The sequence below is a fragment of the Canis aureus genome, chromosome 4, assembly GCF_053574225.1.
Source record: "Canis aureus isolate CA01 chromosome 4, VMU_Caureus_v.1.0, whole genome shotgun sequence".
Classification (NCBI taxonomy): Eukaryota; Metazoa; Chordata; class Mammalia; order Carnivora; family Canidae; genus Canis; species Canis aureus.
In genome coordinates this window covers 12,417,794-12,489,882 of record NC_135614.1, presented here as the reverse complement: position 1 = coordinate 12,489,882, position 72,089 = coordinate 12,417,794, and the positions used below count along the sequence as shown (strand labels likewise).

General features: G+C 37.3%; 1 protein-coding gene and 1 pseudogene across 1 annotated transcript; both read right to left on the bottom strand.

The window, feature by feature from the left end:
- Window positions 1-37,204: 37,204 nt before the first annotated feature.
- Window positions 37,205-50,211, bottom strand: LOC144311791 (uncharacterized). Its single transcript, XM_077894295.1, has 3 exons — window positions 50,092-50,211; window positions 38,131-38,322; window positions 37,205-37,543 (listed from the first exon to the last, which is right to left on the bottom strand). The coding sequence occupies exons 1-3, from the start codon at window positions 50,106-50,108 to the stop codon at window positions 37,288-37,290; spliced, it is 465 nt and encodes a 154-aa protein (XP_077750421.1). The 5' UTR covers window positions 50,109-50,211; the 3' UTR covers window positions 37,205-37,287.
- LOC144311980 (ubiquitin-conjugating enzyme E2 N pseudogene) lies at window positions 43,917-49,130 on the bottom strand (annotated as a pseudogene).
- Window positions 50,212-72,089: the final 21,878 nt, after the last annotated feature.

The following is a 72,089-nucleotide window of genomic DNA, read 5'->3' as shown; positions in this document are numbered from 1 at the left end:
AGAAGAAAAAGAGTCCAGAAATGAAGGCCAATGGCACATTGTAAGTGACCCTTCCTGGGCAGCTTCTGTGGCAAGAAGGGCTCATAGTGGGAAATGACTGGGACATCAAAGGAAGGGCCAGGCTGCTAAATGTGCAGAGATGTCAATGGGAAAATACATGGCACACACTCCACCACACCCTCAACCTCCTCTCATGGCTGACATTACTGGTTGAACACAGCAGCCTCCTTCCACTCCAGCTCAGGAAATGCTTCTCAATGAGCAGTATAAAGAGCCAAGACAAATCATTTGGAGTTGGCTCTCAATATGAAATTTCATTGCTATGTTGGATTCAGTGCTGTGGTTAAGGGATTGGAAGATGGATAGTCATTCAGTTGGATACGGGCTATTGATCCCTCTTTCAGGGGATGTGAGCCTAAGAGCAAAGGAAATAAATATCCTACTCATTATTTGTCAGTTGTTCCCTAGGGGATCCCTGTGTTTTGGTACAGCAAAAATGAAGAAGAATCATATTGAATCCACTCCACATTCAGAATGTGGTAGTGAGCTATGACCCTGTAGAACTATCAGTATGTACCTGCTTATAGGACTTTAAGAGACTTGGGCTCTACTCCTCATTATTTCACTAATTCTATAGCTTTAAGCAAGTCTCTTAATTTTTCTGGGCCTAATTTCTTCATCCGTAAAATCTGGGAACAGATTAATTTGGATTATACAAATTTTCAGGTTCCTTCTAACTCTAAATTTCCATGACTTAAAGAAAGTACTCACTTATTACTCAGTTCAGGAACTGACAATTTCTAGATAGAAAAATTTTTTTCAAAGAAGAATAATAGAATCAAAGAACTGGAAGATTGTCAAATTCAATTGGTAGAAATAATAGTTCATAAAGGTATAGGTTAATCAAAGTCAGTGTCAATACAGGTGAAGAATACAGACATTGAAATCAGATCTCTTGAGTTCCAAGCCATCAGGGACACTTATCACTTTTATGGCCTGTGTATTAGTTACCTCTTGCTGTGTAACAAGTTACTCCAAAGTTAACAGTTTAAGACAATAAACATTATCTGTGGATTTCTGTGCATCAGGAATCCAAATATAGATGATCTGGGTGCCTCTGGCTCAAAATCTCTCACAGTACTACAATCAGGGTGTCAGCTGCATTTGTGGTCTCATTCAAAGACTCACTTGAGAGATGATCCTCTTCCAAGTCATTCACATGGCTGCTAGCAGGATCCAGTTCCTCAAGGGCTATTGGCAAAGGACCTCAGTTCTTTGCTGGCTATTGGCTGAGGGTCTCCCTCAATTCCTTCCACATGAGCCTCTCCTAGGGCAACACAGGACATGACAGCTGGCTTCTATCAGAATGAACAAGCAAGGAAGCAAGAGAGTGCCCAAACCATAATCTTTTTGTGGGCTAATCTCAGATGTGACATACCATCACATTTTCCACACTCTATTCATTAGAAGCAAGTCACTTGGTCCAGCCCACATATGAGGGGAAGGGATTATACAAGGACACAATTATCAAAAGGGAGAGATCATTAGTGACATTTTAGAAGCTGCCTACCCCAACCTTGGACCAACAATTTTAACTTTTTACACCTGTAATTCTTTATTTAAAATGGACATAAAGTAGCTACATCCAAAGATTATTATAAAGATTATGAACATGTTATAAAGCATTTCATTCATTTACCACCTGGAATGTAGTTAACACTCAACAAATGATGGATATTATTTTTTAATTGTTTTATGTATAACTAGAGAAATTGAGAAACCTCCTTGAGTAGAGAAAACATACTCATATACCTGAAAAAGATAAATAAATGAAAATTGAGGTAAGTGTATGTTCTGAAACTCTCTGAATCCTTCCCCTCCAAAAACACTCCAGACATAACAAGTTAGCAAAATCAAAACTCCACCAAGAATGGACACAAAAAAAAGTAGATGACTACATATTCCCACAAGCCTCAGAAGAGAGGCAAGTGGAGACAGTATCAGAAGAACTTCAGAACTGTCATCAAGTACTCCTTAGAAAGCACAAAAAGCTAATCTGAAAGTAGCTGAGATGAGGTGGGAGCCCTGCAGGATCCAATGTGTAGGTCAGGGCAGAGGGATAGCTGGTGCTTAACCAGTCCCGACCCTGTGAACTCTCAAACTAAAAAAACCAAAGCTCTCTCCTAAGTCAAATTCCTATATTGAGTAGAAACTCCCATATATAGGATCGGATTAAGTAGGATAGAAAAATAGTGGCCAAGGAAAAAGAAGGTCAGGATATAAGTAAAAAGGAAATGGTGGAGGCAAACCTTAGAAGTATGGGGTCATATATTTTTATCTCTGCTAAGGAAATCCACCTGCACTTAAAAGGAAGCAACAGAAATGGATTGAGGTTGAATTATGGGGGGGAAAAAAGGAAAGAAGTCAAATAATGTAGAAGATAACTAGAGATTATGAAAACAGGCCAGAAAGACATGCACTCCAACTTAAAATTTTAGTACAAGCAAAAATAATTGTTTTAAATAATAGAAGCTATAAAAGAAGAAATAACCCAGAATTTTTTTATTTTTAATAATTTATTTAAATTCAATTTGCCAACATATAGTATAACACCCAGTGTTCATCCCATCAAGTGTCCTCCTCAGTGCCTGTCACCCAATCACCCCATCCCCCCACCCTCTTCTCCTTCTGCAACCCTTTGTTTGTTTCCCAGAGTTAGGAGTCTCTCATGGTTTGTCTTCTCTCTAATTTTTCCCCACTCAGTCTCCCTCCTTTCCCTTATAATCCTTTTCACTATTTCTTATATTCCACATATGAGTGAAACCATATGATAATTGTCTTTCTCCGATTGACTTACTTCACTCAGCATAATATCCTCCAGTTTCATCCACATCGAAGCAAATGGTAGGTATTTGTCTTTTCTTTTTTTTTTTTTTTTATTTGTCTTTTCTGATGGCTGAGTAATATTCCATTTTGTATATAGACCACATCTTCTTTATCTATTCATCTGTTAGAGGACATTGTTGGCTATTGTGGACATTGCTGTTATGAACATTGTAACACAGAATTTGAAAAAACTTTACTATGAAGGCCAAAGAGGAGATTTGAAAAAGAGAATAAACTCAGGAGAGAATTAAACAAGTTTAAATTAAGTAGTCAACATTACATTAGAAGAAACTAAGGTGCAATCAAACATGGTGAAAAATACCTGAAAAGATACGGAAATTAGAAGGATAAAAATATTTTACGGCAAAAATAAATTTTTAGAAATATTTTTAAAAGGGATTTTAGAGAAAGTGAGAGAGATAGAGTATAAGGAGGGGGACTTCTATATAAAAGGAATCTCTGAAGGAGAAAATCAAAACAATGGGACAGAACAAACACCAAAAACTGTAATTTAAGAAAACTTTTATGAAATTAAGGATAACATAAATCATATTTCAAGGAAATTTCTTGAACTTAAAAAAATCAACCTAGAATAGCCAACTCAGAAATATATTCTGGAAAAAAGTATTAGATTTTAAGTGAAAAGAAAAAATTCTTTGAACTACCAGACACAAAGAACAAATCATTTATAAGGAAAAAATATAATTGCCATTGGTCTTTCCAACAACAATGGAATAATATCTTTAAAGTATTCAAGAAGAGAAAAATTAAGACGTTCCAGGAAAAAAAAATAGAGAAACTTCTACATCAGGGATTTTATATCCAGCTAACTTTGTTTATTAGTATAAAAAGATTACAGATAAACTGTTATGAATATACTTAGGAAATAGTGATTGCTCCCATGAACCCTTCTTACAGGATCTTCTAAAGAATCTACTTAATCTTTCATCACACAAAATGATTTGAAATATCCAACATAAGGACTGAACATTAAGTGGAGCTGTGGAGCTAAGCCTAAATGATGCTAGTTATAAAGGGGATACTGTACTATGTAATGTCTGTACATACTGACAATGTAGATACAGTACAATCAATAGAATGGGGGAAGGATCAAGGAGAGTGTATGAAAAATAGAAAAACCTGAAGAAAAAAAAAGAAAGAAAAAGAAAGGGAACAAACCACTAATCAGATCATACACAATCATCACTCTCATGTTTGCAGGTATTAGTTAGGAAAGTCATCTTTCTTTAGCAGAAATCACTGATAAAAATATCTCTAAAAATTGCTCTAAGCCTCCTACCCTCCAATAACTCCGTATTCTACACTATGAAAAAGAAATTTTAGGGGTGCCTGGGTGGCTCACTCTGTTAGGCATCTGCCTTTGGCTCAGGTCATAATCTCAGGGTTCTGGGATGAGCCTGCAACAGGCTTTCTGCTCCACAGGGAGCCTGCTTCTCCCTCTCCCTCAGCCACTCCTCCTACTTGTGCTGTCTCTCTCTCTCTGTCAAATAAATATATAAAATCTTTAAAAAAAAAAAAAAGAAAAGAAAAGAAAAGAAATTTTAGATATAAAAAATTTCAAAAGGAAGAAATTTCTGTGGTCTTACTTCAAGGATAGTCCAAGGCCATCTATATTAGAACTACTTGGCATGCTTATTAAAAAATGCAAATTTGTGAAACTTTCCCTAAACCAGCTGAATCTGAATCTCACAGTGGGAGATGGAGGAGGGAGAGTTCTTGAAAATCTACACATTAACATGTTTTCCAAAAGTCATAGAAGCCATTTGAAAAATCACTGTTCTAAAATCTTACTCCAGCAAAACATAATCTCTGTGTACAGGTATAATCCCCGCCTCTAAAGACACATCTGGTTAGCTGGAGTTCAAATTGCGATGGAATGTAGTCAGTACCTGCAATATGTCTTTCACTGAAGTAATAAGGTATGCAATTATATATTCCTTTTTTTAATAAAAAGAGAAATTAAACCCTTTGATGATACTTTTCCTCTTAAAAATCACTAGGAAAACTCCCAGACCTATCCTTTAATCCATGCTCAAATACACTGTTCAAAAATCCAAACTACCCAAACCCCATGTATTTGTGACTAAATTCCTCCCTCAAATATGCTTCACTTGCTGCCATATTTTTACTCCAAGCTAAATTCTACCATCAATTGTACACCTCAATATTCTCTGATTATAGCACATACTTTGTGAAGACAAATGGAGTCTGTAATTCTTATATTAAAAATGCTTTTGTACAATATCATTTGCATTTTATAAGGCTTCAAAGACAAAATGGCTAAAGTAACATTCAAAGGGAACGTGATTAGCTAGATAAAAATGAAATATAGTGTATTACAAAAGTTCAAGGTCAGACATACAAAAGCTTAGCCTATCTTTGGCTAATTTTTTCAATGCCAACAAATGTAATTCAGAAATTTCACAAATGAACAATTGAAAAAATTTGCTCTTCTTGGCAAAGATTTTTATATTTCTGAATTCTTTCTTCTTCTTTTTGGCCCTGATACCACTGTGGTTTTGTTCTTACTCTTTCCCTGGTACAGTATTTCTGACATTTCCACATACAATATCTGATCCACAAAGTAAAAAGAAGGATCAATGGAGGCTATTTACCTATGGTCACTACTTGATGGAAATATTCTCAAAAAATTACTTTCTCACTGTACACTTTCCTAAACACCCCCATCCCAAAGACAGAATTGACCACTCTTCTAATGTCCTCATGGCATCATCTATCTGATTGTATCAGGGTATCTCTGATAAATCAGTTGCAGCATAGCATACATACCCATCTTCCTCTATTAGATCACAAGTCCCTTAAGTGCAGGTAGATAAAGATATCTTTATATCCCCACCATTTATATCCCCAGTGTAGGCACACTGAAAGCATTAAATAAAGTGAGTGAATTAATGTTTTCCTTTCCAGTAAAACTGAATAAAAAGTAAAAAGGATAAAATAACCAAGAATTCTGCTTAAGCACAAAGTAACCAATAGGATTTCTTTCTTGCCTTATTTCTCAAGGGGCTGGCTGTTTTCGTGTACTTTTTTAAATATATATTTTATTTATTTATTTATTTTAGATAGAGAGAGTGTATGCACCTGTGGCCAAGCAGGGTGAGGGGCAGAGGAAGAGAGAGTGGGAGAGAAGCTCAAGCTGAGTGGGGAGCCCAGAATGGGGCTGGATCCCACAACCCTAAGATCATAACCAGAGCAGAAATCAAGAGTCCAGCACTCAACCGAATGAGTAACCCAACCACCCCTGTTTTCATGAACTTTAAAAGGAGAGCTGCTTCAAGAAAGGAATTAAATAACACAAGTAGGAAAAAAAATAATAGTTTTTTGGTATACAGTGCCTATTTACACTTTATGGCCATTTACTACCAGCTTACTGGTTTTAAATATGTGTGGTAGAATGCAGACTTGGGTTAAATCTTCAAATTCTTAAAATAATGCAAATTATCCCCCAATTTATTTTAAAATAATAAATTGAGGGGCTCCTGGGTGGCTCAGTTAAACATCTGCCTTCAGTTCATGTCATGATCACAGGGCTCTGGATGGAGCCCCACATTGGGCTCTGTGTTCAGCAGGGAGTCTGCTTCTTCCCCTACCTCTCCCCTGGCTCATGCTCTCTCCCCTTCTCTCTCTTTGTCAAATAAATAAATAAATTCTTTAAAATATAGGGGTGCCTGGGTGGTTTGGTGATTGAGCATCTGCCTTTAGTTCAGGTCATGATCCCAGGGTCCTGGGATCGAGTCCCACATCAGGCTCCCTGTGGAGAGCCTGCTTCTCTCTCTGCTTATATCTCCGCCTCTCTGTGTCCCTCATGAATAAATAAATAAAATATTTTTTTAAAAATTCTTTAAAAAATAAAAAAATAATTGATATATGAATTTATTCACTAAGTTTTTCTATCAAAAATGTTCTTAAAATAATTTTGGAAACTACTACTATTGGGGTTTATTGACAAATCAATTAGATTTACTTACCAAGCATAGATTAATAGAGAACTCTATTACCATGAATTTATGTTTACTTACTTAGACAACTTTGTTTCATAGGCTTCTTTGCTTCTGGTTATAAGTAACTCATAACCAGAGAAACAGGAATGTCCAGATCTACTTTAGTACCCTGTAACTACAAAATGGGAGTCACATTTATATCCAAGCACTTTCTGTGCTGGATTAACCTATTATCTCTCAGCTACAAACCTACCTTTTTCTATTCTACTCCAGGAAGCTGCCTCTGCAAATGCCATTCATTCTCTTTTTTAGAGAGTGTTTTCTGTTATATTCTGCAAATGGAAGCAATAGAGGGAGATGAGAAGCCTGGAGAAAGAAGAGAAGACTCCTTCCCTAGTGCCCCTTATTCCTATCATTGCTACCCCCAGCAATGCTCTTTTGCCCCAACAGCAAAGTATAGTACTAGTTTTGAGTTTCTTACATCACTGCTGGAACCAGCTTCATACTCAGATTTACCACCAGCAAATACTGGCATCCCTTCTGTGGAAGTCTCATTCCCAGCCCCTCAGGGACCTTCCAAGCTGGCAGGTTTTGCTAATTTTAACTCTTCTCTCAGTTCCCCTAGCCACAGGGCTCACAGTTGCTACCTGCAAGTATTTACTTGCTTTACTTTAATGTTCCCTTTTTGCTTAAATCTGATACTGTTAATCAATCTTCTTTATTAAATACTCTGTTAAAAATAACTAGTGTGTTTTTTGTTTTCTTGACTGGGCTCTGATGTTTTGTTTAATTGCAGTTGTGAATGTATATTTCATACATAAGGAATCAAGGATATCTGGTCCCCCTTCAGCAGATTGTGATATAAATGGGGGTCATACTTATAAATAAGTGCTTCCTCATCTGCTAAGGATGTTTACAAGCCTTATTTGGATGTTTACAGTAAGTTACAGAGCCATTAATATTTCTTGACTTGCTGGGTCCTTTACATAAATACGAAATATCAAAATTCCACAACAGTGGCATGGAAACACATCTATGCTATATACTGCTAGTTTAAAAAAACAGCTTTAGGAATCACATTTATGAGATTATGTTATAAATATATGCTATGGGGAGCTTGTGAAGATGGCAGAGTAGAAGGACTCTAAGTTCACCCTGTCCAACATTTAAAACTAGATATTGCTCACATCTGAGTAAATAAACCAGAGATCAATTGGAACACTGGCAGAACAAATTCTACAACTAAATGCAGAAAAGACAAAAACAAAAGAAAAATGATGTATGTCTTCATGAAGTATAAATACAAATATGCTTCATTAAGTATAAAATGAAGTAATAAAAAATAAGTCAAGAGAAGCACAAAATAAAAGGATGTAAAATATGATACATGAAATATCTGAAATATGAAGGGAAAAGGAGTAAAAATGAGTTCAAAATTAAGTGACCATCAGCTTAATATAGACTGTTATCTGTGCAGAAGATGGTATATATAAACCAAATGGTAACCACAAATCAAGAAACAGTAATAGATATGAAAAAAAAAAACAGAGTAAAGAATCCAAGTATATCACAAAAGAAAACTAACAAATTATGGAAAAGAGAAAAAAAGAAAGCATCAAAGAAAAACTACAAAAACACCACAAAGCAAGTAACAAAATGGCAATAACTACATATCTATCAAAAATTGAATGTAAATGGGCTAACTGCTCCATTCAAAAGGCATAGGGTGACAGAGTGGATAAAAACAAAACAAAAAACAAAAAAACAGGATGCATCTATATGCTCCCTACAAGAGACTCATGCCAGACCTAAAGACTCTTGCAGATTGAAAGTGAGGGGATGGACAAACATTTATCATGTAAATGTATGTCAAAAGAAAGCTAGGGTAGCAATACTTATTTTGGACAAAATAGACTTTATAACAAAGTGTGTTAAAAGGATATGGAAAGACACTATATAATAGTAAAGGAGACAATCCAACAAAAAGATATAACAATTGTATTTACTCACCTAGCATGGAAGCACCCAAATACATAAAACATTTAGTAACAAATATAAAGGGACTATTTGATAGTAAGCAATAATAGTAGGGGACTTTAACACTCACATTAATAATCATCTAAATAGAAAATCAACAAGGATAAAATGGCTTTGAATGACACACTGGACCAGATGGACTTAACAGATACATTCAGAACATTCCATCCTAAAACATAAGAATACATATTCTTTTCAAGTGCACGTGGAACATTCTCCAGAATAGATCACATAGTAAGCCACAAAACATGCCTCAACAAATTCAATGAGATCAAAGTCACACCAGGCACCTTTTCTGACCATAACCCTATGAAACTAGAAGTCAACCACAAGAAAAAATCTGGAAGAACCACAAATGCATGCAGGTTAAATAACATGCTACCAAGCAATGAATGAGTCAACCAAGAAATCTAAGAAAAAAGTAAGTGGAAACAAATGAAAAAGAAAATATAATAGCTCAAAACCTTTGGGACACAGCAAAAGTAGTTCTAAGAGGGAAGTTTATACCAATATAGGCTTACCTCAAGAAGCAAGAAAAATCTTGAATCAACAACCTAACCTTACACCTAAAGGAGCTAGATAAAGAAAAACAAACAAAACCCAAAACCAGCAGAAGGGGGGAAATAATAAAAATTAGAACAGAAATAAATTACATACAAACTAAAGAAATAATAGAACAGATCATTGAAACCAGGAGATGGTTCTTTGAAAAGATCAAGGAACTAGATAAACCTCTAGCCAGACTCATCAAAGGAAAGAGGAAGGATCCAAATAAATCACAAATGAAAGAGGACAAATAATAACCAATACCACAGAAATACAAACTGTAAGAGAATATTATGAATAACTATATGCCAACAAATTGGATAACCTAAAAGAAATGCATAAATACCTGGAAACATATAACCTACCAAAACTGAAATAAGAAAAAGTAGAAAGTTTGAACAGACTGACTACCAACAAGGAGACTAAACCAGTAATCAAAAACTCCCAACAAACAAAAGTTCAGAGCCAGATGGCTTCACAGACAAATCTGCCAAACATTTAAAGAAGAGTTAATACCTATTCTTCACAAACTATTCCAAAAAACAGAAGAAGAAGGAAAACTTCCAAGTTTATTTCATGAGGGTATCACCCTGATACCAAACCAGATAAAGACACCACAAAAAAAAAGAGAATTACAGGTCAATATCCCTGATTAACATAAATGCAAGAATCTTCAACAAAATACTAGCAAACCAAATCCAACAATACATTAAAAAATTATTCACTACAGTCAAGTAGAATTAGTCCCCAGCATGCAAATGTGGCTCAATACTTGCAAATCAATCATCATGATGCATTACATCCATAAGAGAAAGGATAAAAATCATATGATCTTTTCAATAGATGCAGAAAAGGCATTTGATAAAGTACAACATCCACTGATGATAAAAACCCTCAACAAAGTAGGTTTAGAGGTAGCATACCTCAACATAATAAAGGCCATATATCAAAAAATCCCACAGTGAAAATTTTACTCAAGTAGGGAAAATTGAGAGGGCAGCCTGGGTGGCTCAGGGTGTGATCCTGGAGACCCAGGATTGAGTCCGCATCGGGCTCCCTGCATGAAGCCTGCTTCTCCCTCTGCCTGTGTCTCTGCCTCTCTTTCTCTCTGTGTTTCTCATGAATAAATAAATAAAATCTTAAAAAAAAAAGAGAGAGAGAAAATGGAGAGCTTTCCCCCTAAGGTCAGAAACAAGACAAGGATGTCCACTCTCACCACTTTTATTCAACATATTACTGGAAGTCCTAGCCACAGCAATCCAACAACAAAAAAGAAATAAAAACATCCAAATTGTAAGAAAGAAGAAAAATTTTCACTATGTTCGGATGACATGATGCTATATATAGAAAACCCAAAAGACTCCCTGAGAAAACTCCTAGAACTGATAAGTGAATTCATGAAAGTCACAGGATACAAAGTCAGTGTACAGAAATCTATTGCATTTCTGTACAGTAATAGGGAAGCAGCAGAAAGAGAAATTAAGAAAAGAGCCCTAAAAAAAAAAGAAAAGAAAAGAGCCCTATTTATGATTACACCAAAAATAATAAGGTACCTAGAGAATAAACCTAAAGAGGTGAAAGATCTGTACCCTGAAAACTATTAAACATTGATGAAAGAAATTGAAGATGACACAAAGAAATGGAAAAACATTCCATGCTCATGCATTCAAAGAACAAATAGTGTTAAGATGTCTATATTCCTCAAAGCAATCTACACATTTAATGCAATCCCTATGAAAACACCAACAGCATTTTTCACAGAATGAGAGCAAACCATCCTAAAATTTTTCTGGAACCACAAAAGATCCTGAGTAGCCAAAGCAATCTTGAAAAAGAAAAGGAAAGTGGGAGACATCACAATTCTGGACTTCAAGTCATGCTACAGAGCTGCACTAATCAGAACAGTATGGGATTGGCACAAAAACAGACACATAGAATAGAAAACTCAGAAATAAACTCACAACTATATGATTAATTATCTTCATACAAAACAGGAGAGAGTATTCAGTAAGAAAAAGACTCTCTTTAACAAATTGTATTGGGTAAACTCAGCTACATAAAAAAGGATGAAACTGGACCACTTTTTTTAAAAATAAAGTTTGGATCCATCCATAAATCTCATAAAACTGAAAATAAAAGATATTGCTGTCTTAAAATCAGCTAAATTCATTTGTCTAGGAAGCTGTTTACCAAATGCATGATTTCTGGTCTGGTTCACCCATTTTTCTGTTTTTGGCATCTGCGGACCCTTTATTGTCTACCACATAATTACAACCATTGCTAGCCCGCCAATACATATTTTGTGTGCCAAGTGAAAATAGATACCTTGCTTTGTGTCACAAATGTAACATGGTTTTTTGTTACATTTAAGAGATTTTATCCAAAATTTCCATCTTTTATTTTCTTAGGATTGATACGTTGTTAATCACTAACTTTAAGGTTTTAAAATTTGAGTCATTGTGTACATTTGAAATTCATTTCCTATTGCCTTATGATGGCAAAATAAAGATATTTATAAGTATGCTCCGACTTTAAGACAAACTTTCACTTGGAAATTAAAATTTGCAGAAAGTAAATTGGAGGGAGTAGTTACTCTAATTCAAAAGAGATGTTGATATATCATAAACTTGTTGACAGAGAAGAGAAAGAGGTGTTGTAGATTGCAAAATTGGAAGAGGACAGAAACACTTAAACCTTAAGTTTCCCATGTCTGTAGACAGGTAAATAGTTATCTGAAATTCTAAGTCTACAAAAAGGCAGTATAACCATTTTCCACTTATTAAAAAATAAGAAAGTCCAAGACGGTGGAGGAGTAGGAGAACTTAGTTTCATCTGGCCCCCAAAATTCAGCTAGATAGCTACCAAATCATTCTGATTGCCTGTGAACTCAACTGGAGGTCTAAGAAAAGAATAGCTACAAGTGTACAAATAGAAAAGCAACTACTTTCTGCAAATCTGACAATATAGAAAAACTCACCTCAAAAAGGAGAACAAGAGTATTGACTGCCAAGGACCTAATCAGTATGGACATAAGTAAGGTCTAGAGTTCAGAATAATGACTAAACATACTAGCTGGGCTTGATAAAAGCATAGAAGACTCAAGAGAATCCCTTTCTGGAAAAATAAAAGAACTAAAATCTAATCAACTGGAAAACAAAAAGGCTATTAATGAACTACAATTTAAAAATGGAGGCTCTAACTGCTAGGATAAGTGAGGCAGAAGAGAGGATTCGTGATTTAGAAGACAAAATGTTGGAGAATAAAAAAGTTGAGAAAAAGAAAGATAAACAACTACTGGATCAGGAGGGGAGAATTCAAGAGATAAGTGAAACCATAAAGCAAAACAATACTAGACAAATTGGGATCCCAGGATAAGCGGAAAGAGAGAGAAGAAAGTATATTGGAGCAAATTATAGCAGACAATGCACCTAATCTGGGGAAGGAAACAGGCATCCAAGTCCAGGAGGCACAGAGAATCCCTCTCAAAATCAATAAAAATATGTCACCATCCCAACACATAATAGTGAAACTTGTAAATCTCAGAGATAAAGAGTAAATCCTTGGAAGCAGCTCAGGACAAAATGTCTGTAATCTGGGGGAGGAGCAAGATGCCGGAAGAGCAGGGTCCCCAAATCACCTGTCTCCACCAAATTACCTAGAAAACCTTCAAATTATCCTGAAAATCTATCAATTCGGCCTGAGATTTAAAGAGAGACCAGCTGGAATGCAACAGTGAGAAGAGTTCGCGCTTCTATCAAGGTAGGAAGACGGGGGAAAAAGAAATAAAGAAACAAAGGCCTCCAAGGGGGAGGGGCCCCGCGAGGAGCCGGGCTGAGGCCGGGGCGAGGGTCCCCAGGACAGGAGAGCCCCGTCCCGGAGACGCAGGAGCTGCACCAACCTTCCCGGGCGGAAAGGGCTCGCGGGGAGTTGGAGCAGGACCCAGGAGGGCGAGGATGCCCTCGGGTTCCCTGGGACAGTAACAAAGCAACTGCGCCCCAGGAGAGTGCGCCGAGCTCCCTAAGGGCTGCAGCGCGCACAGCGGGACCCGGCGGGACCCGGAGCAGCCAGGAGGGGCTCGGGCAGAGGAAGAGGCTCCGTGCAGAGGGGCCTGCGCGGTTCCAGGAGCAGCTCGGGGGGCTCAGGCGGCGGCTCCGCAGAGGGGGCTGTGGGCCGGGAGCGCGAATCCACCAGCGCAGGCTCCGGAGCACAGGGCGCCGGGACACAGCCCAGGATCCCGCCTCCCCCGGGACAGGCAGAGGCCGGGAGGGCCCAGGACAGCGAGGACGCTCCTGCCCCAGCTGAGCACATCAGCGGCCCCGCCCGGAGCCTCCAGGCCCTGCAGACGGAGTTCCTGCCGGAGCTGAATCCAGGTTTCCAGAGCTGGCCCCGCCACTGGGGCTGTTCCTCCTGCGGCCTCACGGGGTAAACAACCCCTAAACAACCCCCACTGAGCCCTGCACCAGGCAGGGGCACAGCAGCTCCCCCAACTGCTAACACCTGAAAATCAGCACAACAGGCCCCTCCCCCAGAAGACCAGCTAGACTGACTGACAACTTCCAGGAGAAGCCAAGGGACTTAAAGTACACAGAATCAGAAGATACTGCCCCGTGGTTCTTTTTTTTTTTTTTTTTTTTTTTGCTTTTTTATTTGTTTCCTTCCCCCACCCCCTTTTTTTCTCCTTTCTTTTTCTTTCTCTTTTTCTTCTTTTTTTTTCTTTTTTTTTTCTTCCCTTTTTTTTCTCTTTCTCTTTTCTTTCCTTCTTTCTCTCCTCTCTTTTTCTCCTTTTCCCAATACAACTTGCTTTTGGCCACTCTGCACTGAGCAAAATGACTAGAAGGAAAACCTCACCTCAAAAGAAAGAATCAGAAACAGTCCTCTCTCCCACAGAGTTACAAAATCTGGATTACAATTCAATGTCAGAAAGCCAATTCAGAAGCACTATTATACAGCTACTGGTGGCTCTAGAAAAAAGTATAAAGGACTCAAGAGACTTCATGACTGCAGTATTTAGAGCTAATCAGGCAGAAATTAAAAATCAATTGAATGAGATGCAATCCAAACTAGAAGTCCTAACGACGAGGGTTAACGAGGTGGAAGAACGAGTGAGTGACATAGAAGACAAGTTGATAGCAAAGAGGGAAACTGAGGAAAAAAGAGACAAACAATTAAAAGACCATGAAGATAGAGTAAGGGAAATAAATGACAGCCTGAGAAAGAAAAACCTACGTTTAATTGGGGTTCCCGAGAGCGCCGAAAGGGACAGAGGGCCAGAATATGTATTTGAACAAATCATAGCTGAAAACTTTCCTAATCTGGGAAGGGAAACAGGCATTCAGATCCAGGAAATAGAGAGATCCCCCCCTAAAACCAATAAAAACCATTCAACACCTCGACATTTAATAGTGAAGCTTGCAAATTCCAAAGATAAAGAGAAGATCCTTAAAGCAGCAAGAGACAAGAAATCCCTGACTTTTATGGGGAGGAGTATTAGGGTAACAGCAGACCTCTCCACAGAGACCTGGCAGGCCAGAAAGGGCTGGCAGGATATATTCAGGGTCCTAAATGAGAAGAACATGCAACCAAGAATACTTTATCCAGCAAGGCTCTCATTCAAAATGGAAGGAGAGATAAAGAGCTTCCAAGACAGGCAGCAACTAAAAGAATATGTGACCTCCAAACCAGCTCTGCAAGAAATTTTAAGGGGGACTCTTAAAATTCCCCTTTAAGAAGAAGTTCAGTGGAACAGTCCACAAAAACAAGGACTGAATAGATATCATGATGACACTAAACTCATATCTCTCAATAGTAACTCTGAATGTGAACGGGCTTAATGACCCCATCAAAAGGCGCAGGGTTTCAGACTGGATAAAAAAGCAGGACCCATCTATTTGCTGTCTACAAGAGACTCATTTTAGACAGAAGGACACCTACAGCCTGAAAATAAAAGGTTGGAGAACCATTTACCATTCGAATGGTCCTCAAAAGAAAGCAGGGGTAGCCATCCTTATATCAGATAAACTAAAATTTACCCCAAAGACTGTAGTGAGAGATGAAGAGGGACACTATATCATACTTAAAGGATTTATTCAACAAGAGGACTTAACAATCCTCAATATATATGCCCCGAATGTGGGAGCTGCCAAATATATAAATCAATTATTAACCAAAGTGAAGAAATACTTAGATAATAATACACTTATACTCGGTGACTTCAATCTAGCTCTTTCTATACTCGATAGGTCTTCTAAGCACAACATCTCCAAAGAAACGAGAGCTTTAAATGATACACTGGACCAGATGGATTTCACAGATATCTACAGAACTTTACATCCAAACTCAACTGAATACACATTCTTCTCAAGCGCACATGGAACTTTCTCCAGAATAGACCACATATTGGGTCACAAATCGGGTCTGAACCGATACCAAAAGATTGGGATTGTCCCCTGCATATTCTCAGACCATAATGCCTTGAAATTAGAACTAAATCACAACAAGAAGTTTGGAAGGACCTCAAACACGTGGAGGTTGAGGACCATCCTGCTAAAAGATAAAAGGGTCAACCAGGAAATTAAGGAAGAATTAAAAAGATTCATGGAAACTAATGAGAATGAAGATACAACCGTTCAAAATCTTTGGGATGCAGCAAAAGCAGTCCTAAGGGGGAAATACATTGCAATACAAGCATCCATTCAAAAACTGGAAAGAACTCAAATACAAAAGCTAACCTTACACATAAAGGAGCTAGAGAAAAAACAGCAAATAGATCCTACACCCAAGAGAAGAAGGGAGTTAATAAAGATTCGAGCAGAACTCAACGAAATCGAGACCAGAAGAACTGTGGAACAGATCAACAGAACCAGGAGTTGGTTCTTTGAAAGAATTAATAAGATAGATAAACCATTAGCCAGCCTTATTAAAAAGAAGAGAGAGAAGACTCAAATTAATAAAATCATGAATGAGAAAGGAGAGATCACTACCAACACCAAGGAAATACAAACGATTTTAAAAACATATTATGAACAGCTATACGCTAATAAATTAGGCAATCTAGAAGAAATGGACGCATTCCTGGAAAGCCACAAACTACCAAAACTGGAACAGGAAGAAATAGAAAACCTGAACAGGCCAATAACCGGGGAGGAAATTGAAGCAGTCATCAAAAACCTCCCAAGACACAAGAGTCCAGGGCCAGATGGCTTCCCAGGGGAATTTTATCAAACGTTTAAAGAAGAAACCATACCTATTCTCCTAAAGCTGTTTGGAAAGATAGAAAGAGATGGAGTACTTCCAAATTCGTTCTATGAGGCCAGCATCACCTTAATTCCAAAACCAGACAAAGACCCCACCAAAAAGGAGAATTACAGACCAATATCCCTGATGAACATGGATGCAAAAATTCTCAACAAGATACTGGCCAATAGGATCCAACAGGACATTAAGAAAATTATTCACCATGACCAAGTAGGATTTATCCCTGGGACACAAGGCTGGTTCAACACCCGTAAAACAATCAATGTGATTCATCATATCAGCAAGAGAAAAACCAAGAACCATATGATCCTCTCATTGGATGCAGAGAAAGCATTTGACAAAATACAGCATCCATTCCTGATCAAAACTCTTCAGAGTGTAGGGATAGAGGGAACATTCCTCGACATCTTAAAAGCCATCTACGAAAAGCCTACAGCAAATATCATTCTCAATGGGGAAGCACTGGGAGCCTTTCCCCTAAGATCAGGAACAAGACAGGGATGTCCACTCTCACCACTGCTGTTCAACATAGTACTGGAAGTCCTAGCCTCAGCAATCAGACAACAAAAAGACATTAAAGGCATTCAAATGGGCAAAGAAGAAGTCAAACTCTCCCTCTTCGCCGATGACATGATACTCTACATAGAAAACCCAAAAGTCTCCACCCCAAGATTGCTAGAACTCATACAGCAATTCGGTAGCATGGCAGGATACAAAATCAATGCCCAGAAGTCAGTGGCATTTCTATACACTAACAATGAGACTGAAGAAAGAGAAATTAAGGAGTCAATCCCATTTACAATTGCACCCAAAAGCATAAGATACCTAGGAATAAACCTAACCAAAGAGGTAAAGGATCTATACCCTCAAAACTATAGAACACTTCTGAAAGAAATTGAGGAAGACACAAAGAGATGGAAAAATATTCCATGCTCATAGATTGGCAGAATTAATATTGTGAAAATGTCAATGTTACCCAGGGCAATATACACGTTTAATGCAATCCCTATCAAAATACCATGGACTTTCTTCAGAGAGTTAGAACAAATTATTTTAAGATTTGTGTGGAATCAGAAAAGACCCCGAATAGCCAGGGGAATTTTAAAAAAGAAAACCATATCTGGGGGCATCACAATGCCAGATTTCAGGTTGTACTACAAAGCTGTGGTCATCAAGACAGTGTGGTACTGGCACAAAAACAGACACATAGATCAGTGGAACAGAATAGAGAATCCAGAAGTGGACCCTGAACTTTATGGGCAACTAATATTCGATAAAGGAGGAAAGACTATCCATTGGAAGAAAGACAGTCTCTTCAATAAATGGTGCTGGGAAAATTGGACATCCACATGCAGAAGAATGAAACTAGACCACTCTCTTTCACCATACACAAAGATAAACTCAAAATGGATGAAAGATCTAAATGTGAGACAAGATTCCATCAAAATCCTAGAGAAGAACACAGGCAACACCCTTTTTGAACTCGGCCATAGTAACTTCTTGCAAGATACATCCACGAAGGCAAAAGAAACAAAAGCAAAAATGAACTATTGGGACTTCATCAAGATAAGAAGCTTTTGCACAGCAAAGGATACAGTCAACAAAACTCAAAGACAACCTACAGAATGGGAGAAGATATTTGCAAATGACATATCAGATAAAGGGCTAGTTTCCAAGATCTATAAAGAACTTATTAAACTCAACACCAAAGAAACAAACAATCCAATCATGAAATGGGCAAAAGACATGAACAGAAATCTCACAGAGGAAGACATAGACATGGCCAACATTCATATGAGAAAATGCTCTGCATCACTTGCCATCAGGGAAATACAAATCAAAACCACAATGAGATACCACCTCACACCAGTGAGAATGGGGAAAATTAACAAGGCAGGAAACAACAAATGTTGGAGAGGATGCGGAGAAAAGGGAACCCTCATACACTGTTGGTGGGAATGTGAACTGGTGCAGCCACTCTGGAAAACTGTGTGGAGGTTCCTCAAATAGTTAAAAATATACCTGCCCTACGACCCAGCAATTGCACTGTTGGGGATTTACCCCAAAGATACAAATGCAATGAAACGCCAGGACACCTGCACCCCGATGTTTATAGCAGCAATGGCCACGATAGCCAAACTGTGGAAGGAGCCTTGGTGTCCAACGAAAGATGAATGGATAAGGAAGATGTGGTTTATGTATACAATGGAATATTACTCAGCTATTAGAAATGACAAATACCCACCATTTGCTTCAACGTGGATGGAACTGGAGGGTATTATGCTGAGTGAAGTAAGTCAGTCGGAGAAGGACAAACATTATATGTTCTCATTCATTTGGGGAATATAAATAATAGTGAAAGGGAATATAAGGGAAGGGAGAAGAAATGTGTGGGAAATATCAGAAAGGGAGACAGAACGTAAAGACTGCTAACTCTGGGAAATGAACTAGGGGTGGTAGAAGGGGAAGAGGGCGGGGGGTGGGAGTGAATGGGTGACGGGCACTGGGGGTTATTCTGTATGTTAGTAAATTGAACACCAATAAAAAATAAATTTAAAAAAATGTCTGTAATCTACAAGGTTAGGCATATCCTTCTGGCAGCCCAGAAAGGACTGGCACGATATATTCAGGGTGCTAAATGAGAAACGTATGCAGCCAAGAATACTTTATTCAGTTATGATGTCATTCAAAACAGTAGGAGAGATAAAAAGTTTCCAGGAGAAAAAGAAACTAAAAAAATTTGTGATCACCAAACCAGGCCTACAAAAGATATTAAAAGGGATACTTTAAGGGAAGAGAGAGCCCAAAAGTAACATAGGTCAGAAAGAAACAGAGACAAAATAGAGGAGCAGTGACTTTCCAGGTAATATAATGGCACTAAATTCATATCTTTCAATAGTTACCCTGAATGTAAATGAGCTAAATACTCCAATTAAAAGACACAGGGTATCAGATTGGATAAAAAAGCAAGACCCATCAGTATGCTGTCTGCAAACAGATCCATATTAGAACCAAAGACACCTCCAGATTGAAAGTAAGGGGGGGGTGAAGAACCATCTATCATGCTAATGGACATCAAAAGAACGTTGGGTAGCAATCCTTATTTCATACAAATTAGCATTTAAACCAAATACAGTAATAAGAGATGAGGAAGGACACTATATCATAATTAAAGAGTCTATCCAACAAGAAGACCTGACAATTGTAAATATCTATGTCCCTAACATGGGAGCAGCCAACTGTATAAGCCAATTAATATCAAAATTAAAAAAACACATTGATAAAAATACAATAATAGAAGGGAACTTTAACATCCCATCACTGCAATGGACAGATTATCTAAGCATAAGATCAAAAAGGAAACAAGGGCTTTGAATGACACACTTGACCAGATAGACTTCACAGATATATTCAAACATTTCATCCTAAAGCAACAAGATACACATTCTTCTTGAGTGCACATGCAACATTTTCCAGAATAGATCACATCCTGTGTCAAAAATCAGGTCTCAAATGGTACCAAAAGATTAGGATAATCCCCTGCATATTTTCAGGCCACAATGCTTTGAAACTGGAACTCAGTAACAAGAGGAAATCTGGAAAAAAAAAAAAAACTTAAATACATGGTAGCTAAAGAGTATCCTACTAAAGAATGAAACCAGGAAATTAAAGAAGAGTTTTAAAAATTCACAGAAACAAATGAAAATGGAAAACACTACTGTTCAAAGCCTTTGTGATACAACAAAAGCTGCTCTAAGAGGGAGTAATATAGCAAAACAAGCCTTTCTCCAGAAACAAGACAGGTCTCAAATACACAAGCTAACCTTATACCTAAAGGCATTGGGAAAGAACAGCAAATAAAGCCTAAACCAAATAGGAGAAGAGAAATAATAAAGATTAGAGCAGAAATCAATGAAATAGAAACCAAAAACCAGTAGTACAGATCAACAAAACTAAGAGTTTGTTCTTTGAAAGAACTAATAAAATTGGTAAACCCCTGGCCACACTTAAAATGAAAAGAGAAAGAACCCAAATAAAAATATCATGAATGAAGGAGGAGAGATCACAACCACTACTGAAGAAACACAATTATAAGAACATATTATGAGCAACTACATGCCGACAAACTAGGCAATCTGAAAGAAATGGATGCATTCCTAGGGATATACAAATTACCAAGGCTGAAACAAGAACAAATAGAACACCTGAACAGATCCATAACCAGCAAAGAAATTGAAGCAGTAATCAAAAATCTACCAACAAACAAGAGTCCAGGGCCAGATGGCATACCAGAGGAATTTTATGGTTAGGCATTTATTTTATTTTATTTTATTTGGTTAGGCATTTAAAGAAGAATTAATACCTATTCTTCTGAAGATGTTTCAAAAATAGAAATGGAAGGAAAATTTCCCACCTCATTCTATGAGGCCAGCATTACCTTGATCCCAAAACCAGACAAAGACTCCATCAAAAAGGAGAATTACAGACCAATATCCCTGATGAACATGGATGCAAAAATTCTTACCAAAGGACTAGCCAATAGGATCCAATAATACATTAAAAGGATTATTCACCATGACCAAGTGGGATTTATTCCTGGGCTGCAAGGATGGTTCAATATCCACAAATTAATCAATGTGATACACCACATTAATAAAGGAAAAGACAAGAACCATATGATCCCCTCATTAGATGCAGAAAAAGTATTTGACAAAATACAGCATCCTTTCTTGATTAAAACTCTTCACAGTGTAGGGATAGAGAGAACATATATCAATAGCATAAAAGCCATATGCAAAAAAAAACACAAAAAGTATCATTCTTTATGTGGAAAAACTGAGAATTTTTCTCCTAAGGTCAGGAACATGGCAGGGATGTCCACTATCACCACCTTTGTTCAACACGGTACTAGAAATCTTAGCCTCAGCAATCAGACAACAAAAAGAAATAAAAGGCATCTGAATCAGCAAAGAAGTCAAACTCTCACTCTTTGCAGATGACATGATGCTCTATATGGAAAACTCAGAAGACTCCACCCCAAACTTGCTAGAATTCATACAGGAATTCAGCAAAGTTGCAGGATATAAAATCAATACACAGAATTCAGTTGCATTTCTATACACTAACAATGAGACTGAAGGAAGAGACATCAAGGAATTGATCCCATTTAAAATTACACCAAAACTCATAAGATTCCTAGAAATAAACCTAACCAAAAAGGTAAAGGATCTATACCCTGAAAACTATAGTACACTACTGAAAGAAATTGAGGAAGACACAAACAAATGGAAAAGTATTCCATGCTCATGGTCAGAAGAACAAATATCCTTAAAATGTCTACACTATCTAGAGCAATCTATACATTCAATACAATCCCTATCAAAATACCATCAACATTTTTCCCACAGCTGGAGCAAACAATCCTGAAATTTATATGGAACCAGAAAAGATCCCAATAGTCAAAGGAATTTTGAAAAAGAAAACCAAAGCTAGAGACATCATAATTCCAGACTTCAAGCTGTATTACAGAGCTGTAATCATCAAGACCATATGATACTGGCACAAAAACAGACACATAGACCAATGGAACAGAATAGAAAACCCAGAAATGGATCTCAACTCTATGATCAACTAATCTTCAACAAAGCAGGAAAGAATATCCAATGGAAAAAAGTCTCTCCAACGTGCTGGGAAAATTGGACAGCCACATGCAGAGGAAAGAAACTGGACCACTTTCTTACACCATACACAAAAATAAACTCAAAATGAATAAAAGACCTAAATGTGATGCAAGATTCCATCAAAATCCTAGAAGAGAACACAGGCAACAACCTTTGTGGTCTTGGCTACAGCAATTTCTTTCTAGTCACACCTCCAAAAGCAAGGGAAATAAAAGCAAAATGAACAATTGGGACTTCATCAAGATAAAAAGCTTTTGCACAACAAAGGAAACAGTTGACAAAACTAAAAGACAACCTACAGAATGAGAGAAGGTATTTGCAATGACACATTAGATAAAGAGCTAGTATCCAAAACCTATAAAGAACTTATCAAACTCAACACTGAAAGAACAAATAATCCAATAGAGAAATGGGCAGAAGACATGAACAGACATTTCTCAAAAGAAGACATACATTTGGCCAACAGACACATGAAAAAATGTTCACCATCACTTGGCATCAGGGAAATACAAATAAAAAGTGCAATGAGATACCACCATACATGTCAGAATGGCTAAAATTAACAAGTCAGGAAACAATAGATGTTGGCAAGGATGTGTTGAAAAGGGAACCCTCTCACACTGTTGGTGGGAATGCAAGCTGGTACAGCCACTCTGGAAAACAGTATGAAGGTTCCCCAAAAAGTTGAAAATAGAGCTACCCTATGACCCAGCAATTGCACTACTGGGTAGTTACCCCAAGGATACAAATAGTGATCTGAAGGGGTAGCTGTACCTTAATGTTTATAGCATCAATGTCCACAATAGCCAAACTATGGAAAGAGCCCAGATGGCCATCAACAGATGAATGGATAAAGAAGATGTGAATGGATAAAGAAGATGTGATATTTATATATAAATGTTTATTTATATATGTTTATATATTTAAATATATGTTATATATATATAGTATTACTCAGGCATCAGAAAGAATGAAATCTTGCCATTTGCAATGACATAGATGGAATTAGAAGATATAAGTGAAGTAAGTCAATCAGAAAAAGACAATTATCATATATCTTACTCGTATGTGGAATTTAAGAAATAAAACAGAGGATTATAGGGGAAGAGAGGAAAAAATAAAACAAGATGCAATTAGAGAGGGAGACAAACCGTAAGAGACTCTTAATCTTAGGAAATAAACTGAGGGTCCCTGGAGGGGAGGGAGGTAGAGAATGGGGTAACTAGGTGATGGGCATTAAGGAGGGCATGTGATGTAATGAGCACTGGGTATTATATAGGACTGATGAATCATTTATCTCTATCTCTTAAACCAATAATACAAAATATGTTAATTAAATTTAATTTAAAAATAATCCATAGCATAAATTTTAGGAACATATATAATTAGAAATCAACATTCAACTATTGTGGAACTCTGTCCTTCCTTTATTAACACACTGATCAAATTGACTATCTGCTTTGTTCAAGACACTTTGCAAAATATCACCAATGATAATCACGGACTGGTGGCTTAGCCAGCCTTAAAATGAAAAGTCAGGAATCTATTAGCATCATACAAAAGAAATGTATTAAGCCATTCAAAGGTCTCTGTGGCATCAGTGATTTGCATGCTTTTTAGTTCTTAGGCAAAGCTAACACTGGAGATGGTGGGGAACAGATGGGCCCAGGAGCCAACAGACTCTACTGTTCATACATGAGTCATCTTTTGTTTTTCCATAAACAGATCAAATGTCAGAAGAATATCTCCAAATGTGTGGTCTAGTGAGAATCATGGAATTTTTACTATGCATATTGAAAGCTTATACCCAGAAACTCTCCCACTTTCAAATGGTCTAATCTATTTACAGTTTGAAAGGGAGAACTTGCACCAACTACAAGGAAAAACTTGAAATCACTGAAATAAAAAAAGATGCTATTGAGTTTGAAAATAATAATTTGAAAATCTAACTGATTGCTAGTATTGCAGTGTGTATTTCTTTATTAAATGGTATATATAACTATCTTCAAGTCGTTTTAGTGTAATTAACAGAGAACATTTGATAGCTTACAATGTGCCACACATTGTTCTATGTGCTTTGTTAATTGCCTGATTTATTACTCACAACAACTTTTGATATAGGTTATTTATCTTGATCCTCTTATAAATTAGAAACCTGAAATACAGAAAGAAGCAGCAATTTAACCAACACACAGCTAATAAGCATCAAAGCTGACTCACTATATAATTCAGTCTCAATAATTAGTTTGAATGCTGTTTTTCCAGTCCCTGTATGCTTTAAAGGTTAACAAAATTTTTTAAAACTTGATTCAAGTTTTCTTTCTGAAATTTTAACAAATTTTATCTGTTAGTTTTCCAATTGATGAGTTTCTACATATAGGCCTTATCTTATGTGTACTTCTCAGATAGCTTGAAAAGTTTACTCTTCTAAGCAAGTACAAATGAAGCTATTTTTAGGACTGATTTGAGAAGACTTTTTTTTCATAAGCTACTCTTTGAACACATTGTGGAATTCTCAAAATAGAACAAAAATATTAAAGCTCAAACTCATTTGGGTAACAGAAGCTAGAAGTATGCATAATAGAGAATGGTTTAACTTTTCCTCTTTGTACACCTCAAAAACATCTGAAAAGATTTAACCTTCTCCAAAAATGCTCACGTTTGGGCGGAAACCAAGAAAGAACTTCAGTTCCAAAAGAAGCATTCTTTTATTAAAATTCTGAGTAAATTAGACAAGGCAATTGCCTGAAATTTTGTTGCATACAATGCTACATTTTGTGCCCATACGTGCTCTAGTGCTGACTTCCTGCTCAGTCAGCGCTGATAGTTATTATTCTATAAAATAAATGTTTGCTTCTCAGGACTATAAATCCTGAGACCACCTCGGAATCTTTAATGGACTTCATTTCTTACAACAAAGAGGAATACAGCCTTTTTCTTTTGGTGCAGAACTTAAGAGGTGGTGTAAAAAAAGATATTGGAATCTTTCCCCACCTTCTAACCCAGGCCCATATCTAGTGCCAAGTTTATTATGAACTCCATGGGAAGCAATTGATTTTCTGTCAATAATATCTGTGGTATTTCCTTGGTTTTAAAATCTCACCAGTTTAATAGTAGTTTTTAGCTGTGGGGGGAGGAAGAAGGAGAAACACTACAACATAAATCATCAAATGAACACTGATGGTGAGACATGACTAGATATCAGATGCATTAAGTTTTTTTTAAAAATGTCTTAGAATTGAAGAGATTTGAATATTTGTTGAATTGAATTAAAATAAAATAAAACCCCTCCAAAGTAGAAGATATAAAGTCCCAATTTTCTCTTAAGTTATATCAAAGATGGCAACCATTGCTGCCACAGCTTTTTCTAAGAGAATCTACTTCCATGCCTAGCTACTACTGCATCCATTTCTAAATCACAATTCTTTGGATGATGGTTGGACATTTGATACAATATGGGCCAATCAGATTTTTATATCCCAGGAATTTGAAATTGGACGCAGATGGACTGGCTCAGTTAGCTGGAGAAATCAAGTTTCAAAGACATTAAAATCTGAATCAGAGTCCAGCTCATGGCCAGAGTGATCATCCGTAAGTCAACATTATGGGAGAGCAGAGATAATCAGTGTGCAGAGAAAAGCACAACAATGCAGACTATGCTGCCTTTGAAAAGTGGTAATTCCCAGGTTTTCACTTTCATTGTCTATATGACTCACTGTTTTTAATTTGTTACCCTTTGCCAGTTTTAGTCCTAAAATCATCTTTTCTTCTAAAATAACTTGACTGGGCTTTTTTTAAAAAAACAAAACAGTCCCATTTTTAATTTTCAAGCCGTGATTTGTTGCCTTCCTGGCAGCCACAATGCATACAGATGATACCTACTACAACATTATCCAGCAAGAGCCAAACAACTAAGCAAGTTTAATGACTTGCCTAAGGTTTTATCATTTAAGCCAGAACTGGATCTTAAGCCAGGTTTTCTTTATCACCTAACAAAATGAAATCTGCTCCAAATCTGGTCCTTTCTGTATACCTCTGACCAAAAGCTGCTTTCACTTGGAAATAAATACTGTTTCCAAATTATTTTCCCAAAGTTTATAGGTACACGTTTTCTTACCAAAATAATATTTTAATATTGGCTGAATTTCAAGATTAGGCCTATTTTACCTATTGTGAATTTGAAACTCATTTTGTTTATTAAGAACATTGTGCAATACAATACTGTAGTATTGGTAGTTACAAACAAAACAGTAAATTGAGTAAGAATTCTTATGTATTTTGAATGTTTGATTTGAAGAAGAATAGATTTTATTGGAGGCTTTATGCTGATTCCTAAGAGTAGGTCTGGGGTTTTTCAAAGGCACTTTAGAATTTCAGGAAATCAACTCTTCTCCATTATGCCTAATTACACCTTAAAAGTTAATACTGCCAGAAAACAAACAAAAAACAGATTCAATATGCCCCAAACTGTTATCAATGGTTGCCTCTTATAGTTGAGGTTATATGAGATTCTCTCTTTCTCCTTAATACATTTTTAAACCACTAAGCACTACTTTTATAATCTGAATAAATGCAATAAAAGTAGAAAAATATTGAAGCTTCTTCTTCCTGGATATTGTTGTTTTACCACAATGTTCTGTCCTTATTATTTATGGTCCAAGTCATTTTTAAGTTTGCTACTAAGAGTGTACTTTATTATGCAGAGGTGGAGAGAAAGAGAGAATGTTAAAGGGATTTTGAGCTATGTGAGAGAATTATCTGAGGTGGAAATATCTGAACTGTAATTTGACCGGGGTATCATCATCAGGAGAAAGGAAGGAGGTACTTATTTAAAAAGGAAGTTTCTGTTTTCGAAGGCCTAGAACAGTGGAGTTAAATGAGAGTGACCGTCAGGAAGATATGAGGTAGAATCGGTGTACACATGACTGGGATTGGCATCAAGTAGGCATTTAGTACCGGAAGAAATGCCTATGTAAACAATAGGATCAGCCTTAACTGAAGATGGAAGTAGGAGAGAAAGTGGATATGAAGACACTTCTCTGCACTTCTCCAAAAGCATACACCATGAAATGACTGAAGACTGTATGCATTGGGGTGCCTACGTGGCTCAGTTGGTTGAGAGTTTACCTTTGGCTTAGGTCATGATCCCAGGGTCCTGGGATTAAATCTCACAAAGGGCTCCTGCTAAGGGGGAGTCTGCTTCTTCCTCTCCCTCTGCCCCTATTCATGCTCTCTCTCTCAAATAAATAAAAACTTTGGGACGTCTGGGTGGTTCAATGGTTGAGCATCTGCCTTTGGCTCAGGGCATGATCCCGGAGTTCCAGGATCGAGTCTCACATTGGGCTTCCCACAGGGAGCCTGTTTATCCCCCTGCCTACGTCTCTGCCTCTCTCTGTGTGTCGCTCATGAATAAATAAGTAAAATCTTAGAAAAAATAAATAAGATCTTAAAAAAATACTTTTCTATGCATTATTACATGTAATCTACTCAAAAACCCTAAGTGTGGTGAGCAAATTATGGTTCAAGATTCCCCAAACCACATGGCTAAAATGGTGGAGTAACTGAATAAGAGATTCTGAGGGTATTATTCAGGTATGTTCCAACTTGATCTGAGGATGATCAGAATATCACTTAATTGGAGAAAAAAATGGTGGGGAAAAGAGGATACAACATCAATGGTAATGAGGGGGCTAAAAAAGAGGCGGTCCAATTTTAGAGCCTTCAGAAGGGACAAAAGTAGCCATTCTGTCTCATTCAGGCCCCTCAAACCCAAGCCTATACTTATATAACAAATACAACTCTGACTCATCCCAACAAGTGTAGAGAGAGAACATAGGACAATAGTTATCTCTTCTGTGACCAAGAAGGCAAGAGGCACCCTCATCATTCAAAGGGATAACTAAATTCACTATCTTTTTTTGTTATTAAACAAAATCTTTATTAATCTATTTCTCTGGATACCATATTGGCTTTTTTCTTCATAATTATACTAGTAGAAACAGAGGTTATCTTTCCTTCCTCGCCTTACATTTATTCATCTACTGAATGCAATCTGCCTTCTCTGTTCTCTGATGCAACCAAATCTGCTTGTGTTCAGGTCAACATTGACTCCAAATTTTAAAAACCAAATGGAAACTTTTCAATCAGTATCTTACCTAACCCTTCTGAAACATGAACTACTGCATCCTTTTGTTGTTTTGTCTTGTTTTTTTCAACAAGCATATTCTTTTACTTGAAGTACTTCAATATGGTCTTATAGTCTGCTTGTGAAATGAGACCTGACACCAACTCACTGCAGAACTCTCTGGTGGGGAAATGTGGTTTGGGCAGGGGACTGGACTGGTCTTCTGGGGAAGGGACCCTGCCATACTGGGACTGAAACAAGCTTGATGGAGAAAGGTGGTACCATCAGAGCACAGAGGGGTGGGGCTTGGTGTAAGCTAGTTAGGGAGCCAGTGTCCGGCTGAGCTGCTTCCCTCACTTGGCTCAATGTTTATGCTAAGGGGCAGAGGAGGGAAATGGTGTTAGCCAGCTCCCCTGTTCTGAAAGACATCTCTATGAACACTGCCTCCCAGGGACGGTCTACAAGATGAGCAAATAACTTCCCCACTATGTGCCCCAGGCATTCTGCAGATCACTGTTTCCACTCTGTCTACACCCAAGGTTGTTTGCCTACCTTCTCTCCAGGAGTAGGACAGTGCCCTCTGGGCTATATTCCAGCCAAGTCCACTGACCTTTAAAACTCCAGGCTTTAAGCCCCATTGGTTGCAAGGATTCCCAAAATTCAGCCTCTCTCATTTTCCAAGCCAATGGCTCTGGGGAAATGTTCTTGTGCTTTCCCCTGTGTGCTCTTCTCTCTCCATCTCTCTCTCTCTCTCTCTCTCTCTCTCTCTCTCTTTCTCCACAAGCACAAGCCCCTCCCCTCAGCAGCACCTGCAATTCATTTCTGCCCTAAACCACATCTCCACACTTCCTACCTTCTTCAGTGTGGCCTCTTCTCTCCCTTTAGTTGTGGAGTTTGTTCAGTCAGCCTTCGGGCTGATTTCTGGGGTACATAGGATGACTTGATAGTTATCTAGTTATGTTCATGGGTCCTCCTACTCTGCTGCCATCCCTGATGCCTCTAAATTCACTATCCTATCATGCTTCACAGCCATTTAAAGGGAAGAAGGAGGAAGGAAGGAAGGAAGGAAGGAAGGAAGGAAGGAAGGAAGGAAGGAAGGAAGGAAGGAAGGAAGGAAGGAAGACGGAAGTATGTACAGTCAAAAAAACTGAACCACACTATTACTGATTGCCCTAGGCCATGATCAGTGTCTCTATACTCCACTTTCCTTCTCCTGTGGATTAAGTTACCAAGGGGCACTTTTTTACAGGGCACAGCTCTCATCACTCTTAGACTTTCCGGCTCCAAACACATCCCATTTCTGGGGCTCCCAACACACTGAATTAGTAAATTATTTGTGTGAAGTAATGAACACATAGATGTGCTCTGAAGTCTCACTCAGACCACTGCTCCCCAAATACACATAATGGTGACAAAGTAACATAATACATGAGGCCCATTTCTTCATCAGTAGAATGAAGATATTGGGTTCAGTGATTGCTAAGATTATTTCTCAAAAAAATGTTAATAAATGAAAAGTAAGTGAATAACTTATTTATCCATTCATTCACCCTATGTCTTTTGATTGGAACATTCAGTTCATTTACATTTAAAGTAATTATTGGTAGGTATGAACTTATCACCATTTTATTACTTGTTACTGTTTTTGTAGTTCTCATTCTTTTCCTTTTTCTTATTCACTCCCTTTGTGGTTTGATGGCCTTCTTTAGTGTTATGCTTGGATTCCTTTCTCTTTTTTGTGTATCCATTATGGATTTTTGATTTGTGGTTACCATTAGGTTCATAAATAACAACTTACAGCAGTTTATATTGAGTTGATGATTGCTTAAGTTTGAACACAGTCTAAAAGCACTACATTTTTACCACCACTTTATATATACAATGTCATATTTTAAAACATAGATATAATTGTTTTTACCCTCTTGTATTTTAACCTCCCTACTGTTTTGTTGTTTTAGATTTTACTTGAGATAGAGAAAGATCACAAGCAGAGGGGAAAGGTAGAGGGAGAAGCAGACTCACTGCCAGCACGGAGCTCTTTGCAGAATTTGATCCCAGGACCCTGAAAGCATGACCTGAGCCAAAGGCAGATGCTTATCTGACTGAGCCACCCAGGCAACCCCTACTGGTTTTATATGTGATTAATCTCCTACCTTTATTATATATTTGTTTTTACTTGTAAAATTTATTCCTTTCATAATTTTCTTACTTCTAGTTATGGTCTTTTCTTTCCACTCCAAGAATTCCCTTTAATGTTTCTTATAAGACTGGTTTAGTGGAGATGAACTCCTTTACTTTTGTTTGTTTGGGAAATGCTGTATCTCTCCTTCTATTCTGAATGATATCCTTGCCAGATAGGGTTATTCTTGGCTGAAGACTTTTCCTTTCAGCATTTTGAATGAATCATACCATTCTCTCTTGCCCTGCAAAAATTCTGCTGAAAAATCAGCTTATAGCCTTAAGGGGTTTCCCTAATAGGTAACTGTTTTCTTTTCTCTTGCTGCTTTTAAAATTCTCTTTATCACTACTTTTTACTATTTGATTATTATGTGTCTTGGTATCGACTTCAGTTAATTTCATTAGGGGTTTTTGTGATTCCTGGATTTAGATATCTGTTTCCTTCCTCAGATTAGGGAATTTTTCAGCTATTATTCTTCAAATAAGTTTTCTGCCTGCTTCTCTCTCTCTCTTCTTCTGAGATTTCTATAATGCAGATGATGTTGATGGTGTTGCTGAGTTCCCTTAATCCATTCTCATTTTTTATTATTCTTTTTTCTTTTTGCTGTTCAGATTGGTTGCTTTCCATTAGCCTATCTTCCAGATCACTGATTCATTCTTCTGCATCCTCTAAACTGCTGGTGATTCCTTCTAGCGTATTTATAATTTCAGTTATTGAATTATTCATCTCTGACTGTTTTTAAAAATATTTTGTATCTCTTTATTGCAGGTCTCACTGAGATTGTCCACTCTTTTCTTAAGTTCAGTATCTTTATGACGATTAGTTTGAATTATACACATACTGCTTATCTCTGTTTCCTTTAGCTCTTTTGTTGTGATTTTGTCTTGTTCTTTCATTTGGAACATATTCCTCTGTCTCCTCATTTTGTCTAACTGTCTGTGTTTGTTTCTGGTATTGGGAAGGTCAGCTACATTTTCTGATGTTGAAAAGTAGTGACCTACCGAAGTCCTGTGGTACCCTATAGCACAATGCCCCCTCTTCACCAGAACAAGTTGCTTCAGGAGTGTATTCTATATGGGCTGTGTGCACCCTAGTACATGCACCCTACTGTGCACCCAGGTTTGCCTTCAGTCCAGTTGTCTGCAATGGCCCACTTCGCCTACGGTGGGCACACTGAGCAGAGATTGCTCCCTGCACTTTTGAGGGGCATGTCTGAGGCCATTCTGGACTCACAGTTGGGTAGTGGCAGCCATCAGGCTAACTTTCTGCACAGTCTGTCTGCTGCAGTTCTGTGCACATCAAACTGCAGGGCACTCTCCCTGCCCTGCCCCCTAAATGGTTTTCATTGGTCAACAGAGCCTACAGTCAGATTAGGCATTTGCCCTCAGTCCATCTGCTGGAGCTGCAGTTACCCCAAAATTGCAGGGTACTCTCTTATGCTGCCACTTGAAAGGCTCAGGAGGACTGGTATATGTGGTTATCTCCTCATTTCCCTAGGGCTGTATCTCAGCAAGGTTGTGTGTTATGCTGGCTCATTAAGAGGGGGGACTCTATTTCCTATCATTCTCTAGCTCTCCCAGAGCTAAGTGCACTGATTTTTAAATTACCTGGAGTTAAACCCCACTAGTTTTAAAAACACACACAGTTAAGCCCAACTGTTTTTCAAAACTGAAAGATATGGGGGTTTGTCTTCCCAGTGAGGTCCTCCATGCCTGGGATACCTGGTGTGGGCTCTGCTCTTTTCATTTCTGTATGCTTGTGGTGTCACCCTGTTTATGATTAGTCTCACTAGGAGTTTCATTCCTAACCATGTCTCTGCCCCCCTTGCCCTTTTTTGATGTGGCTTCCTCTCTGCAAAGAAATGTGGAAAGTCTGTTCTTCCAGGCTTTGGGTCATTTTCAGGGTTAGTTGTACAAACGTAGCTGTTACCTTGGTGTTCCCAGGGGAAGAGGTGAGCTCAGGATCCTCCTATCACCATTTTTACCACAATTCATCCATATGCTGCTTATAAGAGACTCAATTCAGACGTAAAGACACATGCAGATTGAAAGTGAAGGGATGGAAAAACATTTACCATGCAAATGTAAGTGAAAAGAAAGCTGAGTAGAAATACTTATATTGGGAAAAATGATTTTAAAACAAAGACTGTAGCAAGAGACAAAGAAGTACACCATATAATGATAAAGGGAACAATCCAACAAGAGGATGTAACAATTGTAAATTATCTATGCGCCCCACGTAAGAGTACCTAAATAGATTTTTTTAATTGACAAAAATAAAAGGAGAAATTGGAGCACCTGGGTGGCTCAGTGGTTGAGCACCTGCCTTTGGCTCAAGGCGTGATCCTGGGTCCAGGGATCGAGCTCCACATGGGGCTCCCTGCAGGGAGCCTGCTTCTTCTCCCTCTTCCTGTGTCTCTGCCCCTCTCTGTGTCTCTCTCATGAATAAATAAATAAAATCTTTTTTTTTAAAGGAGAAATTGGCAGAAATACAATAATAATATGGGACTTTTTTTTTTTTTTTTGGTTGATTGAAGATTTTATTTAGGTAGTCATGAGACGCACGCGCATATGCGCACACATGCACGGACGCACACAGAGGCTGAGACACAGGCAGAGGGAGAAGCAGACTCCATCCACGCAGGGAGCCCGCTGAGGGACTCGATCCCAGGACCCCGGGATCATGCCCTGGGCCAAAGGCAGGCGCTCAACCGCTGAGCTACCCCGGCCTCCCTACCTGGAGGCACTTTGATAGAGTAGCAGCAGCAGCAAAGAAACACGCACCGCCGCTCCCCCCACCCCCCACCCCCCCCCAAGTGAAAGAAGGTCCTGCTGACTCCCCTCCTTTTCCTCTGAGAAGAGAAGCACACCCCCTCTCCTGCCCCTGGAAGGTGCCTTTGGGGGGAGCGCCGGGAGGGGAGTGAATGGGACTTTAACACCCTACTTACATTAATGGATAAATAATTCAGACAGAAATCAACAAGGAAACAGTGGCTTGAATGACACATGAAACCAGATAAACCTAACAGATATATAAAGGACATAATAAAGGCCAGATATGAAAAATCCACAGCTAATATCAAAGTCAATGGTGAAAAACAGAGCTTTTTCCTAAAATCAAGGCAAGACAAGAATGTCCACTCCCACTGTTATTATTCAACATGGTACTAAAGCCCTCACTGCAGCAATCAGACAAGAAAAAGAAATAAAAGGCATCCAAATTGGTAAAGAAGAAGTAAAACTTACACTATGTACAGATGACATGATACTATACATAGAAAACCCTAAAGACTCCCCCCCAAAAAACTACTAGAAATGATAAATGAATTCAGGAAAGTCACAGGGTACAAAATTAATATACATAAATCTCTTGAATTTCTATACACTCATAATGAAGCAGCAGAAAGAGAAATTAAGAAAATAATTCCATTTACAATTGCACCAGAAATGATAATATACCTAGAAATAAACTTAACCAAGAAGGTAAAAGACCCATATGCTGAAAACTATAAAATACTATGAAAAACACTGAAGCTGACACAAACAAATGAAAAAATATTCCGTGCTCACGAATTGGAAGAAACAATATTCTTAAAATATCTCTACTACCCAAAGTAATCTATAGATTTAATGCAATCCCTATCAAAATACAAAGCAATTTTCACGGAACTAGAACAAATAATCTTAAAATTTGTATGTGACCACAAAAGACATCAAATAGTCAAAGGAGTCTTGAAAATAACAAACCTGGAGATATCGCAATCCTTAATTTCAAGATATACTACAAAGGTACAGCAATGAAAGCATTATGGTACTGGCACTAAAATAGACACATAGATCAATAAAACAGAAAAGAAAGCCCAGAAATAAACTCATGCTTATATGGGCCAACTAATCTATGATAAGGGAGGCAAGAATATCCAATGGGAAAAAGACTTCTCAACAAACGGTGTTAGAATAACTGAACAGCTGAATACAAAAGAATGAAACTGGACAGCTTTCTTACACCATACACAAAAATAAACTCAAAATGAATTAAGCACCTAAATGTGAGACATGAAACCATGAAACTCTTAGAAAAAACCATAGGGAGTATTTCTTCTATATCAGTCATAGAAACATTTTTCTATGTATGTCTCTTTAGGCAAGGGAAACAAAAGCAAAAATAAACTAGTAGGACTATACCAACATAAAAAGCTTTTGCGTGGGGAAGGAAACCAACAGAAAAGCAACCTACAGAATGAGAGAAGATATTTGCAAATGTATATCCCATAAAAGGTTAATATTCAAAATACATAAAGAACTTATACAGGGGCATCTGGGTGGCTCAGTTGTTAAGCATCTCACTATTGGTTTCCACTGAGGTTGTAATCTTAGGGTTATGAGATTGAGCCTTGCATTGGTGTCTGCACCAAGAATCCATCTGCTTCAGATTCTCTCTCCCTCTGCCCCTCCTGCTCATTCTCTCTCTCTCTCTCTCTCTCCCCCCCAAATAAATAAATAAATCCCTAAAGAAAAAAAAAAGACCTTACACAACTCAATACCAAAAAACCCCAAATAATCCAACTTAAAAATGGGGAGATGATCTCAATAGATATTTTTCCAAAGAAGACATATAGATGGTCAATAGACACATGAAAAGATGCTCAACACTAATCATTCTGGAAAGTGCAAACCAAAACCATGACAAGGTATCACCTTACACCTTCCAGAATGACTAGAACAAAAACAAGAAATAATAAGTATTGCAAGAAATGATAAGTGTTGATGAGGATGTATAAAAAAAGAAACTCTCAAAAAAAAAAAAAGAAACTTTCATGCACTGTTATAGAAATACATATTAGTGTAGCCGCTATGGAAAATGGTATGGAGGTTTTTCAAAAAATTAAAAATTGAAATACCATATGATCAGTAATTCTGCTAATATGTATTTATCCAAAGAAAATGAAAACACTAATTTGAAAAAATGCATGCACCCCTCCTGTTTATTGAAGCATTATTCACAATAGCCAAGATATGGAAACAATCAAAGTGTCCATCTGTAGATGAATGGATAAAGAAAACACATACAAACACACACACACACACACACACACTGGAATATTAGTCAGCCATAAAAAAAGAATAAGATCTTGACTTTTGTGATAATGGGGGTGGACCTAAAGGGCATTATGCTATATAAAATAAGTCAGACAGAGAAAGACAAATGCCATGTGATTCCACTCATACGCAGAATTTGGGAAACAAAACAAATGAACAAACAAAGGAAAAAAGAGATGAACAACAACAACAAAAACCAGACTCCTAAGTACTGAGAACAAATATAGGGGAGATGGGTGGGGGTGGGAGTGGGGTGAAACAGACAAAGGAGATTAAGAGGTACAAAATTCCAGCTACAAAATAAATAAGTCATGGAGATGAGAAGCATAGGGAATATAGTCAGCAAGATTATCATAATGTTTTTTGATGACAGATGGTAGCTACATTTATTTGATAAGCAGTGTGTAATGTACAGAACCATTGAATCATTATGTTGCACACCATTATGTTTTACTATAATACTCTATGTTAATTATACTTCAAAATACTTATCTACCTACATACATACGATTTCCAGGACCTAGGGGAATAAAGGTTATTGCTTAATAATTACAGAGTTCTGTTTGAAGTGAGGAAAAGTTTTGGGAATAAATAGTGGGGATGGTTGCACAATATTGTGAAAACAAAATTAATGCAATTTAATTATACATTTAAAAATGGTCCAAAAATCTAAGATAATAACAATCACTAAAGTAATAAAATAAGTAGTCAATGCATTCTTTCAGACATTTCTTGGATGAGACAGTTTCATTTTCTCTCTCTCTCTCTCACACAGACAAGGTTGAAGATACTGTAGATTTTAATATGCACAATTTCTTTATCTACCTGTAATGAGGGGAAAAAAATGCTACCAACTAAAGCATAATACCCAATGACTGTAAGATGCATCTCAGTTTCAGAGATGTTCAACTACAAAACAATATGAGTCATGGAATCAATGAAATGCAGTGTGTATGTGTACTTGTGCATGCAAGTATGCACACTGTATGTGTGCATATATAGGGGAATGTTTGAATTGTTGGAAGACTCTCATTTCTTGCATTACTGGCCTTTACTATAACATTGTTATACCATTATATCAAATGGTGCTAAGATCATTTTCATTTCTCCCTATAATACCTCCCACTTTCCATGGATTATTCTTCATATCCTCACTCCAGGCTTCCTGAAGTCTTAACCTTCCACCTGGTTCCCAAACATCTCCATAACTTCTTAGAAGTAACTCGTATTCCAAACCATGATAATTTTGACTTTTCTAGCTCCCCTGTCCCTTTTAAAATAGTTCAGTCTTATATTCCATTCTGTTAGGTCTTGCTAAATGATTAGAATAAAATTTGTGAAGTAATTAGAGCTAGTGTTTTCATGGTGGGCAATAAATTTTTCAGATGTTATATTTTCATCTTAATGTAGGCCTTTCTTACCAAAAGAAACCCAATATGCATTTATTAAAGAATAAGGATGGTGGTATATAAAGAGGAAGAGTTTTGTTCCCTTAAAATTATACCACTTCAAAAATGTAAAATCTGGGTGACCAAGGGACTAACAAAAGTCTGAAGAGAAGCTTCATTTTCCTTTGTCTCCTACAGAAATGCAAAGGCAAAGTCTCAGAAATAAGCAGCTTCTTTGACCCCCATACTTGCGTTAAAGGATCATCTTTTTCCATCTCCTCTGCATTGCCATCATCATCATCATCATCATCATCATCATCATCCATCATCATTATCACCCTCTTGCTTACATCTTTGATTTGGTTCCTAAAAATAAAACCTCAGAATGAAAGTAATTCCTTTCTCCAAGATCTGAATAGCAACTCAGTGCTTACACTGAATAATAATCTTATTTCATGTTGTATCCAAATTTTGGAAGATAAAAGACCAGCTCAAATATACTGCACTTAGTTCATGGCAGAGCTGAAACAAAATGTCCTGACTTGGGACCTGTGGGTGGCTCAATGGTTAAGCATCTGCCTTCAGTTCAGAGAGTGATCCTGGGGTCCTGGGATCAAGTCCTGCATTGGGCTTCCTTCAGGGAGCCTGCTTCTCCCTCTGCCTATGTCTCTGCCTCTCTCTGTGTGTCTCTCATGAACAAATAAAAAAAAAAAATCTTAAAAAAAAAAGAATATCCTGACTCATGGTCTAAGGCTCTTCCCCAGGTACCCACTGGAAATTATGAAACTCCTGCAACCTTCCTTGCTTCTCAATCCTAAATTTCAGAGGACATAGATTACCAGTTGGTGGTATCTTCCTGTTCATATGACTCATTTGTCCATGTCCCCCCCACCCCCACCCAACTGCTTGAAACTCAGGCCTCAAGCTATCCAGCAGCAGTACAGTTATCCTACCTGAGGATGGCTGGGAGACTTGACAATCTGCTTCTACCTCCATCACATTTGAAGGAAGGAGAGGGTGGAGAACAGAGAGCTGAGAAACCACTGGAGAAAGGGGTCATGCTGGAGGAAGACAAAAAGGCAGAAGCCAACCGGGAAAAGAAAATGGTATGGAGGACAGGCAGTAGAGAGACAGAAAGAATGATTCTGAAAAAAAAAAAAAAAAAAAAAGCCAAAGAATTAGGAAAATTGTTATATCATCCAGTAAAAGGTGCAGTGATTATCAAGATTTTCTGCATCTAGCCAGAGAAAAAAATTTAAGTCTCACAAAACTGCCATCTCCCTCTCTGGAACAAATAATCTCTCATGATTTACCACAATATTTGACATCTAAGTTACTGAGGCTTGTTTTCTGCTTTTTATTTCTCCTTATGGTTTACAGAAGAATACACCAGAAAGAGCATACCAATTACAAAATCCCAGACTCCTAGAATTACAATGATAACTGAATAGTTCTAGAAAGATCCTATTTAAGAGTCATCTTATTTAACATATGCATTTTTCAGTTAGAGAAACTGAGACACAGAATTACAAATTTGCCCGTAACTATTTATATACTTTATTTTATTATTTTTAAAAATATTTTATTTACTTACTCATGAGAGACACAGAGAGAGAGAGGCAGAGACATAGGCAGAGGGAGAAGCAGGCTCCACACAGGGAGCCGGATGTGGGACTCCAACTCTCCAGGATCAGGCCCTGGACTGAAGGTGGCACTAAACCGCTGAGCCACCCGGACTGCCCTATTTATATACTTTAAATCATTAAAATATGACTCTGTAGACCAGGGATTGGCAAACTGTTTCTATTAAGGGCCAACTAGTAAATATTTTTGGCATTGAGGATCATATAATCTCTGTCACACTTACTCAATTCTGCCATTATACAGCAAATGCAGCCATAGACAACATATATACAAACAGATATGGCTATATTCCAATAAAGCTTTATTTACAAAAACAGAGTGTGGATGAGGCTTGACTAGTAGACTGTAGTTTATTGATACCTGATCTGGACCTAGTTGTTTATTAAATACCATGTGAACATCCCAGGAAATCATATGAATGGCAGGCATAAATTAAATTAGGAATGACAGTTAACAATGGCTGCCAATTATGGAGCACTTCCTGTGATTTTCCTCATTAAATTGTTCCACCAGTCCTGTGTGATGAATACTATCATGCTCTCCTTTTTTTTTTTCAGATAAGGAAACAAAAACACATGCAAGTCAAATAATTTGCCAATGGTTATACAGGGAGAAGGTGGTAGTGTCAGTATTTGAACCCAGGTCCTGTCTCACTTCAAGACTCAGTGCTTAACAATTAAGGGATACAGTTACTTGGGAGACAGAACAGAAAGTCACATCTAGTTTCTCACAAAGAATTGAATGTTTTCATGTTATTCTGAAGGAAATTTCCAATAGTTTAAATATTTTAATAGTGCATTCATATCAACAACTTGGATGATGCATGAGTCAGTCTCTCTCTCTCCCCTCACCTCCCCTTGAAACATTCATTTTGTTACCTTTTTCACATGATCTGTCTGTCAGGCTCTCTAGCACACACACTAAGATTTAAGGAAGGATATTAGATGGAACCACCCACCTCAGACACTGGGATGCAAAGGGTCTCTAACAGTGAGAGGAATTCAAGCCTGAAGGGGAAAAAAGGGCAGCTCTTGATGATTATCCTAAATTGTTGAAGCCAAACCAGGGAAGACTTGAGGAAATGACTCACTGGACCCAGGAGAAAGGAAAACAGCCGAGTGATGGCAGGAGAAAATGAGGATAATATAGCCTTACTGTTAAAGTGAGGGTTAGAAGTCCACAGAGACCCAGAAAGGAAACACTGAAATGGCTGAGTTACATTCCTGAAACTAACATGCAATATTGTTTTATCAGGCTTTCAGCTGTTTGGGCCAAGAATGAGGCAGGAACAGATTTCTTCTTAACAGAGATATCATCTCATGTTCTTTACTGTCCCCAGATTTTCTCCTCTGCTACAGCCCTAAGGAGAAATTACAGCCATCTCTGTTCCTTCTATTCTTGAATCACAAATCTAGCTCTTCCTGACTCAGAAGCTGAGATTGGTGTGAAAAACAGATGCATTATACTGCAGCCATAAAAAATCTCCTAACATTGGGACAACTGGGTGGCTCAGTGCTTGAACATCTGCCTTTGGCTCAGGGCATAATCCTGAGGTTCTGAGATTGAGTCTTGCATCAGGCTCCCCAAAGGGAGCCTGCTTCTCCCTCTGCCTATGTTTCTGCTTCTCTCTGTGTGTCTCTCATGAATAAATAAATAAAATCTTCAAAAAAAAATCTCCTAACATCTGTACTGAGCCCATGAAAGGACTTCAAGCCATCCACATTCCAGGTCTTAAAAAAAAAAGCCTGATAGAAACAGTTGGAGAATGTTTTAAGCATGAATACAGTTAGCGTTTACTCAGTAGGTCACTAGAAACAGAAACAAAACTATGAGGTAAGTAAACTTTATCCTTGGTCTTTTCCGACCCATCTATCAAATTGTCACTGAATTAACATTCTTATTCATTAATCAAGACTCTGATCATGCCACTCCTGTGCTCACAAGCCTGCAAAATTAACACACCATATTGGCAATGGTGCTGTAAAATACACACTTTCATTTTTTAAATAAAATACACATTTTCATATGTTGGTGGTGGAAGTGTAAACTGGTACAATCTCTAAGAAGAACATTTTTGCAGTGTCTACCAAAATTAAAAATGCATATATCTCTGACCTAGGAATTTATCCTATAACTGTACTGGAACTGTATGAAATGGGATATGTAGATTATTTTTTACAATATTATTAATAAGAATAACAGATAAATACTTTTCAAAAGAAATTATATGTGATAGCCATGGAAGTGTGCCCCGCAGATCTTCCAAGAGATCCTGTTGCAGATGACATGATACTCTATCCAGAAAACCCAAAAGATTCCACCCAAAAACTGCTAGAACTGATACAAGAATTCAGCAAAGTCACAGGATATAAAATCAATGCTCAGAAATCAGTTGCAGGGATCCCTGGGTGGCGCAGTGGTTTGGTGCCTGCCTTTGGCCCAGGGCGAGATCCTGGAGACCCGGGATCGAATCCCACATCGGGCTCCCGGTGCATGGAGCCTGCTTCTCCCTCTGCCTCTCTCTCTCTCTCTATCATAAATAAATAAAAATTTTTAAAAATTATTTAAAAAAAAAGAAATCAGTTGCATTTCTATACACTGAGACCGAAGAAAGAAAAATCAAGGAATTGATCCCACTTACAATTGCACCCCAAACCACAAAATACCTAGGAATAACCTAAGGAATAGGTATAAACCTATTCAAAGGAATAAACCTAAGCAAAGAGGTAAAGGATCTGTACTCTGAAAAGTATAGAACATTTATTTAAAAAATTGAGGATGACATAAAGAAATGGAAAAACAATCCGTGCTCATGGATTGGAAGAACAAATATCTTTAAAATGTCTATGCTACTTAGAGCAATCTACACATTCAGTGCAATTTCTGTCAAAATACCATCAACATTTTTCACAGAGCTGGAACAAACAATCCTAAAATTTGTGTGGAACCAGAAAAGACCCTGAATAGCCAAAGGAATGTTGAAAAAGAAAACCAAAGTTGGTGGCATCACAATTCTGGACTTCAAGCTATATTATAAAGATGTTATCATCAAGACCGTATGGTACTGGCATAAAAACAGACACACTGATCAATGGAACAGAATAGAGAACCCAGAAATGGATACACAACTTTATGGTCAACTAATCTTTGACAAAGCAGGAAGCAATATCTAATGGAAAAAAGTCTCTTCAACAAGCGGTGTTGGGAAAATTGGACAGCCACATGCAGAAGAATGAAACTAGACCATTTCCTCATGCCATACACAAAAATAGACTCAACATGGATGAAAGACTTAAATGTAAGACAGGAATCCATCAAAATCCTAAAGAACACAGGCAGCCACCTCTTTGAATTCAGATGCAGCAAAAAGCAGGAGAAACAAAAGCAAAAATGAACTATTGGGACTTCATCAAGATAAAAAGCTTTTGCACAGCAAAGGAGAGTCAACAAAATGAAAAGACAATCAAAAGAATGGGAGAAGATATTTGCAAATGTCTCATCAAATAAGGAGCTGTGAACTGGTATAGGTACTATGGAAAACAATATGGAGTTTCCTCAAAAAGTTAAAAATAAAGCTACCCTACAATCCAGCAATTGTACTACTAGGTATTTATCCAAAGGATACAAACATAGTAATTTGAAGGGGTATATTCACCCCAGTGATGTCCACTGAGGGATGAATGGATAAAGAAATGTGATATATATGTATATATATATATATTCCAATGTATGTATATATATACACACAATGTATATTCCATTGTATGTGTGTATATATATATATACATACATTTCTGTATTGTAATATACATTTATGTATTATATATATGTATGTATATGTATAAATATACATACAATGGAATATATATACACAATGGAATATTACTCAGCCATCAAAAAGAATGCAATCTTGCCAATTGTAGTGACATGGATGGAACTAGAGGGAATTATGCTAAGCAAAATAAGTCAGATAAACAGATGAATTGGTGGAATTTAAGAAACAAAACAGATGAACAAAAGAGAAGGGAAGGAAAAATAAAATAAGATGAAAACAGAGAGGAAGGCAAATCATAAGAGACTCTTAATTCTAGGAAACAAACTGAGGGTTGTTGGAGTGGAGATGGGTGGAAGGAAGAGGTAAATGGTTGATGGGCATTAAGGAGAGCACTTGAAGTAATGAGCACTGAGTGTTGTATGCAACTGATGAATCACTAAATTCTACCTCTGAAACTAATAATACAACATATGTTAATTAAATTGACTTGAATTTATTTTATTTTTTTAGAATAACAAAAAATACTTTACTAAAACATAAGACTTACAGAAGTTTCCAGACAAACCATACAAAATGGTTACAAGCTTTTTCTTGAAGGAGGGATTCTACATTCAACAGCAAAGTCACAATGTTATTAGTGAGGGCTGTATTCTTTATTTTGGCTCAAACAATCAGGCCTCCATCTACAGTGTCTAAATAAAGTTAGACTTGGTTAGAGAGCATATTCCAAAAAACTGCTTATTTTAACCAAAGCAATTGGGTCGCCATAAAATAAAACTACCTCTACCCTAAAAAAGAAAAAGAAAGAGAAAGAAAGAAAGAAAGAAAGAAAGAAAGAAAGAAAGAAAGAAAGAGAAAGAAAGAAAGAAAGAAAGAAAGAAAGAAAGAAAGAAAGAAAGAAAGAAAGAAAAAAGGAAAGAAAGAAAGAAAGAGAAAGAAAGAAAGAAAGAAAGAAAGAAAGAAAGAAAGAAAGAAAGAAAGGAAGAAAAACATCCACACCCCTGTAGCTAACCCTGACAACTATCTTCATTCATAGTGCTTTATCCTTAAACCATAATGGGAGAAATGAATAAAGCAGAAGGCAGCCACTGCTTTTAAATGTTTCACAACAATCCAGATGGTACTTCTAGCCTCTGCTCATGCTTTACAACAGTGAATCAGGATAAGACATAGATTTGCTAATGTGCATTTAATCACCAAAAGACTGAAGATGTCTGGACTTTTATCCTATAATGTTTCTAAGACTGTGTCCATTAAATGCAAACAAAAATGAAGAAGTCTTGGCAGAACAGAAGTGATGCACACTTGATTAGATCGATTTTAAATATTATTCATGGCATATAGCCTAGTCCATACTTTAGCTGTTTCTAGGGCTTGGGCTTCGTTGGTCTTACACTGCTCTGCTAAATCACTTGCTGATGGATAATCTGGATTGGGAGCATTTACCAAAGCCTGGATTGAGAGCAGAACTGTGTGGATCTGCAGTGCTGGGGACCACTTATCTTTCAAAATATCTAAACATATTCTTTCCAACTTGTCTACATTAGGATGACAAATTTTTGGTCATGAAATATACTTTAGGGGCTGCCATCGGGTGTTCTTCTGGAAGGAATAGTTCAAGTTTAAAAGTCCCTCCCTCAAAAGGGAAGTCCTGGGGACCAGCAAAGACCACATGAAAATAACAGGCCTTGCTCTCATCTGGTTCTGCTTTAATGCAGGAACTGGTTCTGCTAGCAAACACTGGGTTTCCTTGATAATCCTGTGGGGCAGCCCGGCTATCCTGTCAGATTCGAAGTTTGGCCTCTGGTCTTGACTCTCAATTAAATTGAATTTAATTTTTTTAAAAAAGAGTTCCTACTGCAACAAGCATATCTGATGGACAGCTAATACACTTTTGGATCCAATAAAATCTTCATGTCATGTCACATTTCCTCTGGGCTTCTTCCAGCCAACGAATGAGCAAAATGGAGTTATTAGAATCAGGTCATTTCAGTAGACAGAAGAGTTCTCTAATAGCCTTGGCTCAGGAGATCTTCATTGGCCTGGCCAAGCATTTCTCAGAACTATTCTACAATATGAGTCTCTTCTGACCCATTCCTTTCTTTCTTTCTTTCTCTTCTTTCATGAGTGTCAGAATTTCTCCTCTCCTCATTTTATCTTTCATGGGCATTTCCCCCCAATAAATCTGTTGCACTTTTAATCCTGTGTTGGTGTTTCCTTCTTGTAGAACTCAAACTGACATTCCACTGAAGTCAGAAGACAATGTAATGACATCTCTAAAGTGGTGACAGAAAAAAACCAGCCTAACTAGAACTGCCAGTGAAATTATTTCCTTTCAACAAAAATAAAGAGACTACTTTGCCAGCAACACACCATTGAAATAAATACTAAAAGGAATTCCTTAGGCAGATGGGAAATTTCCTTGGCTAGAAATAGAAAATTGAAGGAAAAGAAAAGCACTGGGAAAAAAGCACTGAAAAAGCACATGTGGATAAATATAAAAGAATACTATTTAAAGCAACAATGACTACAATGTCTTTTAAAATTTAGAACATATACATTAAAATACATGATAACAATAGCACAAAAGGTAGGACAGGGAAAATGAAATCAAGTTATAAGGTTCTTACATTTTCCAGGAAATGCACTGGTAAGGTAGACTATAACCAGTGTACCATGGATGCGTATTGAAATCCCTAGGGCAATGGCTCTCAATTGGGAGTATTTTTCCCACCAAGAAGTATCTGGCAAATAAACACATGACACAGAGACAGATTAAGAGAAAGAAGAAGGGAGATTTGTCAATATGTGAAGACATTTTTGATTGTCACACTGTAGGAGAAGTGTCAAAAGCATCCTTAGCTGAGAAATGCTAGCTAAAAGACAGAGATTATCAGAAAAAAGACAGATTGTCAGATTGTCAAAACTAACAACAACAACAAAAGTTTTTTTAAATGATCCAAGTATATTCTGTCTCTAAGAAACTTACTTTAAATGTAATGATATGGGCAGGTTAAAAGTGAAAGAATAGAAAAGGAGATTCTATGCAAACTCAATCCAAAGAAGGCTGAAGTAGCTGTATTAATATCAAATGAAGAAAACTGCAGAGTAAAATAAGTCACCAGAGATGACGAGGGGCATCACATAATGATAAAATGTACATTTCACTAAGAAGACATAATACTCCTAAATATATTTGCACCTTTAATAGAGCTTCAAAATGCATGAAGCAAAACTGATGGAATTAAAGACAAAAATGAGCAAATCAACAACTATATCTGGAGACTTTAACTTTTCTCTCTCAGTAGTGGACAGAACTAATGGAAAATCAGCAAAGTTATAGATGAACTGAACAACTCCATCAACTAAATGGATCTCACTGAAATTTTTAGAACATTTCACCACCAACAGCAAAATGCATATTCTTTTCAAGTGCATGTGGCATATTCATCAAGATGCAAACCTTAACAATTTAAAACATTTAAAATCATGCAAAGTATATTCTCTCAGTATAATAGAATTAAAATGTAAATAATAATAGAAAGATAATAGGAAATCTCCAAACACTTGGAAATTAAACAGCACCCTTCTATATGAATCCATGCATCAAAGAGCTCTCAGAAAAATTAGAAAATATTTTAAACTGAACAAAAATAAAGCACAACATAGCAAAATTTTCATGATGATTAAAGCAGTGCTTCAAGGGAAATTTTGGCTTCAAATGCTTACAGAAAGGACATTAAACTAGAAAACGGAGAAGAAAATAAACTCAACATAAGCAGAATGAAAGAAATCATAAACATAAAAGCAGAAGTCCATAAAATTGAAAATAGACAAGCCAAAAAACAATAGAGAAAGTCAAAACAATCAAAGTCTTGTTATGTAAAAAGATCAAGAAAATACAAATTAACCTGTAGCAAAACTGACCAAAAGAAGAAAGAAGACAAAAATTACTATAAGGAATGAAAGAGAAAATATCCTATATTTTCTATATTCAGAGACCCTATAGAGAGTAAAAGGATAAAGGGATACTTTGAGCAACTCTACACACAAAAAATTTGACAGTGTAGAAGAAACGGACCATTTCCTGAAAAAACACAAATATCAAAACTAATCTATAATAATATACAGATAATATTAATAGTCCAAAACTATTTTTCAACTTGAATTGATAGTTTAAAATCTTCTGAAAAAAATTTACCCAGCATTTCTTTTGGTTTACAGTGGGAAGATTTCAGGTTATTTAGCTCACTGTATTACTAGCCATGTAACTCTCTTAAGTTTTTTTAAGCCAGTATGAACTGAGTTTTTTGTTAAAGACAGACTTCTTAAACATCATATTTCCATGAAATTTGAAATAATATTGTACTTGCAAGGTGTACAAACACAATACTGAGATGACCCAGAGCAGTAATTATAGAAATACTGGCAGTAGTAGCATTATGGAGTAGTGGCAACAGTAGTCCAATAATAGTAATTATGACTAAGAGATACTAAGCACTTACCTGTGGCACTCTGCAAAAAACTTTGCATTTACAATATGATACCACAGTGTTGTAGAAGAGGAAACAGAAGTATAAACATTAAGTAAAAGAATAAAAACATGGTGAAATGGAGTATTAAGTGGGACTTTCTGTAGAATAATTTTCTTCTCAGTCTACCATCTTGTTTATAATCTTCCTGCTCTGGGATAGAAGGGAACTAAAGGAATTATCATTTTTTTCTACCTATACAAAAATGCATTAAATGACATGCACTTGGTCTTGAGGAGAGTGCCTCTAGCCCTAAGAGAAGCAAGTCCTGGCAGCACGAATATCCTGCAAAGAAAGTAAGCCAGCTTTGTGCTTCTCCAGCCAGGATTTGCTTTTTTCACCAATTAGACCATATTGCCATCAACTCTACTTGCTGAAGGCTCCCAGTGTCTGCTGAAACACACACACGTACAGTGAATGAATGTAGAGTGGCTAAGAGAGCTCCCAGATTAATTAACAGAAAGAATATCTCAATGGGATGGTCAGTCTCTGAGCTGCTATAATAGTGATCTTCAAAAACTATGCAAATTCATCTTGTTTACTTATTGAAAAAAAGACGCTGAAAGGGCTGTTATGCAGTGTTAAGCAACAAGTCCATAAACTCTTGCTAACTTCAAGTTACTACTTTTCATTAACCTGAAAATTGAAAGAAAAAATTACATGCAAGTAAACGGAAAAAACAAACAGATGAGCACCACTTATTTCTATATTTTCTCCATTCTGATGAGGCAATGATCCAAGAAACCACATTCTTGCCCTTACAACTCAGCTGCCAACATGAATGTGATTCTTTAGCTATGAGAAAACGTCTTTGAAGGGTACAGGTTAGTTAATATTGGAAATTCTTGTATACTTTGGGAGATAACACTATTTGCCCTGATAAGGGCCAGTACTTTTTTTACCTTGATAAGGATGGGTATTTTTTCTTCCTTTTTATCTGGACTTGTCAAAAATCAATCATGTCACCCTGTATTTTTCCTTTTTCTCCCTCTTGCCCTTGCCCATTTGGGGGTTAATGCCAGTAACATGTTTTCCTGATATAGTAGTGAATATAATCCAGTATTCATGTCCCCTATATTAAATAAAATCTTGAAACCTAGAAGTTCTTTCTTATTTAGGAACAATAAATAAAAGTTACAATTTGTAGAAGCTACAAAGCAACGATATACTGCCTGTGACAATGAAAGTGTTCAGCTTTAGGATTTTAAATCTCTTCCTACAAATGAATTCACTGGCGTTAAGGTTTACACTTCAAGTGTAAAGATGGTGGATACAAAGAAGAGAGGGAAGGAGAAAGAAAGGAAGGAAAGGAGGAAGGTAAAAGGATGGAAGGAAAGAAAAGGAGATTGGTGGGTGGATAGGAAAAAGAGAGAGGCAATCCCTGGGGCTCAGCGGTTTAGCGCCTGCCTTCGGCTCAGGGTGTGATCCTGAAGTCCCAGGATCGAGTCCCACATCGGGCTCCCTGTGTGGAGCCTGCTTCTCCCTCTGCCTGTGTCCCTGCCTCTCTCTCTGTCTCTCATTAATGAATAAATAAAATCTTAAAAAAAAAAAAAAAAAAAAAAAAAAACAGAGAGAGAGAAGGAAAAGGGAAGAGGAAATCCAAGTTGGATTTCAGGTCCCTAGGATGAAAGTCAACCTTGAATGGCAAAAAGAAAATACAGCCAACCCTTGAATTTCCAGCTACCTTTTGGTTACTATTTGGAGAGCATTGCTGACATGTAAATTCGCTCTCAGTAAAAAGGCTCTATCCTGTGAATCCAGTGAGCTTTATGCCTGGGATATAGAGAATTCTCAGTAAATATTTGGTAAATAAATAATTGAATGAATAAACATACAAGTTTACTTTTGTACGTTAGTAAAAATGAAGCTTATATGTTTAGTGAGTTGCCTAAAATCATAAAGAAAATCTTAAGTACCTAAAATATATTAGATGGAAATGTAAGAAAGATTACCAATTGGGACCTAAGAGATGTGGATTCTGGTTCAGGGTTTGTTTTGTCATTTCACCTCTTTGGGTCTCTAGATTGCAGAAGGCAGGGATTCAGCTATACTGTTTTCTGCTCTACCTTCAATGCCTAGCACAGTATCTAGTACATACTAGATGCTTTACTTATTTTTTTCAAGCTTTGATTGTATTTTATTGTCAGTGCTTGAGATAAAGCAGTTTTTAATGGAAGAATAAGAAAGTACGTGGAACTAGTACAAGGAACCCATAGACACTCTGAAGAGCTTTAAAGGACTCAATAAACAGTTAAATACTTAACATTTCTTCATCGGTAGAATTTGGTTTCCCCATATAAAAAAAAAATTAAGATGTTGGTACCAAGGCTTTCTACGTGCTTCTTACGATTCCATGTCACTGTGAGAAGGATATCTGTTCCCAGTCCTTGTTTCATCCCCCACTTCCCAACTTTTACTGCTCAAGTTGTAAAGGAAGGCAAATACAGGTGGGTGAGGTTCCAACACCCTTTCTCCAGTGTTATACCATCATCCTTCCAAGCTTTTATTTTCACAAGAAAAAAACCACAAAAATGCAATTTTAATTGAAAACAGTGCATCAATTACTTCATTGTCTATTTTGTAAAATGAGTTCCAGAATCACCACAGACCTCCCAATCTCCCAACCTCAGCAGTGAAAGATTCCCCAAACTTTCACATTAGGTGGTTCTAGTCATTCATCCCTAGAGAGGAAGCAAAGTGATATTCTTTCTCCATGTCTTCTGGGGGTGCTCAACAGCAATAAACTGGCTGGAATAAAACAGCAACAACAATGCTTCATGAATCACAGGATGGTTACTTGAGAGAGACTAATTCTCCCACACTCTTACAGGAAGCCCTTCCTCCTCTTTTCATGGTACTGCCCTAGTGAGAAAAACATTAGCAAATCTTGAAGTACAGGCAAGAGAATCCATAGAATTGTCAGTACAGCCTTCCCATTTGTCCAGAGAGGGAGAGGGACCCACCTGCCCAGAAGATGCATGTTTATCCTTTTTGGAGGACTCCTTTCCTGAGGAGGGACGGTCCTGCCAGTAGCTCACTCTCAGTGACTGTAGGGTAATGTGCAGTATTCTGAGGAGGGTCCTAGTCAGGGAAGTAAGAAACCCAATTTGACTTCTGACATACTATATGCTTTGAAAAAGTTACTTTCCTCTCTGAGAATCAAATTCCTCAATTTTTAAAACTTATTTGTCCTTTTAAGTCATTACAAAATTCCTTTTTCAAAACTGCTTTTCTAAATTCTAAAAATAATACATAATATCATTGAATTCTTTTAAACACAGATAAGTTAAAGGAAAAAATAACAATTATTCATAATCCAACCACCCAATGATATTCACTGTCAACATTTTTGTGTATACCTTTTGGTGACACCACTTAGGACTTTAGCATCACTCAATGTTTATTTCCCAGTAAGGGTTATCTTTTTTAAAGATTTTATTTATTTACTTGAGAGAGACTGAGAGCAAGCACAGAGTGAGAGGGAGAAAATACAGAGAGAGGAGAAGCTAGCTCTCCGCAGAGCTTGATTCCAGGACCCTGAGATCACAATCCAAGCAAAGATGTTTAACTTACTGAGCCACCCAGATGCCCCTGAGTGTTACCCTTTTTAATGTCTTCCTGAGGCTTCACTTGTGCCAACAATGCTGTTCATATACTAGGAAATTAGAGAATCCCCCTCAGAAAGTAAGTCAATTATAGACTGTGACAGTCTTTTGAATGCCCTTGATGGTAAGCCCTTTGAGGCTAGTTGTGAATATTGGAGTAATCATTTGAAAACAAATCTGCATGATGAGAAGCATCAAGCTGGGTACCTGTTTTTGATGTTTTTATTATCATTACCATAAAGTTTAAAGACTCTTTTTCATCTTTCTCTAGAGTTTCCAAAACTTTTGATGCTTCAAGGAGAGGGATACATTTGACTATTTTAGAGCAACATTTCCCAAGATGTATTCTATGGCATTACAGATGCTGGAGATTCTCCCTTGGATAAGAGTTGTGTGGTCAAAAGAGTTTAGCAAAAACTACATATTTTATTCCATTAAAGACTCACAGTACACACTTAATATATTAAAGGCTGAGATTTCTTTGCTAATAAACCTCTTTAATTTTCATTAACTGTATTTACTAAACTTATTTAAGTTCAAAACACTTGCTTGGGAATTTCACATTAGTTTTTCCATCAATCTGTCATGACAGATCATATAGTCTGTAGGGCAAGCACACAGAGTTCTATGGACACATAAGTTTAACCTATTTGAACCTCAGTCTCCTCCTTTGCAACATAAAGATTAAAATTTTACCTATATCACAGGTACCCTAAAGACTATACTAAACAAAACATGTAAGGAACATAAAGCAGTACTAGCACATAACAAACATTCAAAGAAATGGGATTTTTTTATCTTTTGGTTGAAATAGATGAGATTATGAAGAGAGGATGAAGATGGAAAAACTTTGTGGAGGAGAAGCAAGGCAATGGAGAGTAACTCCTCTTACTTGATATAGCAAGCTCCTGCCTGGACAGAGGAAACTATTTTTGGCATTAAGGCAGTCTAGATTCCAGAGAAGCCATCCCAGTATAGAATATCTAAATTTTTTTCTAGGATATAAAATGCATCTTTTAAAATACATGGCTGAACCAGCGGGAAAAAAGGAGAAAATAATAAAAAAGAACAAATCCAAAGAAGAATGGAAGCACTAGAGGCTCATCGTCTTTAGTAGCCAACAATTTGGGTTTAATGGTCTATGTTCAAGTGGCAAAAGACAATCTTGAGATTGATGCAATGTGGAAGGTTTCTACTATACAAATTCAGGAGCCCCTCACAGATAATGAGGGCAGCAGATGAAATAGGGGAAAACAATAAAGGAATAGGTGGTGGGAACACTATGCTGTTTCACCCTTGGTGAAGTTCCATATGGAACAGAATAAGAGAGAAAAAAAACTCCCCTAATAATTCCTAACTCATAGCAAGCCTCACACAGGTTTGGAGTTAGAATTCATACTATCCAAGCACCCTCAGGTTAATGGTGCCATAAAACATTAGACGAAGCAAAAGCTGGGGTGTCTGGGTGGCTCAGAGGTTGAGCCATCTGCCTTTGGCTCAGGGCATGATCCCGGACCATGATTGAGTCCCACATCAGGCTTCCTGCGGGGAGCCTGCTTCTCCCTCTGTCTATGTCTCTGCCTTTCTCTGTGTGTCTCTCATTAATAAATAAATAAAATCTTTTTTAAAAAAGCAAAAGCCAATTCTCTCTTGAATTAAACTGACTTAAAGGCAGACCTCAAAGATGTCCCAGAGAAAATTTTAAGCTCCCTAAGCATATTTGGAAATAAATCATCAACATCATGATGTGAATGATCTGCAGAGTCAGTCCTACAACCGACAGCAGATGATGGAATTACCAGATACCAAATACAAAATAAATGCAAAGAGCTTTACAGAAGTATTTAAAGTTATCAACATTGTTAAGCCAAGATGGGGAAAAGAACAAATAAAATATCTAAAGATAAAAATTAATAATCAAAAATGAACCTAAAAAGGAAGTTTAAACACTGGTCTAGACACAGATGAAGGGAAAATTAATGATCTGGAAAATAGATCCAAAAAAAAAAAGAAAATTACACAGACTGAAGCACTTTATTTGAAGGAGAAACCAACAAACCCACAACTATAGTGAGAGATTTTAATGTATATTTCTTAGTAATTGGTAAAGAAGCAAATGAAAAGTTGGTAAAGCTATAAAAGATTTTACTGCATAATCCAACAGTTTGGATGCCTGGGAAGGATAGCATCAACAGCTGCCAGTCATTCAGCCCTTAGTGTGAATGAGCCCTTCTCTGTTTTTTTTTTTTTTTTTAAAGGTTTTAATTAATTAATTTATGATAGTCACTCAGAGAGAGAGAGAGAGGCAGAGACACATGCAGAGGGAGAAGCAGGCTCCATGCACCGGGAGCCCGATATGGGATTCAATCCCGGGTCTCCAGGATCGCGCCCTGGGCCAAAGGCAGGCGCCAAACCGCTGCGCCACTCAGGGATCCCTGGTTTTTCTGATAGCTAGCTTAACATGACTCTGAGGGAAGGAGATTTTTTTTTTTAATTTTTTTTATTGATTTATGATAGTCACAGAGAGAGAGAGAGAGAGAGAGAGAGAGGCAGAGACACATGCAGAGGGAGAAGCAGGCTCCATGCACCGGGAGCCCGATATGGGATTCAATCCCGGGTCTCCAGGATCGCGCCCTGGGCCAAAGGCAGGCGCCAAACCGCTGCGCCACCCAGGGATCCCGGAAGGAGATTTTAAACCTATGTCAAGCCACATTTCCTTTTTTAAAAAAAAAAAAAAAGATTTTATTTACTTACTTGAGAGAAAGAATGAGCAGTGGGGAGGGGCAGAGAGAGGGAGAGAGAGAGAAGCAGACTCCTGCCTGAGCAGGAAGCCTAATGCAGGGCTCAATCTCAGGACACAGAGATCATGACCTGAGTTGAAGGCAGATGTGTAATAGACTGAGCCACCCTGGCACCCCTCAAGTCTCACTTCCTTTAAGAAGTCTTCCCAAAAAACTCTCCTGTAATTAAGTAGACTTCAGTAGGATGTTTTTGTGATTTCTTGCTCTTAATGTTTGTCATTTTACATAATTCTAGTTCTTTTTTCTTTTATTTTATTCTTTTATTTTTGTTTGGCTTTCAATGAAATACATGCACATGATTTTTAAAAATTGCAAAATTTGCAAAAATACATACAAAATATATATAGGGATCCCATCCCCCCCAAAAAAAAGAAAAAAAAGAAAATTAAAATGACCTAGAGATAAGCATTGTTAGTGTTTTATTATATTATCAAGAGTTTTTTATGTATATCATCTCATTCATTTACTGTTTAACATCTATCACATGCCTCACACTGCATTCAGGCAGCAGTAGTGAAAAGTAAAGTCCCTATTCGCATGACACATTTTTCCCTATACTTTCATATATATGAAATATACATACTTTTAACTTAAAAATAAATGAAGAGGAAAAAAACAAATGATATACTTAGGAATTATTCTTATTATTCATGTATCTCTTATTTTCTCAGTGAGGAACCAGATAGCTGTAATCATGGTATTCTTCATATTACCAGGCAGAATATTTTTTCATAGAAGACACTTAACAAAGTATGCTAGATCCAAACATTGAGAGGGTCTAAGGGAGCAGGGAAAAGGCAAGAGGCAATTGTGATCATGGGTCTCATCTTTAGGCAGGTCCTATTGTATTACAAACAAGTTATTGGGAGGTGAAGTGGGGGGCGAGAAACACTGATTTGTAGGGTTTGCTAATTTCCATGGTATAAATACTCCCACATGGCCAATTTCAAGTTTTCATGTTCTAGAAAACATACTCATTACTGACCCTCAAGAGCTAGTACAAACCAGCTCCAGAACAAAATTGCCTGGTTCTGATAGAACCCTTACATCCTTCTTCCTCCTGGTTCTGGTGGTGCCATGGAGAATGGAACCCTTTCTCAGGAGGAAGAGGAAAGAGAAGGCTGGGATGCCAGAAATCAACCTCACCAAATCCTCCTTTTGTTCTAATCCAGTTTCTTTTGTGGAATTCTGTTCTGCTATCTGGATAATCAGTGGCTTTGCCTAGAACAAATGACTATTATACACCTACTACATGATGTTGTATGGGATACAGAAAACACAAAGGTGTGATCCCTACTCTCCACCAGTTCACCATAGTGGGCTAGAAGACCAGAAAAATTGCTAAGTGATTATTTAAAAATTGGCAGAGAAAATAAACTCACTCAGAGGTATGATTATTTACAGAAGTTCCGATGCAATATAATGAGGACTTTCGTGTAAGACATGTGATATGAGAGAATCAAAGCCCTTATTCTGTATTTGCAGTTTCTGTGGTCCTTGTGATTTTTATTTTTTTTTTTTGTGTTGTTTTGTTTTTTTTGCAGTTTCTGCAGTCTTAAGCAAGTAATTAGTAACTCTATGTACTTACCTTATAGATTGTTATGAGACCTGGCACACGGTAAGTACTCAACAAATACTAGAATTAATAAGAATTAATAACAGCACTGCTATCAATAGTACTTGTAATACCACATGAACAAACACAACAAAACAGAGAAGACTGGGGCTATTTCGTGGACTAGCCAGTAACTTGGTTTTTATTAAAATCTGTGGTTAATGAAAGTTTGAAAAATTATTATAGGAGAGCATTGAGAATTAGACTGTTTGCTTGGTTTTATAAATGACAAAGAACCAATAGAAATCTAGTGACATGGTCTGAGCTGCATTTTGGGAAGATTAAGCTTGAATTATTGCTACTTTCCCGAACAGGATTGGTAGCTTTTGCTGGTATCTGAATAGATTAAGGCAATGTTGAGCGTGGCCACAGGACCTACGCAGTCAAGAGTTTGTCTTCAGGGATCTCCCTGTGGCCTCATCCCTGGGAATGATTTGCCTTCAAAGCAGGCAGCATGTATTTTCCTGAAGCTATGCCAAGTCCTTTTTCCCTTTCTTACTTCGCTATTTTTTGGCTCATAGAGTCGCTAAATATAAGCAACCTTTAAAAAGATCCCCAACCAATGCATTCCAAGGAGTATAAAAGCTATCTAGGAATTGAAGGGACATACTAAAGTTCATCAAGATAAACCTGCTTCCATGTCACAGTCTATAATATTTTTGTCCAAGTTTTGGGGGTAACCAGGTCCTAACAATAACTTTTCACATTTCTTATTATCTTATGTAAGAGGCAATACTTTTCTCAAGTTTGTTGACCTATGAAGGAAAAAAGCTGTTGGAGAAGTTTGTTGCAAAACTGGAAACAAAATGTATCTCAAATAGTTTACAAAGGCTATGAATCAGGGGTTGGGAGGTGGCCCAAAATTCCTGCTTCCTGTTGAAAGCACATTCAGCTCAGTGGGACGCGTTTGTCTGGTTGTGATATGTAAATGATCTCCATTGTGTATTTATGCTCGAAATTTTCACTGATTCCTGTTATTTCAGACCACATACACCCACACAACTATGATTACTTGGAATCCTTGACTGGAATACATCAAGAGTAATCGGGCTGGTATGCCATCTTTTGTTGATAATTAGAAACTTTTGGATGTAACACAAGAAGTTAACAGATTTCCCTGAACCTAGCCATATGTTTGAACAGTTACAGCAACAAATTTTTTTGCATATTCCTAGCTGGAACTCAAGAAGAACTTTTTGACTACTGCACAGGTCTAACCCTAATGGTCTCCAAAATACTATTTCATAAACAGAAACAAGATCCTTGCCTGATAAATTATTCAGACCTGGTTAAGACACCATGTTGCACAAAATCTATTCAAAGGGCCTTTCTTTTTTATTTTATTAAACTACAGTCAGGCCTCAGGGAAAAGATAAAGGTTTCCATTGCAAGGCAAATTAAACACCCCCATGTAATTTATCATGTGTTGTGATTTAAACTGGAAGACTCAATAGAATGTTAAAGATTTTCTGCATCTGATTATAAAAGTGAAAGAAGAAATACACATGGAGTTGATTGTGCTTTGGATGATTTGGGGAAACCAAGAAGACTCTATTTTTTTTTTTTTTTAATTTATCTGACAGAGCACAAGCAGGGGGAGTGGCAGGCAGAGGGAGATGGAGAAGCAGGCCCACCGCAGAGCAGGGGGCTTGAGGCAGAACTCCATCCCAGGATCCTAACCTGAGCTGAAGGCAGGCACTTAACTGAGCCACCTATGCACCCCAAGGAGACTCTATTTTTTAATATACCACATATCCAGGCCCTAAATACTAATGAAAGAGAGATTTCTCTAGAAAAATCTACCAGATCAAAGCTAGTCACCCAAAATGAGGAGGCAAATTCGATTCACAGGATAAAAAACAAAAATTTAACTAAATAGTAAAAATAAACACAATAAAGGTTTTAAAATACACCAATAATGTTTTTATCAGAGAAAGCAAATTTATGTAAAGAAAACATGGCATAGGAATCATTCAGATAATATGAAATAACAGCATTATCAATATCAGATGAGGTCAAAAAAAGCCAAGATGGTGAAAACTTTAGATGGACTTCGAGTAGGTCTGTAACTTAGAGAAAGGGAAAGACTGTGGTTAATCTAAAGAGCTTGGGAAGGGGAAGATGGTGGAGTGGGAGGTAGGCTTGTCTACTTCCATGTATACAACTAGATAACTGTTATATCATCATAAATACCCCAGAAATCTATCTGAAGTCTGGCAGAACAAACCCCACAACTAAAGGTAGAGAAGAGGCCACATTAAAGAAGGTAGAAAGTATGGAGATGTGGCTTAGAAGAGAAAACAAATGATGGCTGTTGTGGTGGGGGTGGAGCCAAGATCGTGAAGAAGGACAAGAGACAGACTAATAGAGGGAATCACACAGGGAAACAAAGCCCAATAATAACTGGCTTGGAAAGTAAGAAGGGCCAGATTTCATGAGTTCTTGCAACCAGTGGGGCTTCAAGCCTGGAATTTTATTTTATTTTTTATTTTATTTATTTATTCATGATAGAGAGAAAGAGAAAGAGAAAGAGAGAGAGAGAGAGAGAGAGAGGCAGAGGGAGAAGCAGGCTCCATGCAGGGAGCCTGATGTGGGACTCGATCCCGGGACTCCAGGATCACACCCTGGACCAAAGGCATGTGCTAAGCCGCTGAGCCACCCAGGGATCTGGAATTTTAAAAGCCAACCTGCTTGGCTCTGGGAGAGCTTGGAGGACATTAGGTTGTTCCTGGAGAAAAAGAAGGGCAAACAGCCTGATGACATACTGTATGGAAACAGTGATCTGAAGAGTGCCTGGGGCACACATTGGGGAGGTTAGATGCTTATCTCAAGAGTTTTTCCCAGAGGCAGCATTCATAGAGAGACCCCTCTGGGTACAAAGGAACTGGCAAGCACTATTTCTTTCCCTGATCTCCCCTGCACAGGGCCACCTGTGGTTCCTGTGGTTGCTGTAACACAGGAACCACTGTGATGCCTATATTTGCTACCTAACTGGCTTACACCAAGTCCCACTCCCCATGCTGCAGAAGGACTGCTCTTTCCAGTCATGTTTCCCTCAATCTCAGTGCAGCAGATCCCTACCCCCAGAAGACTGGCCCAAATCCCCGCCAATACCATGTCTCCCAACCCAAAAGTTTTGCAAGGCCTTAGTTCCAATGGCAGTGGCAACAGGTCTTATTTCACAGGCAGACCAAAGAATGCTTAGTTAAAATGTGCCATTTTCATGCCAGGGACCAAACACATACATAAGTAAAGAGAGCCTCTGCAGATGAACTGGCCTGAAAGATAAAGCAGCCAGGACACAAAAGCACAGTACACATTGGAGACACTCCCAGAAGCATCAGGAACTGAGGAACAAGAGACACTACACTGAAGGGTGCTATGGTTCCTCTTCTTCATAAAGTCATTACCCTCAAGAACAGGAGATGTAGCAGATTTTTCTCACACATAGAAACAGGCACAAAGACTTAGACAAAATGAGAAGACAAAGGAATTTCTCCCAAATGAAAATCATGACAAGACCACAGTGAAATAGATATAAGTAACATGCCTGATGGAGAATTTAAAGCGATGATCATAAGGATAGTCACTGGAATGGAGAAAAGAGTGGAGGACATCAGTGAGACCATTAACACAAAGATAAGGAATAACATAGGAGAGTCTTAATAAACAAAATGAGAAACATTCTTGATAGAATGTATCAACAGCAGGTGGGAGGAAGCAGAGGAACAAATTGATGACCTAGAAGACAGAGTAATGGAAAGTAATCAAGCTGAACAAAAGAAAGAAAAAGGGATTATGCAAAATGAGAATCAACTTAGAGAACTCAGTGACTCCATCAAATATAATAACGTTTATATTTTAGGAGTCTCAGAAGGAGAAGAGAGAAAAGGGGACAAAAATTTATTTGTAGAAATAATAGCTGAATACTTCCCTAATCTGGGGGAAGAAACAGATACCCAGATTCAGGAGGCATAGAGAACCTCCAATGAAAATCAACAAAAGCAGATCCACACCAAGATATATTGTAATCAAAATGGCAAAATATAGTGATAAAGGAAAAATTAAAAACAGCAAAACAAAAGAAGACAATTTATATACAAAGGAAACCCCATAAGGCTATCAGGAATTTTTCAGCAGAAACTTTCCAAGACAGAAAAGAATAGCATGATACAATAAAAGTGTTGAATGGAAAAACCTGCAGCCAAGAATACTCTATCCAGCAAGGCTATCATTCAGAATAGAAGGAGAAATAAAGAGTTCCTTAGACAAACAAGAACTAAAGGAATTTGTGACCACTAAACCAGCCCTGCAAGAAATATGAAAGGGGACTCTGAGTGGAAAGGAAAGACTAAAAGTGACAATATGAAGGTAGGAAACACAAAAGCAGTAAATAGAATATTTCTATTTAAAAAATCAGTCAAGGGGCAGCCCCAGTGGCTCAGCAGTTTAGCGCCACTTCAGTCCAGGGCCTGATCCTGGAGACCCGGGATTGAGTCCCATGTCAGGCTCCCTGCATGGAGCCTGCTTCTCCCTCTGCCTATGTGTCTCTCTCTCTCTCTCTCTCTCTCTCTCTCTCTCTCTCTCTCTGTGTCTCTCATGAATAAATAAATAAAATCTTTTTTAAAAATCAGTCAAGTAACTCACAAAATAAAAGATGCAAAATGTGACACCATATACATAAAATGTGGGGGGAGAAGAATAACAAATGGATTCAAAATTAAATAGCTAATAACTTCACATTGACAGCTACATACAGAAGATGTTATATACAAACCTAATGGTAACCCTAAATAAAAAATCACTAATAAATATACAAAGAATAAAGAGAAAGAAATCCAAATATATCACTAACAAAAAACCAGCAAACCATGAAAGAAAGACAAGAAGGAATCAGAGAAAATCTCCAGAAACAACCACAAAACAGTTAACAAAATGGCAATAAATATGACCTTGCCTGCACCCATCCCAAGCCAGCAGTTCTCTACTTACCCCACACACAGTGAGACAAACCATGCACCAGTGCTGACAGAGTGGACATGGGCAGAGCAATGTTGTCCAGGCTTGGACTGAGGCTGCTGCTTCTAGTGCTGTTCCTACTCATACAGATTTACTCAAATCAATCAACTGTTGTAACACTTTCAAGTAACTTCTTCCCAGAATACCTCAACTGCCCCCAAATCCAGCTAATGTCACTACCAGAGCAACTGGTTGTGCTCTGCAGCCAGTAGCCAGCCTCTTCATGATCTCATTCTTCCTTCTACACCTCTACTTTAAGATGTTCAGTTCAAGAAATACATATGCTTTCCCACCTTCTAAACCTAATCTAAATGGTGTCTAGACATACAATGTGACAAGGAAAAGAATAGGTCTTCATTGAATCTGTTAACTCTATACTATATTGACACTTGAGGATCCCTGGGTGGCTCAGCGGTTTAGTGCCTGCCTTCAGCCCAGGGCATAATCCTGGAGTCCCAGGATCCAGTCCCGCATCAGGCTCCCTGCATGGAGCCTGTTTCTCCTTCTGCCTGTGTCTCTGCCTCTCTCTCTCTCCCTCTCTCTCTCTGTGTCTCTCATGAATAAATAAAATAATAAATTAAAAATATAAATAAATAAATAAATAAATAAATAACTATATTGACACAGAAAATGTTGAGGATCCCAAATTTGACTGGTTTGAAGAATATGTGAAGGGTTTGACTGGATGATGAATCTCTATTAAATATATTGGAGTTTCACATACAATATGAAGAGACAACATCCAAGACAGTCAAAGATGATTTCTATAAACACGGCTTAACAAGTATGAACATGTAAAATTCTGCCTTGAAAATAAGAATAGGTTTTATCTTGCCTAAATCTAAAGGATGAACTCTTTTCTCTGAGTCTTTGGATTTGACATTGCATTTGATTTTTTATATAGTAACTGACATATGCCAGAGCAACAATGGATTGGACTCTATCTCAGATTGAAGCATATTGATCAAATTTTGCTTTTACACTTATCACCAATTCCTATTCAGCAACAGTGCCAGATTCACTTAGCTAAACTGATCCCAAAGAGTAGAAGTACATTGATCTCAACTAATTTCAAAAGGCATTTTATTTCTGCTTATTTTGAATACTTTTTACTATTTAAAAAACGACCTGTTTTGAAGGTACAATTGACACATCTTAAAATAAAAAAGGCAAAATATGTGCAGGAGCCAGAATTGTAAAACAAGTATTGGGGAAGTGAGGACTGGAAGCTTACTTACATTATATTCAGAAAAACTTTATACTCTTTTTGTAAATACTTTTTTTAAAAACTCTGAATCAGAATAGCCACATTTGGAACACTTTATGTTAGTCAATAGTTTTAGGTAGTTAGAACCTAGTCCTAAGCCTAAAGTGGGCTTGATTCTGGAAAGTAACTCTTTTCACAATGCACAGAATGCTTTTTTTTTTTTTTTCACAGAATGCTTTTTAAACGCAACTCTAAGGTCCTTTGTTTGCATGGTCACATGTTGATGCTTAGATGTTCTAATATCTAATATGGCCACAGAAGTCTTGATAATTAAAGCTACTTTTTCCCATCTTTAGGAACCTATACCTGAACAACCATATCCAACAGATCTCAAGGCTACTCTGTGTCATACCTGAATGCTGTATATCTATTTTGGATTGTATATTATATTCCTATATTTCTGGTCGATTCATAGTAACTTCTCATGTTATGGAATTGATTTGCATGGAACTCAGATTATAATGAAGAAGGAAAAGCTGAGGGCATCTGGGTGGCTCAGTTGGTTAAGCATCTGCCTTGGGCTCAGGTCGTGATCACAGGGTCCAGGGACTGAACCCCACATCAGGATCTCTGCTCAATGGGAAGTCTGCTTCCCCTTCTCCCTTTGCCCCCTCTCCCGCTTGTGCTCTCTCTCACACACACACACTCTCTCTCAAATAAATAAATAAAATCTTTAAAAAAAAGAGAAAAACCTAAAAGAGCAAGAAAAAAGACAATAAATACATATATATCAATAATTACCTTGAATGCAAATGGCCTAAATGCTCTAATCAAAAGACATAGGTTGACAAAAAGGATAAAATAAACAAAACCTATTTTGTTTATAAATAGGTTTTGTTAACCTATACGCTGCCTACAGGAGACACATTTTAGACCTGAAGACACTTGCAGATTGAAATTGAGGGAATGGACAAAGATTTATCATGCAAATGGATGTCAAAGCTGGGGTAGCAATTGTTACACCAGACAAAATAGACTTTAAAACAAAGACTGTAATAAGAAACAAAGAAGGGCACTATATAATAATAAAGGAGACTATCCAACAAAAAGATAACCTAACATGGGAGCACCCAAATACATAAAACCGTTAATAACAAACATAAAGGAAGTAATTGATATCTATACAATAATAGTACGGGACCTTAATACCCCACTTACATCAATAGACACATCATACAAATAAAATTAACATGGGAAAAAAAGGCTTTGAATGACGACACACTGGACTAGAAGGATTTAACAGATATATTCAGAACATTCCATCCTAAAACAACAGAATACACATTTCTTTTCAAGTGCACATGGAACGTTTTCCAGAATAGATCATGTAATAGGCCACAAAACAGATTTTAAAAGATTGAAGTCATACCTGGCATCTTCTCTGAATACAATCCTATGAAACTAGAAGTCAACTACAAAAAAAAAAAATCTGGAAAGACCACAAATACATGCAGGTTAAATAACATGCTGCTAAACAATGAACAGGTCAACCAAGAAATCTAAGAAGAAATTAAAAAGTAAGTGGAAACAAATGAAAAATACAATGGCTTAAAACCTTTAGGACCACAGCAAAAATAGTCCTAAGAGAGAAGTTTATAGCAATACAGGTCTACCCCAAGAAGCAAGAAAAATCTTGAATCAACAACTGAACCTTACATCTAAAGGAGCTAGAAAAAGAAGAACAAACAAAACCTAAAACCAGCAGAACAGAGGAAATAATAAAGATGAAAGCAGAAATAAATGATATACAAACTAAAGAAACAATAGAATAGATCAATGAAACCAGGAGATGGTTCTTTGAAAAGATCAACAAAATTGATAAACTTCTAGCCAGACTCATCAAAAAGAGAGAGAGAGAGAGAGTGAGAGAAAGAGAGAATGAAAGGACTCAAATAAATAACAAATGATAGAGGAGAAATAATAACCAACACCACAGAAATACAAACAACTATAAGAGAATATTATGAATAACTATACACCAACAAGTTGGACAACCTAAAAGAAATGCATAAATACCTAGAAACATATAGCCTATGAGAACTGAAACAGATGAAGAAGAAAATTTGAACAGGCTGATTACCAACAAGGAGACTAAATGAGTAATCAAAAACTACCAACAAACAGAAGTCCAGGGCCAGATGGCTTTACAGATAAATTCTACCAAACACTTAAAGAATAGAAACCTATTCTTCTCAAACTATTCTAAAAAAAAAAAGAAAGAAAGAAAGAAAGAAAGAAAGAAAGAAAGAAAGAAAGAAAGAAAGAAAGAAAGAAAGAAAGAAAGAAAGAAAGAAAGAAAGAAAGAAAGAAAGAAAGAAAGAAAGAAAGAAAGAAAGAAAGAAAGAAAGAAAGAAAGAAAGAAAGAAAGAAAGAAAGAAAGAAAGAAAGAAAGAAAGAAAAGGAAAGAAGACTTCCAAATCCATTCTATCAGGCCAGCATCACCCTGATATCCAAACCCTATAAAAGACACCACAAAAAAAGAGAACTATAGCTCAATATCCCTGATGAACATAAATGCAAAAATCCCCAACAAAATACTATCAAACCAAATCCAATAATAGTTTTTAAAAAATCATTCACCATGAGCAAGTGAGATTTATTCCCAGGATGCAAGAGTGGTTCAATATCTGCAAATCAATCAACATAATACATAACTTCATAAGAGAAAGGATAGAAACCATATGATCATTTCAATATACCCAGGAAAAACATTTGATAACGTATAACATCCATTCATGATAAAAACCCTCAACAAAGTAGATTTAGAGGGAACATATCTGAACATACTAAAGGCCATATATCAAAACCTGCAGCTAACATCATACTCAATGGGGGAAAAACTAAGAGCTTTCCCCCTAAGGTCAGGAACAACACAAGGATGTCCATTCTCACCATTTTTATTCAACAAGAATAGTACTGGAAATCTTAGCCATGGCAATCAGACAAGAAAAAGAAACAAAAGGTACCCAATTCAGTATGGAAGAAGCAAAACTTTCATTATTTGCTGGTGAGATGGCACTATACATAGAAAACCTGAAATACTCCATCCAAAAATAAAATACTAGAACTGATAAATGAATTTGGTATAGTCACAGGATACAAAATCAACATATAGAAATCTGTTGCATTTCTGTACATCAAGAATGAAGCAGCAGAAAGAGAAATTAAGAAAAATATCCTATTTACAATTGCACCATAAGGATTAAGATACATAGGAATAAACCTAACCAAAGAGGTAAAAGATCTGTACTCTGAAAACTATAAACATTGATGAAAGAAATTGAAGACAACACAAAGAAATGGAAACACATTCCATGCTCATGGACTGGAAGAACAAATATTGTTAAAATGTCTATACTCCCCAAAGTAATCTACATATTTAATGCAATCCCTATCAATACCAACAGCATTTTCCACAGAACTGGAACAAACAATCCTAAAATTTGCCTGGAGCTACAAAAGACCCTGAATAGCCAAAGCAATTTGAAAAAGAAAATAAAAGCTGAAAACATCATAATTCCAGACCTCAAGTTACATTACAAAGCTGTAGTAAACAAAACACTTCGGTACTAGCACAGAAATAGAAATATAATAGTCAATGGAACAAAACAGAAAACTCAGAAATAAATCCACAACTGTATGGTCAATTAATCTTCAACAAAGGAGGAAGGAATATTCAATGGGTAAAAGGCAGTCTCTTCATCAAATAGTGTTGGGAAAACTGGAAAGCTACATGCAAAAGAAAGAAACTGGATTACTTTCTTACATCATGCACAAAAATAAATTCAAAACGAATTAAATACCAGTATGTGAGACCTACAACCATAAAAAACCTACAAAAGAGCACAGACAGTAATCTCTGAAAACAGTTTGCAGCTCTCTGAAAACAAACAGCTACAGTAGCAACATCTTTCTAGATATGTCTCCTAAGGCAAAGGAAACAAAAACTAAACTAAATTATTGGGACTACATCAAAATAAAAGTTTCTTTTTTTAAATTTTTATTTATTTATGATAGTCACAGAGAGAGAGAGAGAGAGAGAGGCAGAGACACAGGCAGAGGGAGAAGCAGGCTCCATGCACCGGGAGCTCGACGTGGGATTCGATCCCGGGTCTCCAGGATCTCGCCCTGGGCCAAAGGCAGGTGCTAAACCGCTGCGCCACCCAGGGATCCCAAAATAAAAGTTTCTATAGAGGAAAGAAAACAATTGACAAAACTAAAAGGCAACCTACTGAATGGAAGAAAATATTTGCAAATGACATATCTGAGAAAGGGTAGGTATTCAAAATAAATAAAGGACTTAACAAACTCAACACTCAAAAACCTAATAATCCAATTATAAAATGGGCAGAAAACATAAGCAGATGTTCTCCAAAGAAGACATACAGATGACTAATAGAAAAATGAAGATACTCATCATCATTTATTATCAGGAAAATGCAAATCAAAACCACAGTGAGATATTACCTCACACCTGTCAGAATGGCTAAAATCACAACACAAGAAACAGCAAGTGTTGGCAAGGATGTAGAGAAAAAGGAACCCTGGTACAAGTTGATGGGAATGCAAACTGGTGCGGGCACTATGAAAAACAATATGGAGGTTCCTCCAAAAGTTAAAAATAGAACTACCCTACACCCAGCAATCACACTACTGGGTAATAACCCAAATAATATAAAAATACTAATTCAAAGGAATACATGCACCCCTATGTTTATAGCAGTACTATTTACAATAGCAAAGATATGGAAGCAGCCCAATTATCCATCAATAGATAAATAGGTAAAGAAGATGTGGCATATATACACAATATATACACAGCCATAAAAGAGAATGAAACCTTGCCATTTGTAATTACATGTATGGAGCTAGATAGTATAATGCTAAGTGAAATATGTCAGTCAAAGACAAAATCCATATGATATCACTTATACATGTAACTTAAGAAACAAAACAAACAAGCAAAGGAAAAAAAAACAGAGTGAGATGGAAAATAAGAAATAGACATCTAACTCTAGTGAACAACATGATGGTTACCAGAGGGGATGTGGGGTGGCAGGATGGATGAAATAGGTTACAGGGATTAAGGAGTAACTTATGATAAGTACCTGGTGATTATAATAAAAATTTTAATGAACGAATGGATACATAGATAGATAGATAGATAGATAGATAGATAGATAGATGGCTTGAGACTGAGAGCCAAGAGATAACATTTTCAAATCTTGCTTTGCCACCAGCAGGCTGTGTGATGTTGGGTTACTCACTTATTTCTTCTGAACGTCAGTTGCCTTTTCTATAAAATGAGGCTGGGGAATACTGCCTTTATTCTTTCTACCCATGCTAAAATCTAGCTTCTTGTACTATATCCCTTTCTTTTCATTACTGATGTTATCTCAGATGAAATAAATGTTTTAAAGAAAATCAAGAATGTATCCTTAATAAGACTTTATATTGAAGCTCTCTGCGAACAAACAGCTTCAATTATCCTGCCATTTATTCATTCTTTCATTCATTCAACAAAAACTGATTTCAAATCCAAGTGCCTATTGTGAACCAGATACTATAGTACCCTATAGAGTCTTCCCATATAAAGTATAAAAGTGAAAAGAACAGATTTCCTGCCCTCATTGAGTTTATAGTCTGGTAGTGGAGACAGACACATACTTTTAATAAAAGGTAGAAGTACGATAAAGGAGGAAAGACTATCCATTGGAAGAAAGACAGTCTCTTCAATAAATGGTGCTGGGAAAATTGGACATCCACATGCAGAAGAATGAAACTAGACCACTCTCTTTCACCATACACAAAGATAAACTCAAAATGGATGAAAGATCTAAATGTGAGACAAGATTCCATCAAAATCCTAGAGGAGAACACAGGCAACACCCTTTTTGAACTCGGCCATAGTAACTTCTTGCAAGATACATCCACGAAGGCAAAAGAAACAAAAGCAAAAATGAACTATTGGGACTTCATCAAGATAAGAAGCTTTTGCACAGCAAAGGATACAGTCAACAAAACTCAAAGACAACCTACAGAATGGGAGAAGATATTTGCAAATGACATATCAGATAAAGGGCTAGTTTCCAAGATCTATAAAGAACTTATTAAACTCAACACCAAAGAAACAAACAATCCAGTCATGAAATGGGCAAAAGACTTGAACAGAAATCTCACAGAGGAAGACATAGACATGGCCAACATGCATATGAGAAAATGCTCTGCATCACTTGCCATCAGGGAAATACAAATCAAAACCACAATGAGATACCACCTCACACCAGTGAGAATGGGGAAAATTAACAAGGCAGGAAACAACAAATGTTGGAGAGGATGTGGAGAAAAGGGAACCCTCATACACTGTTGGTGGGAATGTGAACTGGTGCAGCCACTCTGGAAAACTGTGTGGAGGTTCCTCAAAGAGTTAAAAATATACCTGCCCTACGACCCAGCAATTGCATTGTTGGGGATTTACCCCAAAGATACAAATGCAATGAAACGCCGGGACACCTGCACCCCGATGTTTATAGCAGCAATGGCCACGATAGCCAAACTGTGGAAGGAGCCTCGGTGTCCATCGAAAGATGAATGGATAAAGAAGATGTGGTTTATGTATACAATGGAATATTACTCAGCTATTAGAAATGACAAATACCCACCATTTGCTTCAACGTGGATGGAACTGGAGGGTATTATGCTGAGTGAAGTAAGTCAGTCGGAGAAGGACAAACATTATATGTTCTCATTCATTTGGGGAATATAAATAATAGTGAAAGGGAATATAAGAGAAGGGAGAAGAAATGTGTGGGAAATATCAGAAAGGGAGACAGAACGTAAAGACTGCTAACTCTGGGAAACGAACTAGGGGTGGTAGAAGGGGAGGAGGGCAGGGGGTGGGAGTGAATGGGTGACGGGCACTGGGGGTTATTCTGTATGTTAGTAAATTGAACACCAATAAAAAATAAATTAAAAAAAATAAATAATAAATAAAATAAATAAATAAAAAAAAATAAAAATAAAAGGTAGAAGTAGGGTGCCTGGGTGGCTCAGTCAGTGAAGCACCTGCCTTCAGCTCAGGTCTTGATCCCAGGGTCCTGGGATTGAGGCTTGTATCCAGCAACCTGCTCAGTGGGAAGTCCACTTCTCCTTCTCCCTCCACCTCTCTCCCAGTTTGTGCTCTCTCTCTCTCTCTCTCTCTCTCTCGTGCGCACGCACATGGGCACTCACTCTCATGAATGAATGAATGAATGAATGAATGAATAAATAAATAAATAAAATCTTTTTTTTTACAAAAAAGGTAGAAGTAAATGATAAAAGTAAGCACAGCAAACTTTGGAAGGATAGGGAAAGGATATCCCCTCTTCATATGGGTAAGGCTTCCTAAAGGAGGAGACAGATGAGCTAAAGAATGAATAGGAGTTTGTTATTCTAGGTAGAAAAGAAAGACTCTCAAAGTACAGAAGAGTAGAAGTGGAAAGAATTATAAGCTATAATTCTTATAGTAGCTAGAATATAAAGCACAAAGTAAGGAACAATAGTGTAAGTAAACAGAGCATAAACGGTGGGAATCTTGGTGTACCTTGTAAAGGACCTATTTTATCCCATTGATAAATGCGTTTCAAAGAAGCCTAGGACCCAAATGTACCAGAATTACCTGAGACTCCCATTAAAAAAAATCCGAGTTTTGGTTTTGACCTAAATCTCCTAATTCAGAAATCTTTGGGATGAGGCCTGAGGGATCTATATATAAAAGAAATATCTAAGTATTTCAGATGCAACCTAATATTTGAGAATAATTTGTATTAGATGTTTTCATATCCACAATTTTTACTTGATTTCCACCATGATACTATTAGTTACAGGAGTTTGCATTCAAAGAAAGAAGACATTCCCTAGGATCGCTGATGAGAACAAGATTGATATTATGTGCTCAATAAACACTTGGATTGATGGATAGAGGACTATCTCAGGAATAGAGAATAAACTGAGAATAAACCCAAATGTGCCAGAAATAGGTTCCAAAATGGGTATTTAATTTCTATAACAAAGCAGGATATCCAGGTGAATACTAAAGTATAAGATCAGATATAATAAATCTAATTTAAACCCTTTCTAAAATCTCAGTTTCTATTCTGTAAAATGCGAATAATAACATCTGACAGTATAATGTCAGATGCTACCCTACTTGCAAACTAATAGGTTAGCTTGCTACAGTTTCATGAATGTCGGAAGATATAAAATTCCTTGTTCAGAGACAAAGGACAGTTTATGACTTATGGCAACAGCAGTAGCCAGAGGGCCAGCATTCCTGTGCTGACTGTCCAAGGCCCATTTCCAATACAGGGGTGCAAAGAGGGTTGTGTTACAAAAGGGAATCCTGAGCTTAAGAAACCTGACAGAAGACATTATCTCTATTTTCCATGCTGTTTGCCATACAAGCATTCTTCAAAAATTAGTCTGGAACAAAGGGGAGCCAGTGCCTCACTCATAAGATGTGCAGAAATGTAATAGGTTGACAGAGAATTGTCTCCTATAATATATATCTCAAAGGCTCATATAAAAATGTAATGAAATAAAGAATATAAATTACATAACAAAGTGTTTAGGACACAAAAATAGATCAGTAAAAGTGATTGCTATTATTACTGTTATAGTAATTGTCATTTTGGTTTTTGTTGCTGTTTAACATCACTCAAATTAAAGATGGCTTATGGTTTACCTATCAATCAGCCTACAACTTACCTTGCCAAGAAGAGAATTGATCCAGAAGGTTGGAGTTTAGTGCATCCTGCAGGTGTGGTTAAATGGCCATGACTGGGGAGAAAAATGTGAAAAAGTAGAGTGGCCATTAGGGATGTGGCCCTTGGAAGCCTTACTGGGAACCACATGGTCAGTCTTCTGCAATCTGTGGTAACAGGATAAGCATGAAATTGCTGACTGTTGTCAGAGGCTTCAGTCTTTGCTATTTTGTTTCCTTCTCTACCCAAACAAAATCTGAAATTTCCTAACACAGCAACCCTCTACCTGGAATGCCTTCCCTTCCCCTCTCCACCATCTGTTTTCTGGAAGGCAGAATATAGTGGAAATAACCAAAAAAATCCTGGATTTAAATCTAAGCTTTAAAAATTACCAAAAAGTCTTTTTTTAAAAATAGAAAACAGAGTAAGTAATATTTAAACCTTTTGAGTGCCCAGAATAAGCTTTAAGCAAAGTGATGAGTTTTGACATAGGCCTTCAGTCTCTTTGAGGTCCAGCCCCTGGGAGGCACTACCCAGGAGATGGTTGACCTAGATCTGCCTTCAAGGTCCAGAATATAGGTTTTACTGCTTCTTTAACTTCTCAGACCACTTGGAATTTGTAGTTCTTGTATAGCTTCTTCATAGGACTTGATCCTTCACATTAAAATACCTAGTGGTACTTTTAAGTAGCTTAGTAGTCTGCTAGAAATTTCAACCTACCCCAGAAGCAGAAGGCCAGCTACTCAGTTATGGACTGGGCTATTTATAATTTAATACATTATTTATCACAATGTATTTCAGAACTTATTCCTGGACATGTAAGTCATTTCTCAATGGAAATGGTTCTTTCTTCTTGCTCCTCTTGATTCGTCATGAGATATTTACTTGCTATTCCTTTGCAAACCATAGGGTCTGTGCCTCTGGTGGAGTATAACATTTTAGAATGGCCACTAGGCTTGGAGTCAGTCTTGGTTCATGACCCAGTTTTATTACTTCCTAGTTCTCCAGGAGGCAGCATCTAAGGGGATGAACTTACCTGCATCCAGATGGTTTTGAATCCTAGCTACTCACTAGTCAGACTTCTGGTAGTCAGACCACATAGCCTTTCTGAGGCTCATTTTTCCCATTTGTAAAATAGGAATGATAATACTTACCTGGTAGAGCTTTCTGAGTAGTTAATGAGGTATTATGCCTACCCAGTGCTCAACTCATAATAGCAGCCACCCAACAAGTCAACAAGTATGACATCTACTCCAGCCATCAAGGATCTCATCTCCTCTAAACTTATATCATGCAATGTTCCTGACAGGAATGGAATACTCACATGCCTGTGGGGCCCAGCACAGCATTTAGTCAATGAGTATGAGAAAAAGAATACTGCAATTTTCAGGATACAAGCCCATTGAATGTTGGCCTAACATTGGGAAGAAAATAGTGAATGCTGAGGACTGTGGCAAGCTGAGGAGTGTGTATGTCATCTGACACGCTCACTTCTCCAGTTAATAGTTACCCCACATGAGGATAAACCCATACTAACAGATCTGTTTTTTCAAAAGAAGTCAGATATCTGGATTTTTAGGTAAATGTTCTCAATTTTTAATTACTGAATCACTAAAAAACAAACATACACAAACAAACTTGGAATTCAAAATATTTCTATAAGCTGAGTCAAACCCACCAACTAGCAGATTCTGTTTAATCACATTCACTGAGTATAATTTAAGGCCTGAGCTTAAATTACTCCTTAACTTTCAGTGCTCAGGTTTTGTCTCCAATTATATCTTGTTAAGCTACTTCAGTAAGATATTTGAGAGCAGGATTGGTGTCTTGCTCAGGAAATAGCCACAATTGGTAAACTCTTTTTTGGGTTTTATCCTTTAAGCCCTTGAAATGGCTTGTTTCTCTCCAGAAGA

What these genes read in the sequence shown, in the direction of transcription:
- LOC144311791 (XM_077894295.1), bottom strand. An exon ending in AGTCTCCCAGCCATCCTCAG is followed by an intron (nt 37,544 to 38,130) that starts GTAGGATAACTG and finishes TTTTATTTTTAG; the next exon opens with GAACCAAATCAAAGATGTAA.